The 60,282-nt window shown below is 42.2% G+C and overlaps 2 protein-coding genes across 2 annotated transcripts; both read left to right on the top strand.

The window, feature by feature from the left end:
- The first annotated feature begins 3,262 nt into the window (after nucleotides 1-3,262).
- gclm (glutamate-cysteine ligase, modifier subunit) lies at nucleotides 3,263-28,295 on the top strand. Its single transcript, XM_041208159.1, has 7 exons — nucleotides 3,263-3,443; nucleotides 3,594-3,659; nucleotides 11,093-11,177; nucleotides 13,451-13,507; nucleotides 19,970-20,172; nucleotides 23,266-23,380; nucleotides 26,479-28,295. Exons 1-7 carry the CDS (start codon nucleotides 3,309-3,311, stop codon nucleotides 26,646-26,648), a joined length of 831 nt encoding a protein of 276 aa, XP_041064093.1. The 5' UTR covers nucleotides 3,263-3,308; the 3' UTR covers nucleotides 26,649-28,295.
- Nucleotides 28,296-31,091: 2,796 nt separating this feature from the next.
- Nucleotides 31,092-53,426, top strand: dnttip2 (deoxynucleotidyltransferase, terminal, interacting protein 2). Its single transcript, XM_041208746.1, has 7 exons — nucleotides 31,092-31,214; nucleotides 39,543-40,273; nucleotides 43,840-43,978; nucleotides 49,140-49,235; nucleotides 49,421-49,585; nucleotides 50,275-50,384; nucleotides 52,355-53,426. The coding sequence occupies exons 1-7, from the start codon at nucleotides 31,158-31,160 to the stop codon at nucleotides 52,446-52,448; spliced, it is 1,392 nt and encodes a 463-aa protein (XP_041064680.1). The 5' UTR covers nucleotides 31,092-31,157; the 3' UTR covers nucleotides 52,449-53,426.
- The last annotated feature ends 6,856 nt before the right edge of the window (nucleotides 53,427-60,282 follow it).

The following is a 60,282-nucleotide window of genomic DNA, read 5'->3' on the forward strand; positions in this document are numbered from 1 at the left end:
CTGCTGGTGGGACAGGACATACCCAGTCATGATGATGGTGGTGTATGGGACATTATCTATAAGGTACAATTCTGTGAGTATGACTATGTCAGGCTGTTGCTTGACTCATCTGTGAGACAGCGCTCCCAATTTTGGCACTAGTCCCAAGTAAGGAGGACTTTGCAGGGTCAACAGGGCTGATCTGAACCTAGAGCTTCTGCCTCCAAGACAGGGGTAGAACCCATCATGCCACAAGACTTCCCTCAAAAACAACAAAAGAGCGTAAAAGAGAGATCATACATTTCTTGATTATTAGTGACATATTAATATCACTAATAATATTATTAGTGGATTTCATATGTCACAAACATGAAAGAATAACTATATACCCTTCAACCAGGGATCTTTTCAAATAATGCAGTGTAGGAAGTTCTTTAAATTCTTGAGAACAAGAAAATATTAGCTTATATTAATGCTACAGTAACCCTGCCAATTGGCCTACATCTCAAGTGCAAGCTTACATGGTAACATAAGAATCAAAAGTCCAACCATAATGTTTGGGACTTTATTTGGATAGTCAATAAAAAATAACAACAACAGCATGTATTTAAATAACACCTTTAACATAATAACACATCTCAAGACATTTCACAAGGGCATTATCAAACAAAATTAGACACCGAGCCACATAAGGCAATATTGGAGCAGATGAGCAAAAACTTGGTCAAAGGCATAGGTTTTAGAGAGTATTAAAGGAGGGGAGAGAGGTAGAGAGGTGGAGGTGTTTAGGGAAGGAATTCCAGAGCTTAGGGCTTGATAAGTAAAGGCACAGCCATCAGTGGTGGAGAGATTAAAATTAGAATGCTCAAGAGGCTAGAATTGGAGGAGCACAAATTTCATGCTGAGTTGTAGGGCTGCGGAGAATACAGAGATAAGAGGGGTGAGGGCATGGAGGGATCGAAAGCAAGGATGTAGTAAGTCAGCAGGCACAGGGATGATAGGTGAATATGGTAGCAGAGTTTGGATGACCTTAAGTTTATGGAGGGTAGAATGTGGGAGACCTGCATGGAGTACACTGGAATAGCCAGACCTGGAGGTATGACTGAGGGTTTCAGCAGCAGATGAGTTTAGGCAAAGTTGGAATTGGTTGATGTTACAAAGTAGGGAATAGGCAGCCTTAGTGATGGTTGTGGATATGTGGCTGGCAGCTCATCTCCGGGTCAAATAGTTGCAAAGGCGGTTGTGAGCAGTCTGATTCAGCCTCTGACAATTGCCAGATAGAGAAATGGAGTTTGTGGCAGGGACTGAAGACAATGGCTTGCCAATATTTAATCGGAGGAAATTTCTGCTCATCCAGTACTGGGATGCCGGAGAAGCGTTCTGACCATTTAAGGACAGTATTGAGGTTAAGAGAGGCGGTGATAAGGAAAAGCTGGGCATCATCGGCATACTTGTGAAAACTGACACTGTGTTTTTGGATGATGTCACCAAGAGGCAGCAAGTAGATGGAAAATAGCAGGGGAGCAAAGGATAGATCCTTGGGGGACACCAAAGGAGATGATACAGGAACAAGAAGAGAAGCCATTGCAGGTAACTCCCAGGGTTCAAATGGATAGCTAAGAATGAAATCTATAGCAGCGTGCAGTCCCACCCAGCTGGATGATGGAGGAGAGATATTGGATGGCGATGGTGTGGTCAAGTGTGTCAAAGACTGCAGACAGGCCAAGAATGACGATGAAGAATAATTTACCTTTGTGACAGCTACACAAGTTCTCATTTGGACTTGGATAAATAGGATCGCAGCCATAAAATGTGTAACTTCTTTGTAGAATATGACAAAGATGAATGTTTGCATGTAAAACAACACCTTGTTTCACGTTTTAACATAACCATAAAAAGGGCATGATTAGGAGGCCTTCCAACCTCACTTTCTTTGGCACTGATCTCCTTACCACATAAACAGGTAATGAAATAGTCCTTCACCATTTGTTGCCTTTGGTTCTGTCCCTAGCTGCTTTGGATTTCATTTGAGTATTAGTGCTTTAGGTCACTTCAAAGTCACATTGCCTCAGAAGAGCCAGATAGACATAAGTTGTCTTATATTGACTCACACACCATCATGAAACATATCCATGTAAATGTCATCAAACCGGCAACATAACTTATGGAACAGTCGTTTAATCTTCATCTAGATGTTAATTCTGCTCAATATCTTGGACCAACCTCTACTCTGCTATATCTATCAATAGGCCCAAGAATTCTGTGAAATCTTAGGTTACGTTCAAGCTGCCAGGATGGCTTTGGAAGGTGACTACAAATATTGCAGATCAAATGAAATATTCTCCTAAACCAAAACAAGGATAATTAAACTGTCACCAGGATAGGAAATTAGCTGTGTGCTAATTAATATAGCCATCTGGTATACTGTCTGAAGGTTTCCAATTTAGATATGGGTATGACTTTTACATGTGCTTGATTTGTCAATTCCTTCTCCATCCATACAATTTAAACAACCAATGTCTCTCATTACTGATACAGGCTCCAATTACTGCAACAGCTGATGTAAACAGGTAGTGGAAGTGGAAGAGGTACAGGTACAGGTACTGGGGTGAGAAAAGCACTGGTGCACGCTATCCTGTGGAGATACTTGGATGGCAGTGCGGCAGGGGGGAGGAGCTAAATGTCACTGCAGTGGGCGTGGCAAATAATACGGGGCACGGCTAGTGGCAGAAGGGCGGGGCTAAATGTCACTGCAGTGGGCGGGACTAGGGAATAGGGCTGTTGCTGAAGGCACTGGTGTGGGTGGCTATTGACGGAGGGGCCGATATACTTATGAGGGAGGGTGTAAGGCTAATTGGGGTAGGAGCTAGTGCTGACATTTTTGAGGCGGGAAGTGTAGATGCAGTGACGTAGTTTGGGGGCGAGACGACGATGGGGTGATTGTGGACGGGGTAGTGAACTGTGGGCGGTGACGGCGTTGGGGCGGGGCGGGAGAGGGTGACCTCGTTGGGGGCGGGACGAGAGGGCGGTGACGGCGTTGGGGGAGGCGGGACGGGAGGGCGGTGACGGCGTTGGGGGAGGCGGGACGGGAGGGCGGTGACGGCGTTGGGGGAGGCGGGACGGGAGGGCGGTGACGGCGTTGGGGGAGGCGGGACGGGAGGGCGGTGACGGCGTTGGGGGAGGCGGGACGGGAGGGCGGTGACGCGTTGGGGTGGGGGGTGGGGGACGGGAGGGCGGTGACGGCGTTGGGAGGGGCGGGACGGGAGGGCGGTGACGGCGTTGGGGGCGGGGCGGCGACTCGGTTCTGAGGGGACTAGGGGTGTTCCGCCATGTCTGGTTGCGAGATGCAGATGGAAGGTGGCAAGCAGCTGTTCGCTCAGGCCTCAGCCGTCTCCATCCACACGGGCAACATCGTTAACTGGAGCCGGCTAAAGAAGAAATGCCCGACCTCGCCCAGCGAGGAGGTGAGCTGGAGGCGGGGGGAGCCGAGGCCACACCGCAGCTCAGGCCGCGGAGGGGAATGTTCCTGCTGAACGGCGCTGCTGTCGGCTTTTAGCAGGCCCGGCTTTGGGGTCCCGGCCTTACCCTTCACTCACTCACTGTCTCTCTTGCAGTTACAGGATTGTATTCGGGAGACTCTGGAGAAATGGTGTTCTCAGGTCAGCCCTGAGTTGCTGAAGGTGAGTGAGCAGTGTCTTTACATTCACTACTGGCTGGTTATATAACGCCGTCCATTGGTGACTGCTTTTTGAGGAGGGGGGGGCAGGTAGTTTGCAGTGAAACACCTCCTTGCAGAGGATGTTCCGGCACACAAGGAAGCCGTTCGGCACATCGTGCCTGCCTTCTGAAAGGATTATCTAATTAGTTTCACATATGGACATTCGACCCAGCGATGCATACATTGTACATATCTGGATATGGTTATGTTCAGGATTTTTTTTAGTGTAACAAACTAGTGGAAGGCTGGTTGCAATTGAGATGTCAGTCGTGGCTTAGTATCACTCAGCACTTAGAAGATTGTCAGAAAACCCATTGCAGGACCTGAGCAGAGAAAAAAAAAAATCAAGCCTGACATTCTGGTGCAGTACTGAGGGACAGCTGCACTGTTAGAAGTGCCATCTTTTGGATGAGACATTAAAACCAAGGTAAAAGCAAAATACTGGATGCTGGAAATCTGAAATAACAGAAAATGCTGGAAAAACACAGCAGGCCTGGCAACGTCTGTGGAGCGAGTAGAGATAATGTTTGGAGTCTGTATGACTATCCTTCAGACTCTTCTGAAGGAGAATCATACAGACTCGAAACATTAACTCTGTTTCTCTCTCCACAGATGCTGCCAGATGTGAATTTGTCCAGCATTTTCTGTTTTTAGTTTATATTAAAACCAAGGCCTTGTGTTCCCCTGTAGGTGGGCATAAAAATTCCTGTGGCACTATTTCGAAGACCAGGGAATTTCTTCCGGTTGTCCTGGTCAATATTTATCATTCAGTCAAAATCAAGAAAGCAGAATTATCTGGTCATTATCACGTTGTTGTTTGTAGGGGTTTGTTGTGTATAACTTGGCTGTTTTTTCTTCTATGTTACAATAGTGATTACCTTTTCAAAAAATAATTCATTAGCCCTACAGTGTTTTGGAATGTCCTGTGGTTGTGAAAGGTGCTATATATACAAATATGTCTTCAAAGAGAAGCAAAGAGGGATGATGAGGAAAGACTGGCAGGCAACATAAAGGGGAATCCCAGAGTCGGCATGTAAACAGTAAGATGGTGGTAAAAGAAGTAGGGCCAATTAGGGACCAAAAAGAGGATTTACACATGGAGGCAGGGGGCATGGCAGAGATGTTAAATGAATACTTTGCATCTATTTTTACCAAGGAAGCAGATGCTATTGCGGCCATGGTGACAGGCAAAAACTCTTGTCACTAGGTTTCAAAATTGATAAGGAGGAAGTGTTGGATAAACTGTCAGTTGTTAAAGTTGACAGAGCACCAGGACCAGATGAGATGCATCCAAGGATATTGTAATTAATAAGAGTGGAAATTGCAGGGCACTAGCCATAATCTTTCAGTCTTCCCTAGACTCGGGAGAATTGCAAACATTACATCCTTGTTCAAAAAAAGATTGTAAGGGTAAGCCCAACAATTACATACCTGTCATTTTAGCTTCAGTGATGGGGAAGCTTCTAAAAGCAGTTATTCGGGATAGAATTAGTAGTCACATGGAAAAATATGAGTTGATTTTGAAGAGCCAGCGTGCATTTCTAAAGGGGAAATAATGTTTAACTAACTTGCTGGAGTTTTTTGAAGAGGTAACAGAGTAGATGAGGATAATGCTTTTGATGTGGTGTACATGGACTTTCAAAAGACATTCGATACAGTGCCACACAACAGACTTGTGAGATAAGTTATAGCTCATGGAATAAAAGGGACAGTAGCAACATGGATACAAAATTGGCTGAGTAATAGGAAACAGAGGGTAATGGTCAATGGATATTTTTCAGGCTGGAGGAAGGTTCCCCAGGGGTTGGTATTGGGACCCTTGCTTTACCTGATGTCTACTAATGATCTAGATCTTGGTATGCAGGGGACAATTTCAAAGTTTGCAAATGATACAAAACTTGAAAGCATTGTAAACTGTGAGGCGGACGGTATAGAACTTCAAAAGGACATAGACAAGTTGATGGAGTGGGCAAATAGGTGGCAGATGGAGTTCCATGCAGAGAATTGTGAGGTCATGCATTTTGATGGGAAGAACATGGAGAGACAATATAAAATAAGGGGTATAAGGGGGTACAGGAGCAGAGGGACCAGGGTGTATATGTGCATAGATCATTGAAGGTAGCAGGACCGGTGGACAGAGCAGTTCATAAACCATGCAGTATCCTGGGATCATGGGCTTTATTAATAGGGGCATAGAGTACAAGAGCAAGGAGGTTATGCTCACCTTATACAAGACACTAGTTACACTTCAGCTGGAGTATTGTGTGCAGTCCTGGGTGCCACATTATGGGAAGGGTGTGAAGTCATTGGAGAGAGTTCTGAAGAGGCTTACAAGAATGGTTCCAGGGACGAGAAACTTCAGTTATGAAAATAGTTTGGATAAGTTGGGACTGTTCTCCTTGGAGAGGAGAAGGCTAAGAGGAGATTTGATAGAGGTGTTCAAAATCATGAGGGGCTAGGTAGAGTAGATAGGGAAAAATTGTTCCCGTTCGCAAAAGGATCGAGAACAACAAGGCTCAGATTTGAAGTGATTTGCAAAAGAAGCAATGTGATATGAGAAAAAAACTTTTTCACACAGCGAGTGGTTCGGATCTGGAATGCACTGTATGGAAGTGTGCTGGAGGCAGGTTCAATCAAGGCATTCAAGAGAGCCTTAGATGATTGTTTCTATTTGAATAATATGCAGGGTTATGGGGAAAAGGCAGGAGAATGGCACTGAGTCATAATGCTCATTTGGAGAGCCAGTGCAGACACAATGGGCTGATTGGCCTCCTGCACCAACAATTATATAATTCTTTTAATGTATACATACTATTTTTCTTACTGTTACGTTTTAAAGTCAGTGCCACTTGAAAGTAGTTTTTCCTCCACTCTGTGATTTTACAGTTCTCTTTTGAGATGCTTTTAGCCCCATTCTGATACTTGGGCATAATGTGTGAATGTCCAAATGTACCAATAGGTTTCTAATTTCCCTCTATAAATCTGAAATACAATCTTAAAGATGTCTTTTTTTTGTTTTCTTCTCTACATCAAAACTATTTTAAAAATTCTTTCACAAGATGTGGGTGTGCTTGCTGGGCCAACATTTATTGCCTATCCCTAACTGCTCTTGCGAAATTAAATAGGGGAGTCTCCCTTTTGGAGATTCACTTCCTTTTTAAAAACAAAATTAAACATGTTAAACAGTTACACATTAAAATATTGCAGGTTTGGTGCTAGATTTATCAGTGTTATTTCTCTCCTAATAATTTCAGGGTTAACACACTGTAATACACCAGCAATTTATGGAACACTGTTCGTGTATCAGTCATGCTTGTCAGTAGGTTATTATAATTTGATGGGTTGTGAATTTTGTTTTCTTTATTTTTGTAGCAGATTTTTATTTATTATGTTGTTGCTGAAGGTTGTGGGTCCAATTTTTACTTCATAATTTGAGTTCATAATCTAGACTGATTTTAGTGCAGTAATGAAAGAATGCTTTGTTGTCAGAGGCGCTGTCCAGTGGTTCAGGCAGGCATTACAAATTCCATGGTACCATTTTGAATTTAATTGTGGCATTCTCCTAGAATTTTGGTTCAGGTTTAACCTCTGGAAACAGATCAACTGGTTGTTCATTTTATTAGCTGTGGGACTTTGCTTACTGCACTTCATTGGATGCTTAGTTCCATGGGAAGTCCTGAGACTTGGGAAGTCCTAATATGCTATATAAGTGGAACTGATGTATTTCTCTCCTGCCTCTGTCAATAGTAGACAGTGCCGTAGGTGCGTGGATATTGACTCTCCTGGTTAACTCTAACCAAGGTGACCTATGACAAAGTTGCTTGATGAAATGAGAGAACACACATGGAGTACTGTATCCCCCTAAATTCTCTCTCCACATGGTGGTAGTTCTCCTAAATAAGCCAGAGCAGGAGTGTCCAAGCTGTCTGAGTTCCTGACATGAACCTTGGCAAGCATGAGTAAATCAACACTTCCATTAAATGGCATATATGTTAAGTTACAAGGTGACAGAAATTTTAGTGTTCTGACATAGGATTCATCTACTCCATGAGGTGCCCTATCCAAAACCCTATGCCCATGACTTTCAGATAGCAAATAAAAGTATAGGTTGTCTGGAAAAACTCAGCAGGTCTGATAGCATCTGCGGAGAAGAACACAGTTAACGTTTCGAGTCTGTATGACTCTTCAACAGAACTAAGGAAAAATAGAAACAAGGTGAAATATAAGCTGGTTTAAGGGGGTGGGACAGGTAGAGCTGGATAGAGGGCCAGTGATAGGTGAAGATAACCAAAAGATGTCATAGACAAAAGGACAGAGGTGTTGAAGCTGGTGATATTATCTAAGGAATGTGATAATAAAGGTACAGATAGCCCTAGTGGGGGTGGGGTGGGGGGAAGGGATCGAAATAGGCTAAAAGGCAAAGATAAAACAATGGATGGAAATACATTTAAAAATAATGGAAATAGGTGGCAAAAGAAAAGTCTATATAAATTATTGGACAAAAGGGGGATCGGAAAGCAGGTGGGGATGGAGGAGAGAGTTCATGATCTAAAATTGTTGAACTCAATATTCAGACCTCCCTGTCGCTTGCCATTTCAACACTCCACCCTGCTCTCATGCCCACATGTCCGTCCTTGGCCTGCTGCATTGTTTCAGTGAAGCTCAACACAAACTGGAGGAACAGCACCTCATCTTCTGACTAGGCACTTTATAGCCTTCTGGACTGAATTCAACAATTTTAGATCATGAACTCTGTCCTGCATCCGATCCTCCTTTTTTGCCAGTAATTTATTTAGATTTTTCTTTTCCCACCTATTTCCATTATTTTTAAATGTATTTCCGTCCATTGTTTTATCTTTGCCTTTTAGCCTATTTCGATCCCTTCCCCCCACCCCACCCCCACTAGGGCTATCTGTACCTTTATTATCACATTCCTTAGATAATGTCACCAGCTTCAACACCTCTTTGTCCTTTTGTCTATGATATCTTTTGGTTATCTCCACCTATCACTGGCTCTCTATCCAGCACTACTTGTCTCTCTCTCTCTCTCTCTCTCCTCCCCCCCCCTCCAAACCAGCTTATATTTCACTTCTTTTCTATATTTCCTTAGTTCTGTTGAAGAGTCATATGGACTCGAAACGTTAACTGTGTTCCTCTCTGCAGATGCTGTCAGACCTGCTGAGTTTTTCCAGGTATTTTTATTTTTGTTTTGGATTTCCGGCATCTGCAGTTTTTTGCTTTTATCTAGGCTGTCTGGATCCCGGGCCTGGAAAGCATGTATCGGTAGGTTATCCATTTGTATTTGTTACAAGAGAAGCTTGGTCTTTCTCTTCACATTTGCACCTTTTAACAAAATAGCAATGGTTGGAGCTTTTAGTTTAACACCCTGAGACCACTTGTGTTCCCAGTCCCACCCTACCTGAATTCAGCTAACTCTGAATGCAGAGGCAATTCCTGGGTTCTGCATGTCTTGATGGCTCAGTAATGCAATGGATAATGCATTTACTGATTTAATTTTTCAAACAATGCAGTAATTGCAAATTATTTTCCACTGCCTGTTCCTTGGGTGTTATGGCACCCACACTTGTGAATTGGCTGGAGGAATGATGTTCAATGAGATGTATATACTCTGTTAAAAACAGAATTGATCAGTGAATTACAACAGTGATTTTCAGCATTTTCTTTTCACTGATTTTTTTTCTTTTCCCTCCACTTTTGCAAGTCATATTTGATTAACTAAATAATGCGAGTGATATGTGCTTTGCAAAATAGATCTGTGATTAACTTGCCACTGCATTGTTTTGGTATGCTGTGTTCAATGAACAGTGACAAAAGCTTTTGATGGGTTCAAAGTTTAGAAATGTCTAAGAAGCAGCTGGAAAATATTATTGTTTGTGTCCTGGAGGATGACTTACTCTGGGAAGTTCTTTGCATTATTTGTTGGCTGACAAGGCCAGCATTTATTGCTAGCCCCTGATTGCCCTGAGCAAGTAGTGATGAGTCACCACCATGAACCGCTGCAGTCTGAGTATTGAAGACACATCTATAGTTCTCTTAGGGAGGGTATTCCAGGATTTTGACACAGTGACAATGAAGGAATGTCAATACACTTCCAATAAAAACAAAAAGTGCTTGAAATACTCAGTGGGTCTGGCAGTATTTGTGGAGGGAGAAACAGAGTTAACATTTCAGATCGGACCTCATGAACCTTTCTGATGAAAGATCACAGATTTAGGCAGAGATGGTGGGGTAGTGGCAGTGTCACTGGACTAGTGATCCAGAATCCAGCTGGTGGATTTGAACTCAATCAATAAATCTGGAATTGAAAACTAGTCTCAGTAATGGTGACTATGAAACTATCGATTGTTGTAAAAACCTATCTGGTTCACTAATGTCCTTTAGGGAAGGAAATTTGCTATCCTTACCTGGTCTACATGTGACTCCAGACCCGTAGCAATGTGGTTGACTCTCAACTGCCCACTGAAATGACCTAGCGAGCCACCCGGTTCATGGGCAATTAGGGATGGACAACAGATGCTGGCCTTGCCAGCGATGCCCACATCCCATGAAAGAATATGAAAAAAGGACTTCAGCTGCCACCACAGTGTGTCAGTGGTGGATGGAATACCATGATGTATTTTGTACTATTGTACATTTTGTACTATTATTGCAAAGATATGTTGTACTGATCTAAGTGAACAACTGTTCTGTATGTTCATTCACTGTGAAACAGGTCTTGTATTAAGCCTTAACTCAGCGTGTTGGTTCAGTGTGGCTCAGAGAGACTCAAGTACAAAATGCATATGTCTAATTCAGTTGCCAATATTATTGCATTACCTTCGTACCCTCCAGGGCCAAGCATTTGTAAAAACAGATATTGGGAAATTACTTGCACGAAACTAAATTACATAGACATTTTTGGAAGTGATTGATACTTTGCCATGTTCAGTGACAATTGGAAGCCCCAGTTTGTAACATGCACCCAAATTACTGCTCTGGTTACATATGAACATATGAATTAGGAGCAGGTGTAGGCTGAGATTGAATATATCCCTATATACATACAAGATGCTGCAGCTTCCAACCCTACTGCAGCTCTGATTTCATTTTGTTTGTATGAGTAGTAATAGGACCAAATTCCTGTGGGAAAGATAGTTAACTTTCAAAAGAAAAGAAGCATATCTGCAAAGCTAACTAGTTGTAGTGTGAGTAGCACATCCTTCACCCTTTCCAGGAAGAAATGATTGCGAGGACTTTGATCAGTTTATCAACTTTAGCCTACACATATTTGCAGTGAGCAGCTACAAGTGGCAGAAAGCATTATCAGCAGCAAAGTTGTTTCATGGGTGTTTCGAATCTCCAAATTTCAGTGTCTTCCTTTTTTCTTTGTTGCAGGAGCCACCTGCTACACTGGAATGTACTATAACTCAGGATGTAGACTCAATAAGCCCTGAGGAGAGAGAGGAAGTAAAAGTGTCAGGTAATGAAGAAGGGTACAGGCTCTGATATTTATGGAGATTGCGAGGGTGCATGTCAGCGGCTCGGAATGCAGAGGTCCTGCTTAATTCAATTCAGTGCAAGAACTCATTAGAATTTTTAAAAATTCCGCTTCGTATCCCATGGCCGGCCAGATTAAGAGGCTGCCAGGTGGAAAAATCTGTAGTGCGAGGCAGCTGCTGAGAACAGTCTGTGGCAATCGAGAAGGACGGGAATCAGTGAGGAGCATTCAAACTGAAGGAGACATTGTGGTGGGATGGGAAATGGGGTAAGATTTTGTTTGGGGGGGAGGGGGGGCTCTGGAGGTCAGCACTTCTCATGATTCTGAACAATGCTGGAAAAGCCCTTACCTGCTTGCTCTGGCAGCTCCCTCCTTTCTTTAAGTTTTCTGAGCCCCAGAAAATTTAATCCACGGTTGTTGAATTGCAATGGTTGTCAGATCTAAGGGTTGCAGCCTTGTAAGCGTATTAAAATCACTAACCCACCTCTCCAGCCCCAAAGCCATCACGATTAAACTAGAAGTAAGAACAATCATGATGTAAAAACAGAAAACGCTGGAAAAACTCCAGGTCTGGCAGCATCTGTAGAGAGACAGTTAACGTTTCGAGTCCAATGAGACTTCTTGCCATGGTGGGTTGGGGCCATGTCTCATGCTTCTACCAATTCATTCCACTGTGCTCCCTCCCTGACCATATCTTGTCCATCAAGATTTGGGGGAGCTTAAAATTCTCTCGTAAGGTGTTTTGGACACGGCAATTTTTTCTTTTCTCTTTTCTTTCTCCCCCTCCCTCAATTCTTTGTCTCTTTCACTAGATTATTTCATCCTCAGTAAAAGAGCAGCATGGCTGAACCTGCCAACTTTGTAGATGTTGTCAGAGAAAGAACTACCCTGGTAGCTCTTCATTTACTCCAATCGTGATGTATCCGTGTTTTAATATCTACTGACACATTCAAATGAAAGCTAAATAAACACGAGAGAAAGGAAGTTTAGGATAAACTGACAGGGTGGGGTGGTGGGAGGAGGCTTGTGTGGAACATAGCAGCATGGACCTGCTGGATAGAATGGTCCTATCTGTGTAATTGATGTGAAAAATATATAACACCGCTTCCATTATCCTTTCAGTGCTAACTTCCTCTTTCAGCTTTTCCCATGATATGTGGGGTCATCTCAATACTGGTTGATCACCCTTCATGTCAGCCATCATTTGTTTTGTATTTGGAGGTGATTTTACCGCTGGATGTCTTTCCTGTTGCTAACCTTCCCCTTTATCTGGGCTAAGAAATAGTAACAATACACACTGGCTTACCTGCACCAATAGCTGGGTTCTTCTGTGGCCAATAAGCCCTGGAGTGGGACTCGAACTCGGGTACTTCCAGCTCAGAGGCATGAGCACAATTAACTGTGCCACTCAGATTTTCTTTCCAGTACTAATCCTAAATCTATGCTCCGCATCATCAATTCACTGACTGGGTGAAACCTTTCAATTATTACCCTCTTAAGCTGTATCACAATCTTTAACACTAGAATTAGACCTCCCCTTAGTCTTCCCTGATCCAAGTTAAACAGTTCAAGTTTTTCAAGTATCATTATAACTTAGATTTTGATGTTTGTCTAGTGAATCTGTTTCCATTCTTCAATAAGCATGGTTCCCAGCGGTGGCATAACCAATGTACTGTACAGCTTCATTACTTTTATATTCAATGTCCCTGTACAATCAAATACATTTTCCCTTTTTATGTCTTTTCAGCTTTCAATATGTGTCTATGCCATTGGACCTCTGTTCTGCATTTCATTGAGACTTTCACTATCTAGGGTATCTTTGCATTCTTTGTTCTTTCCCCTAAGGCTTACCTCTCTCTTAAACTGCATTTTCAATGTAAGAGTGCCTGTTCCAAGTTGCAGTTAATAAAAGATTCTGACTTCCAGTGTCCCAATCAGTAAAGTGGAAGCAAACGCAGGCAACTTCATCTGTAACAAAGATACAACATTAAACCAGGAATTAAATGTTCAATGGGTGCTGAGTAGAGCTGTGACCTGTAGGTGCACCTTCCGTTTTATGTGAATTTTCTGCAGTTAAAATATTTTGAGGCGAGTTCTTGACTGTTTTGCTGTCTTTACATTTGTCAGTATGTTCATTCTATGTGCTTTTAGTACTTTTGTTTGCTGTGTGCAATCTTTTGCAAACTAAAATAAAAACGGTTATCAGGAACCTTATCTGTTGCCTTAGTCAATCACATTTTTTTTTTTGCATGCAGCAAAGCTTTTTCTAAGTGACCCTGACTCCTCGGGCATCAAGGATGCTGTGGAAAAAGGTAAGTGCCAGAATTGAGGTATTTTGATTTTTGATTGCTCTTCAGTGTACTTTGTTATATTTGCATCATTTTTAAATGTTTATTCAACATGTTTAGAAATAATCTAACCACAATGTTAGTCAGTGGGCATTCGTTAAAATGTTGGAGTCTATGATAAAGGATGTAATAGCAGAGCATTTAGAAATACATAATCTAATCAGCAGAGTCAGCATAGCTTCATGAAATCATGCCTAACAAATTTATTAGAATTCTTTGAGAAGGCAACAAGCAGGATAGATAAAGGGGCACCAGTAGATATAATATATTTGGATTTCCAAAAGGCATTCGATAAGGTACCGCACATAAGGCTACTTAATAAGATAAGCACCTGTGGTGTTGAGGGTAGTGATGTAGAGAATCCATGGTATCATGTTTTTATACAATAGTTTTGGGTTATTATAGCTGTAGATGCAACTGCTCCTGGCCATATGGGCTTTCACTGCTCTGCTGCCAATCTCTAGATTAAATTTCATTTTTTAAAAGAAAATTGGCAAACACAACACAACCATCACAAGGATTATCAGGGATAGTCAGCATGGTTTTGTTAGGGGAAGGTTGTGTCTTATTAATTTAATCAAATTTTTTGAGGAATTAATAAGGAGGATTGATGAGGGTAGTGCAGTGAATGTTGTCTACATGGATTTTAGCAAGGCATTTGACTAGGTCCCAGATGGCAGACTGGCCAGAAAAGTAAAAGCCCATTGGATACAGGGAAATGCAGTGAGTTGGATTCATAATTGGCTCAGTGACAGGAAACAAAGGGTAATGGTTGATGGATGTTTTTGTAAAACTGTTTCCAGTGATGTTCCACAGGGCTTGGTGTTGGTTCCCTTGCTGTTTATTGTATATATTAATGATTTGGACTGAAATGTGGATGGCATGATTAGGAAATTTGCAGTTGACACAAAAACTGGCCGTGTAGTTGATGAAGAAAAGGATAGCTATTGTCTCCAGAATGATATTAATGGTTTGGTTGAATGGGTGGAAAAGTGGCAGATAGAATTCAATCCAGCGAAGTGTGAGGTAATGTATTTGAGGAGGGCAAACAAAGCAAGGGAATACACAATAAATATGAAGTTATTGGGAGGGGTAGAGGAAGTGAGAGACCTTGGTGTGCATGTCTATAAGTCCCTGAAAGTGGCAGGAATGGTGGATAAAATGGTAAAGAAAGCACATGGAATGCTTTCCTTTATTGGACGAGGTATAGAATACGAAAGCAGGGATGTAATGATGGAATTGTATAAAGTGCTGCTTAGGCCACAGTTGGAATTTTGTGTACAGTTCTGGTTGCCACATTACAGGAAGGACATAATTGCTTTGGAGAGAGTACAGAGGCGATTTACAAGAATGTTGCCAGGGCTTGAAAATTGCAGCTATGAGGAAAGATTGGTTAGGTTGGTGTTGTTTTTCTTGGAACTGAGAAGGGTGAGGGGTAACCTGATTGAGGTGTACAAGATTATGAGGGGCCTCAATAGGGTAGACAGGGATGCCATGTTTCCTATAGAGGAGAGGCCAGTTACCAAGGGGGCACAGATTTAAGGCGATTGGTAGAAGGATTAAAGGAGATATGAGGAAAAACATTTTCACCCAGAGGGTTGTGAGTGTTTGGAATTCACAGCCTGGTTTGGTGGTGAAGGCACAAGCCATCAACTCATTTAAAAGGCACCTGGATCTGCACTTAATGTGCCCTAACCTGGAAGGCTACAGATCGGATGCTGGAAGGCAGAGTTAAAATGGGCAGCTAGTTTTTTCTTTTTTTGGATGACACAGATACAATGGGCTGAATGGCCCGCTTCTGTGTTGTAACTTTTCAATGGTTCTATCTCAATCCAAACAATTAACTACTCAACTTATCTAGTGCATTTATAGAAAAAGATTCATTATTGTAAAGGAGCATCTTTTCAAATAACAAACACACCAACCTCTGAAATTTCATTTCGTTCCCATGTATTCAACAGGGTACAACAGATCAATATTAGTTAGTCTACCATTTGTTCTAATGGTAATATGCTTCCCAAATTTTAAAGTTAATTAGCCAAGTTAAATGGAATATTACATTGATATTTTTTCATTCACATTTAAGTGACTAGTGAACCCAACTATAAGGAATACTTGATAAACTTTGTCACTTGCATTATGGTCAGGTCCATTCGTTGTTTGAATTTGATATAGTGAGGAGGTCCATGAGACCTCACAATATCCAGACAAGACAGTTCATCTTAAATGTATGTTACGATAGAAAATCCTTCTTTCTCAATATATACAAGATTTTTTAAAAGTTGTTGGCATAAACACAGTGCATCATTGAATATTTTAAATATATTAGGAGAAAAAATTCCTCCTATGAAAAGGTTTAAAATGGTGTGTACGCCTTTTGGGAGGAATTCCCTAGGCAGACCTTTCATGAGTGAGTGATATTCCATAGGCCCTATGGTCATATGCCCTAATCATTGTGAATTAACAATGGCATGAAAGGTGCTATATAAAAACAAGTTCTAATTTAAATCAGCCTGTGAACTCAAAATGATTACACCTCATGTGCTGTACATCTTGCATCATTTAAAAACTAGTCTGTTCTGTCTGTAAATAAAAAGAAGTTCTGTAAATACTCAGCAGATGTGACAGCATGTGTGGGGAGAGAGAGAAAGTTTGTGCTTCAGGTCTATGACCTTTCAATGGAACTGGCAAAATTTAGAGATGAAATAGGGTTTAAGCAAATACATAGTGAAACGGCAGGAGAAGAATAAAAGGGGAGACCTACGATACAGTGCAGGAGTCAAAAGAATTGTTTTCTTCAAGGGTTCTTTTTGAGGGAAAAAAATGCCTGGCATAATTTTCTCGAGGGCTGCTTTTTGATTTTGGGAGCTACTTTATGGTTCTCGGGGGCTTCTTTTCCATTTTAACTAATTTCTTTATTAGGTGGTACCAGATAATGCACAGCAAGCTTCCACAAGCAGAAAATTGATAACCAGATATTCTGTTTTTGGGATGTTGCTCTCCCAAGTGGGATGGTGAGGAGGGGAATAAATTTGGGGAGATCTTGGTGATGCTACCGTCCTTTCACCTCATGACCTATGTTTAAACCTAGCTATGTTTAAACCTATGGCTTATGAGAGAGACACTCTCCTTTCCCTTTGCTGGCTTAAAGGATACTGCATGAAACAACTTTTCATTGGGCCTGGGGGCCCACCCAGCCTACAAGTACAACCCCAAATTGCCAACCTCAATCTGACAGGCCATGTAAATGGCTGGTGAGTAAAATGGAAAGTCACATTGTGCCATCAGATAGTCATCTTCATTTTGCACAGGGTGGCCCCAAGTCCACTTATCTAAAATTTGTTTATTGATGGATAGCCTTTTCTGTTTTTGGTCAATCCTGTGAGGTTTCTATGGCCTCAAAAAGCATTAGCATTATGAACAATTTTTCTGTGACTATTCAAAATGCTGTGGAACAGACATGAAAATTTCAGAAGTAATTGAAGCAATATCTCTGGCAACTTGTCCCAGTGTTGTAGCATCCCAGACAACCCGCATCATGTCTGCCACACAGCATCCAAGAAGCACAACCTGCTCTGTTGACAGCTGTGTCTCTCCTTTTGCAACTGAGAAGGGAAGCTTTCAAAGTTGAAGGCTGCAGCTGCCAAAGGAAATGTTTGGCCAGTGATGGGAAGAGAAGGTAATCCCACACCATCTATCGCCAACTCGCTTTTGAACGGGTGAAGCAACAATAAAATGTGTTGTCGTTGTCTCACCCCCCCACCCCCCGCCAAAGCAAAGGTTGAGGGAGCCAGTCCCAGTTCCCCCATCAAGCTCTGTCTGCCCCAGGACTGAAGAAGCAAAAAAAAAAAAAAATTCCATTTCCAATGATTCCCTCGCCTCTAGATGCTGGACGTGAATGCTGCACCAGGCCTTGACACTCCGTGTGCAACTTACACAGAAGAGTGACTGGTGCATTAAACCAAAATTGGAATTGATAGAAGCAAAGTAGTTTTACAAGTTTAACAAAAAACCTGGAGCTACATGTGACACAGTGAAAACATAACCTGTCATGATCTGTTCTTCATGCCTCGTTACTGGTTTCCAGCCACCACCTTCCTTCCTCTCATCGTCCAGCAGCTGGTTGAAAAAATTGGTGACAGTACAGCTGAAAGTTCCTGCATGGTGGCAGCAGGACCAACCAGAATATCTGCTCTTCGACCTCCAATTATAGGTTCCTTCCCTCTTTCTCTTGCTGTTCCTCCAATCATAAATTCTGTTTCTGGAGGTAGCAAAAGAGGGAGAGCAGGAATCTGTCATTGGAGGAGTGGAACAGTGAGCGTGCGAGAGGAGGAGCAGTTCCTCATATATTCTCGCTCTCCCATGCTCACTACTGCTCCAGTCAGAATACCTGGGCTGACCTTTCAATAATTTGAATTTTCACCCCTGTCTGATTTTTCACAGGCTATTTGTGATTTTTATAGGGCAAATTTGCCTGTGTATTTTGAACCCTGATGGGGTGGAATGCAGGAGAAATGAAATGAAAAAAGGTTGATTTTTTTTAAAAATTCATTTACGGAATATGGGCATCAATGGCTAGGCCAGCATTTATTGACCACCCTTAATTGCCCTTGAGAATGTGCAGTGGTAATGTAGAGAGAAATACATAATGTTTCAGGTCAATGACCTTTCAACAGAACTGGAAACATTTACGGATGCTGCAAGACTTGTTGAGTATTTCCAGCATTTTCTGTTTTTATTTCAGAATTCCAGCATCCATAGTGTGTTTTGCTCTGCTCTGTGTTCAGGAGCTGTGTTCATTTTTATGTACAGGTGATTGCAGTATTTAAATATTTATGTCTTTATCATTTTGTCTGTAATATCATTCTGTGCTAACGCAGTCATGTTGTCTGTTGCAAATGTAAACACTGTGCTTGGAATTGGCACTGAACCTGGCTTGGGAATATTCAAACCCCAAATGGTTTACTACTGCTACTGAGGTCATTCTAAATAATGTGTGCTTTCTGGTTTCTTTTAAATCATTAAACTAATATAATCTATGAGAACATATTCCACAGGTAACAATTAAAAAACCTAGGAACAACTGCGAGCCATCTATCTATTTGAGTTCAATTGGCTCTCAGTTTATAATTCACATTTGAGAGCTGAGATTTGGCCACAGCCTTGAAATCTCACTGATGTTTGTGATTACTGTGTAGAGTAAGCACGAGATAGCTTTAAACAGTTGGGATCACTTTGCAATGTGCTAGCTGAAAGGCACATTCATTGATTTGCGATGATATTCAAACAGAAGGACCAAAATTGTGGTGACGTTTGCAGTTAACCAACTAGTAAAAATCTATTGCAGGATGATTTTCTAAAACTGAACAAAACTGCATGTTCTTAGCAAGATCTTCTTGAAATGTGTTTTTGGAGAAAGTGTTCTATTTATGACTGATTGCAGGTGCAATTGACCTTTGAAACATTCTTCTATGAAGGACACAATTAAGGTGTCCTGTAGAATGGAGATACTGATAGCAGATAACAATACTGCAGGCACTGCTACTGGTTCCCATGATCATATTTTGCCAGATTGCAAGAAAAAGGCCAGGTAGATCCAGTGCCTCTTGGCTTCGGTGCACTTTTAAGTCTTTATTTGCCTGCTCCCTGTAATATTCACTTGTCATAGCTGTCTTTTTTCTGTGAAGGAGGATACAACTTGACTGTGTATTTCTAGGTTCTGAATGGTTTGCACTCCTTTCTTTTTAAAAAGTTAACTCGCAGTGTACTCTGTGTTGGTGGTTTAACAAAGCTAGGAGTTTGCTACAGGCAACATGCATGATCTCATTTGGCAGCATACCAGTGAGCCAGTCCACTTCCATGTCTTTTATTTGAAAGAGCTAGTTTTCCAGAAGTGGCTTTCAGTGGGATAGTGAGATTAGTTTGTATACTAGGAAAAGACATCAGCCAGTTAATGTGCCAGTCTCTGGAAAAATTTAAAGTTTTTAATGCCCTAAAGATACATGATTGTGTTTGAATTTAAATTTGATCATTTGTAGCATTTGTTAATGACCACACAGCTGTTAAAAGGTGCCTGCTGTCACTACTTTCTTACTAGTCTTCTGCCAAACTGCAAATATACAATGAAATTGCCAGTGTCCTTTGAATTTATTTTCCAGTATTGTCAAAACTTTCAACATGTTGACCCTTGGGTCATTTTTCCCCCTCCAGAGATTAGTGTTAGTTTTAAGTTATAAGGTAAGCTTCTTCATGAAGGCCAGCAATCTTCTATTCTACTGAAAATGATTTTCAAATGTTACCGTTTTCAAATTCTATTTTTTGTTTTTACTAGCTATCTGATTTAGAGGAGAAAAAAGGTACTAATTAACATTAAAGATTTCAAATGTTGTTGCCCAGGAAATAACCCGCATTTTGTATTTAATGCAGCTTGTTCCGCGCTTGCAGTATCACAGCTGGACTCTGTGATTATTGCTCCTCCTCCACTTGAAGACGGAGCTAGTCTTTCTCTCTCGCACCTGCAACCATATTGGGAAGAACTGGAAACTCTTGTTCAAAGTCAAAGCATTGTAGCAATTGGTACATCTGATTTGGACAAAGTACTTTTAGAGCAACTCTATCAGTGGGCTCAGGTAATAGCAGGTTGAGATATTCTTCGATAAAGTTCTGTCCTATGTTCCCTCTAAGCTGATTGGGTGCGCAGCCATACTGCAATCTGGAATGTACTGCACGGTGCAATAAACAGGTCGTGAATGACAATGAAAAATTAGATTGAACTTTGGTCTGTCTGTAGATATGAAGACTATTGAATTTGCTGCTGCCTTAAACCCAAATGATGGGATTTTTTTAATTAGGAATAACCCTGTATTCTTGCTTTTATGATTCAGTGATGGCATTAAAATTGTACAAAGTGGATGCACTGCATTGAGTTGGGGACATTGACCAGGATTTCCATTCCTGGCTCCCATCCAGTGTTCCCTGCTGTAAGTGTGTGTGTGAACGCTGGGCAATGATAGGATCAGCTTGGCTCAGTTCTCCCAGGTTTAATTCTTAATCTGAGTAGAATTAATTGATCTCAACTGGGATACCAATGAAGGAGCTGCCATTGACCTCAGTGTCCCAATGACACTACAGCGGGAGGAAAAAGTGGCCAAGGTTCTTGCTCTTGATAGTTATCCAGTGCCTTGTGCTGAAAGATGTGTTCGTAGGTATAGGGTGTGAACATGGGATAATGGAAGGAGCAGGCCATTTGACCCTTCGAGCATGCTCTGCTATCCAAATAGACCATTTTCCTGCACTTTCCCCATATCCCCTCATGTCTTTAATATCCAGAAATCTGTCGATTCGTCTTGAGCATGCTCAATGACTGAGCCTCCACATCCTTCTAGGGTAGAGACTTCCATAGATTCATCACCCTCAGTGAACTTCTTCCTCATTTCAGTCATAAATGGTTGACCCCTTATTCTGAGACTGTCCCCTGGCTCTAGCACCCCCACCCAGTGGAAACATCCTTCCTGCATCTACAGCTTTGACAAACTTCTTGGAGTTTTCTGAGGATGTTACCTGTAGCATAAGATAAGGGAGAACCAGTGAATGTGTTGTATTTGGATTTTTAGAAGGCTTTTGATAAGGTCCCACACAGGTGGTTATTAAACAATCAGAGCACATGGGATTGAGGATAATATACTGGTATGGATTGAGAATTGGTTAACAGACAGAAAACAGAGAGCAGGAATAAACAGATCATTCTCGAGATGGCAGGCTTTACTAGCAGAGTATCACAAGGATAGTGCTGGGGCCACAGCTGTTCACAATTTATATAAATGATTTGGATGTAGGGACCAAATGTAATATTTCTAAATTTGCTGATGACACAAACATGGTGGGAATGTAAGTTTTGAGGAGAATGCATGGAGGCTTCTAAGGGATTGGGACAGGCTAAGTGAGTGGGAAAAACATGGCAGATGGAATATAATGTGAACAAGTGGGAAGATATCCTCCAGTAGAAAAAACAGAAAGGCAGAGTATTTCTTAAATGGTAAGAAGTTGGGAAGTATTGATGCCCAAATGGACCTGGGTATCCTTGTTCATGAGTCATTAAAAGCTAGCATGTGGGTGCAGCAAGCAATTAAGAAGGCAAATGGTATGTTAACCTTCATCACGAGGAGATTTGAGTACAGGGGTAAATTATCTTGTTGCAATTGTGTAGAGCCTCTGAGACCGCACCTGGAGTATTGTTTACGGCTTTGGTCTCCTTATCTAAGGAAGGATACATTTACCATAGAGTGAGTGCAATGGAGGTTCACCAGACTAATCCATGGGATGGTGGGTTTGGCTTACGGGGAGACACTGAGGAAACTGGGTCTGTATTTTCTAGCGTTTTGAAGGATTAGAGGTGATCTCATTGAAACTTACAAAATTCTTACAGGGTCTGACAGGGTAGATGTAGTTAGGATGTTGCCCCTGACTGGTGACTCTAGAACCAGGAGACACAGTCTCAGAATAAGAGGCAGACCATTTAAGTCTAAGAGGAGGATGAATTTCTTCACTGAGAGGGTGGTGAATCTTTGGAATTCTGTACCCCGGAGGGCTGTGGAAGCTCAATCATTGAGCATGGATCCTAATGACATCGGGATATGGGGAATAACACAGGAAAGTGGCATTGAGGTGGATGATCACCCATGATCTAGTTGAATGGGTGGAGCAGGCTCGATGGGCCGAATGGCTCACTGGTCCTGTGTCCCTATGTACCCAGTCAAGCCCTGTAAGAATTTTGTATGCTTCAATGAGATCACCTCTCATTCTTCTAAATTTTAGAGAATACAGGCCCAGTCTCCTCAATCTTTCTTCATAGGACGAACCTGCCATCCCAGTGATCAGTCTGGTGAACCTTTGCACTATCTCTGTGGCAAATAAATCCTTCCTTGTGTAAGGAGACCAAAACTGTGCAGTCTCACCAAGGCTCCTTTTACTCCTGTACTTAAATCTTCTTGCACTAAAGGCCAGCATACCGTTAGCCTTTCTATTGCCTGCTGGACCTGCATGTTAGCTTTCAGTGACTTATATACAAGGACACCCAGGTCATCAACACTTTCCAATGTCTTAACATTTAACAAATATCCTGCATTTCTGTTTTTCCTACCAAAGTAGAAAACTTCACATTTTTCCACATTATATTCCATCTGCCATGTTCTTGCCCACTCACTTAGCCTGTCTAAATCCCTTTGAAACCTCTTTGCATGCTCCTCAAAACTTACATTTCCATCTAGTTTTGTGTCATCAGCAAACTTGGAAATATTACATTTGGTCCCCACATACTAATCATTGATATGGATTGTCAATAGCTGGGGCCCAAGCACAGTAGGATCAAATTTGTACCATGATATCCCCAGACGAAAAACCTCTAATTCATTGGACTTATGCTGGATGATGGCAATTCTCAACAAGAAATGGTTTAGAAATGCTTCACTTTCAGAAGGGCGGGTGTTTGGAGATTGTACAAAAATATTATCTCCATTTGTGATTTTGTAACTTATAAATGCTGTACTTAAACTCCCATTTTCTGTTTATTTACTGTTATGTTTAGATCATGTTTTTTGGTTTTGATTCGAAACTACAAGCAGTGCAACTCAACTGCAAATAGTTTGGTGCACTGGAGTTCAAAAATTGCATCAGTGTGTTTATCTAGTGTTGCCCTTAACTGTTCATTTTTCCCCCATGTCTAGGTGAAACCTAGCAGCAACCAGGTAAATTTAGCTTCCTGTTGTGTGATGCCACCAGAGCTTACTGCCTTTGCTAAGGAGTATGACATACAGTTACTGACTCACAGTGACCCTAAAGGTGAGATGAGCGTGTGTGTAAGAATCTGTGTACACCTGATGTGCAGACTCTATAATAAATGCTTGGAGCAGAACTTTGCCCTTGGCGTGCGGGCTCGGTGGGGGTGGTCGGGCCCACAATCGGGCCCGGAAGGCAAATTCACACTGGCAGGCCAATTAAGGCCCTCCCAGCATCAAACGTGAGCGGCGCTGCCTGTGCGGGCAGGGGGAGGTGTGCAAGCTGGCAAACGTGACCTTCGCGCATGCGTGCGAGTGTACGCTACATGATCTCCCTGAGGCAGAGAGCTGCCTCGGGGAGATGAAGATATATGAAAAAAAAAATTTTAAAATAAAAATGTAATGAAACATGTCTCCTCATGTGACTCTGTCACATGAGCAGGGGCATGTTAGTAATGAAAAAATAAAGTTTTTATTTGCTTTTGGAAACCTCATTCCAACCATGGATGAGGTTTCCAAAAAAGTGCAAAGGCCGCTTGGCATTTTCCCCTGCCTGCCAACTGTAAGGTTGGACAGGCAGTGAAAAGTTTCTTTGAATTTACTTGTTAATGACCTTAATAGGCTTTTTAATTGTCGGCGGGCGCACTGCGGACTCTGGCGTATGCCTGCCAACCGAAATATTGGGTGAGTGTGCGATAAAATTGGGACGCATGCCCATCGTCATTTTAGGCGTGCGCCCACCTGCTGAGCTAAAAATTTTACCCTTAGTGTGAGGGATAGGAACTAGTTGTAGCTTACCCTTGGGGGTTAGTGGGGTCCTGCTGGATCAGTTCCTATCTCCACCGCCATTTCTTTTGTCCTATCATGAAATTAATAATACAGCAGGGATGTGTTCCACTGCTGTCCTCTCCAGGCTTGGCTAAATAATCACGTGGGAGCCCAGGGAGTGGCTGTGTGGTGTTTAATTATCAGGAACATCAATGCTGAACTTAGACCTTTGCCTCAGCAGGCATCCACATGTATATACCAGGAACCCAGACTGAATATTCTCTCCAGAATCTCTTTATTATAAGAACATAACATAAGAACTAGGAGCAGGAGTAGGCAATTCAGCCCCTCGAGCCTGCCCCGCCATTCATTATGATCATAGCTGATCTTATTTCGGCCTCAACTCCAATTTCCCACCCTCTCCCCATAACCTTTCAACCCATTACTAATTAAAAATCTGTCTATCTCCTTCAATTTATTCAGCGTCCCAGCATCCACAGCACTCTGAGGTAGTGAATTCCACAGATTCACAACCCTTTGAGAAAAGTAATTCCTCCTCATCTGATTTAAATGTACCACCCCTTAGCCTAAAACTATGGCCTCCCACTCTAGAATGCCCCACAAGGGGAAACATCCGCTCCACGTCTACTTTGTCTATCCCCTTTAGCATCTTATATACCTCCATTAGATCTCCTCTCACCCTTCTAAACTCTAGCGAGTATAGGCCTAAACTAAACTCAATCTCTCCTCATAAGGCAAGCCCCGCATCTTTGGAATCAATCTAGTGAACCTCCTCTGAACCGCCTCCAATGCAACTACATCCTTCCTCAAGTAAGGAGACCAAAACTGCACAGTACTCCAGGTGCAGTCTCACCAATGCCTTGTACAGTTGCAACAACACTTCCCTATTTTTATACTCTATTCCTTTAGCAATAAATGCCAAAATTCCATTTGCCTTCCTTATTACCTGTTGTACCTGAATATTAGCTTTCAGCGATTCATGCACAAGGACACCCAGATCCCTCTGCATTGAAGCATTCTGAAGTTTCGCTCCATTTAAGTAATAAGTCTCCTTTTTATTCTTCCGACCAAAATGGATAACCTCACGCTTATCCACATTAAACTCCATCTGCTAAATTTTGGCCCATTCACGTAACCTGTCCATATCCATTTGTAAATTTCTTATTTCTTCATTGCAACTTACTTTCCCACCTATTCTGGTGTAATCTGCAAATTTAGCTATAGTACCTTCTATCCCTGAATCCAAGTCATTAATATAGATTGTGGCACCCACTAGTTACAGCTTGCCATCCAGAAAAAAACCCATTTATCCCGACTCTCTGCCTTCTGTTGGTTAGCCAATCCTCTATCCAAGCTAATATATTGCCCCTAACTCCGTGTGATCTTGTGTATTAATCTTTTGTGCGGCACCTTATCAAAGGCCTTCTGGAAGTCCAGATATACTACATCTACAGGATCCCCATTATCCACTTTGCTTGTCACATCTTCAAAGAACTCTAGCAAATGAGTCAAACATGATTTACTCTTCATAAAACCATGCTGACTCTGATGGATTGCATTTTGACTTTCCAAATGCCCCATTACTACTTCCTTAATAATGGATTCCAACAATTTCCCAATGACAGACGTTAAACTAACTAGTCTATAGTTTCCTACTTTCTGCCTCTTCGCCCCCACCCCCCCCCCCACCCTTTTTTTTGAATAAGGGCGTCTTATTAGCATTTTTCCAACACACTGGAACCTTTCCAGAATCCAGGGAATTTTGGAATATTATAGCCAATGCATCCACTATCTCCGCTGACACTTCCTTTAAGACCCTGGGATGTAGGTAATCAGGTCCTGGGGACTTGTCACCCTTTAATCCCGATAGTTTGCTCAGTACTTTTTCTCTAGTGATGGTGATTATTCTAAGTTCCTCCTTCTCTATACCCTCTGCACTACCTGTTACTATTGGAAAGCTGTCTCGTTCCAACTGTGTTAAACTGCATGTTCTAGTGGCTCAGCTGGATTTCAAGATGCCTTAGTACAAAGAAATGCACCAACCAATTCCACTAAAAACAAAGATCATTTACTACATTCCTTTAGTGATATTTTGCCTGCACAATAGCAGCTTCACCACCACCACCTCTAGGGCAACTGGAATTGGACAGTAAATGCTGACCTTGCTATTAACGCCCATATCCTAAGAATTTTTTTTTAAACAATAGCCACCACATTAAATTGCTACATTTCAAATTCTTCGCAAGTGAAGCAGTTTGGATTGTTTTCAGATACTTACAAAGGCATTATGGAAGTTTTTTTTATTTTCTAAAGCACTGAGCTGACCGTTTTAAATAACCCTGCACTAAATGTCTTATTTCTTTCTTCTTTAAGAACTGATACCCATGTTAAGTTTTCAAGAGGCTGTGATTGCCAGCATTCAAGACAATCTGGCATATGAATGGATAACGAAGTGGGTGCTGCGCTATTCAGTAATTGTTAAAAGCAGAGGAATTATTAAATCCAAGGGCTACCTCGTATATGCTAAAAGAATTAATTACTAGGATCATCTTTGACGAGAAGCCAGCTGATTTGAATAGCACTTTTATAAGCCCAATTTATGCATGATACGCAAAGGAAGAAATCTTAGAAGCTGCACTGTTGACCAAATGCCTTTTGATCCTTTTTGATGATTTATTACTGGGTCCAAGATAAATTGCAAAAGGAAAAAAATTCAGAGTTGAAAAGAATGCATTGTAAAAGCAGATTGTGTTTTTCATACTCTATGCTGTTTCTACCTGTTGATTTAACTGGCTGTTCTGTTAATTTTTTCTTTTCTTTTAAGTACTTTTGGTTTAAAAATATGTGAAGAGTGCATTTACTTTTTGTAGTTCATATATTTTTTGGGGAACAAGACATGGGTACTTGTTCAAAAGACACTAACAAATAATAACAACAAAAACTTCAGACAGGTGCAGATCACAATTTACCCAAACAAGCATCAGGCTGAATCCTTGATGAGTTAGATGTGCTGTTGGCAAATGCCTAAGTCATTGCTAGTTATGCAGCTAAACTTTTTCTATTTAAGTAGTTACTGTAAGTAGCTACTGCTTCTAACATTACACAGTTTTGGTTATGGTAATGTTTTTAAAAAATAACATTTTATCTTTTTTGAAGAATTGCTGCTGTGTATCAAAAAAACCTTGATGTACAGTTACATTTCCAACTCCCACCTGCTTCTATCATTCTCTACTGTCTTCAGATCAGCTAAGAGAAGGATGTGTTTGAATATGTGGATTCCAATGGTATGTAAAGGATAGACAAGTGGACTGTGCTGCTTACTGAAGCAAGCCCACAGAATAACATCAGCCCGGTCTGGTTGGTTTTAAGCAAATCACTGACGACTCTTGTATATTTTATTCATGCCAAAAGGATTACTAATTTTTGTTGTTTAACTTAAATAAAAGCTAAGACAGCATATTGCTTTATTATGTTAGAACATACCATCACAAAAGGTTGTTGCATTCCCTGCCACAGCATTATTGTACTGTGATGCAGTCATTTGATAATTGGTGAGTTTGATGTTTAGGTTGGCTGATGTGGATGTTATGAAACAGCGGAGTACAGAGCAAAGTTAGTTGTCAAGCAGTACATCACAGTGGGGCTGAACAGTAGTGGTGGAGATTCCTTCAAGGCTCCTTTTTGTTGGCAGAAGTACAGTGCTGCTGTCCACTTGTAATTGGTGGGATGGATGACACTATAACGTTCCGTCATCTTTCTGTACACATGAGTGCATCACATGAGCCACTGTGATTTACGGATCTGGGGCTTCTGAAGAAAAAGCCACTTTCAAAAATAATTAAACCACAAATAAAGTGATATCAACCTACATGTTCATCTTCTGGCTGTTCTTGAAGAAAGTCTTGACCATAAATCATGGGTATGCCACTCTGGAGCATTATCCTTAGCAAAAGTTGACAAATTGTAACTTGGGGCCACTTTTGGCCATAACTTATTGCTTTTTTTTTAAAACTATCAACTTTGTGCTTAACATGTTTAGGCTGAAGTACTGTATAAGCTTGAATGTATAGTAGTTCTAATGAAATGGTACATATCTGGAAATAGTGAATCTATGATAAAATGTTATATTTTGTTTACTTGGCTATGTAATGGATTTGAGGTGATTTGCACATTAAAAGTGTTGATCTAAATGCCTCAGTGATTTTTCTGTTTATTCCAAGTGTTCTGCCTTTGCATTAAGTTCAGAGACATTTTTTAAAGGAATCTGTATGTAGTGGCAGCTGTTCTGTACTATTGCTCATGCTTAGGTGAAGGACATGCTGTTTTATCATCAAAGTGTTCTTAGTGTGACGAATAGTGTTAACAGCAAGTCAGATTGACACATTTGTGATGTGGAGATTGTGAAACAGGCTTTTAATATAAATGTATAATACTTGATCATCTGTACGTGCGTCAGCTGAGCTTTATATTCTTCACACTTGTCTTGAGAGCATGGAAAGACAAAATGCCAGTTTGTCATGATGCAGGCGTTAGGCTTCTCGACGGATCTAAGAATGTGAATAATTGCTTTTCCCCACTTCATAAGTACACGGTTGATATGTAAGGATGGCAAATTGAAGTTCAGGTATTCTGATACCTGTAATACATATCACTTCCATTTGGAAACATCATGGAATTAGAACTGGTCAAGATTTCTGTTTGGGTTATAAAAAGATACCTCCTTGTTTGAGTCAGTAAATCCACTGAGAGGTGACTTTATAGAAATAAGTAAAATACTAAATAGTAAATTCAAAACTTAAATATGACCAAGGAGCGCAGTTTAAAAATTGTGAAAGATGTTTAGGGCAGATATCAGGAAGAATCTCTTCATAAAAAGTGATTGATGAAAATTATAAATGGTAGCGAGACCAAAACCTTAGATTCATTCAAGCAACAAATGTGATAGGGAGAATATTGTTTTCTTAAAATTCTAGATTGATGAGCTAAAATTCGATATTGATGTTCCCTCATCGATAACAATCGTCATTTTTCCTGATCATTTTCTCCCTGCTTTCTTACCTGAAGGTACTGATCCTGGTTGGGGGTATGGATAATTGGTTCCCTCTGGTATCTTACCCCCAGCTCAGAATATAGATTGGCTATTGTCGTCATCAGCGGTCCCTCAGAATCAGGGATGACGCCCGTCAGATTTGGTGAGACTTCAGATGACTGAGAAGCCCAATTCTGGGTCCACGTGTTCTTCCACAGTGGGGGCACGTTGTAGCGCAGGGGAGTGGAAATCACAGCCCCAGGTTGGCTTCCTTCTCCTCCCTCTGGTGCTGCCGTTCCGCCCCGCTGTCGAGTTGCTGAGCCTTAAAGTGGCTCTTTGCATTGATGGACCAGTGTGGTACCAGGCCGAGCAATCGCATTATGGTGTTAATGCCTCTGTGCTTTAGGGCAATCTTGAGCATATCCTTATACCTTTTCCTTTGGCCCACTCTTTGAGCATTGGCCAATAGAGAGCTGCGAGAAGAGAACCTACTGAAGGAAGCAGTTTTCGGGCATCCGGGCTCAATGGCCTGTCCATTGAAGTTGGTTCCGCGGAACCAGTGCTATTGTATTTACCTACAGAACAGAAGCTGCATTTAACAAAATTACTTTCTGGAATTCTCGAGACTTTTGATGTGAAATATGAATGCAAGTATAACTCAATTTTGCAAATTTGGGGAATTTAACTGTAAACCTGTCCTCCAAATGGTGGATTTATACTTTATATATAGTACACTTTATTAATGCACTTATCTGTTATTGATAAAGGGACTGATTTTCAAGAAGATTTTAGGAAATAGTCAGAAGCTGCAGCATATTGAAAATCTAGTCTCACTTTCATGATTTATACTGACATTCCAGCTACAAAGTTGTTACAATTTGACACTATCATTATCTCTTTTAAATCTCTAGTTTATTCATTCATTATAGCATAAATGCCCTTTGCATCACCACATTTGAGCAAACTCTGATTCATTTGTTGAATTGAATTTTAAATTGTCAATCTTCAAATCATTGTGAAGCCAATCGGCTGTCTCAGAACCTCGTTTAGCTTATACTGCCTTTCGGTATTCGATAAACCCCTCACTGGCCTTTTGTGTATCCTGCCTCCTCTTTGCCCTACAATTTCTAGTGGATTCTTCAGCTGCTTCAGTTTTGTTTATAACATCCCTAAAGCTCTGGTTTGTCAGCATAAATCATGAAATTTTCTCAGTTAAAAAAATGCCTTCTCAAAATCTCCCCTTTTGGTTTGACCTTTGTAGCAAAGCTGCGTGGAAAGTTCTGTTCATTACATGTGCAAAATAAATCTGTGCTGTTGCAGTTGTCAAATATGTTTTGTGTTTGTTTCTTAATCATTCATCTTAAAGTGCACAACCCCACCTAATGTTTTTAGTCCATGCGCAACGACATGGGTTTAATCATCAGATCGACCTTCCAGGTCATTCTCTGTTCTGGACCATCACTTACATTATTAATGTACCTAATTGCTTATCACCCTGTTAGATATTTTGCACCATTAAAAATTAAGGAATGAAAAAGCAAATTATTACAAGTCTAGAACGAGGGGGGAAAAAACCAGACTACGTCAGGCCAATCGGCATTCAGGGCGAGAAGAGCCGGTCAGTGTCTGAGCTCAGCCATCTGCAAGCAAGAGGATGGAGCTGCACTCACTGTTCAAACCAGAGCTGCAGTGTGTGTCCCAGGGAGAGAGACAATGTTAAATGGAAAGGTTTGAAACAGCCTATGGCTGCTAATGATCTCAAACTGAATGACCGACATCAATATATTATTTATGTGTGTATATATATATATATATATATATATATATATAAATGAGTGTATGTAAGGGACTGCTAGTCATCCTCTCTGGGCTGATCTGAACAGTGCGGACTGTTCGAACTCGGTACCAATCGGACGCGATGCCGAGGCGGTGGTGCCTGGTTCGAGGCAACACCGGGCGGAAGTACCTGGGGGAAAGCCTCGGTGTGGCAGCGGGCGGAAGTGGTGCGCCTACGAGTTGCGAGATGGTGCAGACACGGAGCGGCAGGCAAACCCAGGGCGGCAAGGTGGAAGCTGGGGAGGTAGGTCACGCATTCACTCACTCACTCCCTCCCGGCCGGTGTTGGTGGCAAGAGGCCGGCGAAACGGGAGCCTAAAGCTTCTCTCCCGCCGGGGGCTGGGGACACGTGGGATGGGGGTGGGTGGAAAGACGGTCCAGTCAGTCCCTGGGCGTGGAGAGGGCGCGAGGCAGAGGGATTGAGTGCCTGTGGATAGGGAGGCAAGAGGTTATGGGGAGGGCAGTGAATTGAGAGGGGCGGGTGGGTACCGTTACAGGCCTAAATCACCATGGATACGCTGTGCAATGCGGAGGATATTCCATTTAAAAGGAATAGTGAGGGGGCTGGAACCAAGCTGAGGCGCTCCAAAGAGGAGAAGATGCCAGAGGAGTTGGAAAGATTAAAAGCATAACCCGGTGGTGATGAGAGCACTTCGGGCTGGGGAGGTGGTAGAAGCTGTGGTCAGCCGAGAAGGATTTGCTACAGACCCAGGCGTTGTCATCCCTGAGCCATGTTTCAGTCCAAGCCAGTAGCATGTTGGTGTAATCGTCCACGGTATGGGTATGGATGTCAATAAAGTTTTGTTTGCAAGTTAACAAACACTTTTGAGGGCAATGTGGAGATGCTGCACTGATGATCAGCTGGTCCAGGGATGATTATGGAGTTTGCCAAGATTAGCGCTCCCTTCCTCCAACATGCTGGCTGGAAAGTGAGGCGGATGCAACAGTTGAATTTTCTGTTCCTACCGAGGTGGTGCCTCAATGTGCACTTCAGCAAATGCTGAGAGGCATAGAGTATAACTGTGGACTCATTCAAGGATGGTAGAGGCAAAATACCAATGGAATTTGGTGGAGAAGGAGAGGGGAGAATAAAAAATGGATGATACAGGAGAGAAGGGCCTGAGGGGACAAAAAACAGGGAAAGGAATAATGGACTTGGATCTGGAGTGACAGCTAAAATGCAAATGTAAATGGACACAATCATTTCAGGTGAAACAGGAGTGGTACAGACTGGACAGACTAATCCCATGTTCCAGCTCTTGGTCCATAGCCTGTGGATTGCAGCAGTTTAAGTGTGTATCCAGGTACTTTTTAAATGTTATGAGGATTTTTGCCTCTAACGCCCTTTCAAAAAGTGAGTTCCTGATCCCCACCACTCTGAGTGAAAAAAGTTCCCCTTGAATACTCTGTAAACCTCCTGCCTCTCCCATAATTATGACCCTCGGTCAAGGGGAATTTGACCTTCCCATCCCTCTGTCTAGACATGTCAAAATTTTATACACTTCAATTAGATTTCCCCTAGCTGCCTCTGTTGCTAAGAAAATAGCCCCAGCCTATCAAATTTTTCCTCCTAATAAAAACACTCCAGTCCAGGCAACATTCTCATAAATCTAAGATAAAAGCAAAAAACTGCGGATGCTGGAAATCCAAAACAAAAATAAAGATATCTGGAAAAACTCAGCAGGTCTGACAGCATCTGCAGAGAGGAACACAGTTAACGTTCTGAGTCTTCAACAGAACTAAGTAAAAATAGAAAAGAGATGAAATATAAGCTAGTTTAGGTGGGGGGGTGGGGGGGGAGGAGAGACAGGTAGAGCTGGATAGAGGGCCAGTGATAGGTGGAGATAGCCAAAAGATGTCATAGACAAAAGGACAAAGAGGTCTGGGTCATGCTTGCGGACAGACCAAAGGTGGTCCGCAAGGCAGTCACCCAGTTTGCATTTGGTCTCTCCAATGTAGAGGAAACCGCATTGGGAACAGCGAATGCAGTAGACTAAATTGAAGGAAGTGCAAGTGAAATGCTGCTTCGCTTGAAAGGAGTGTTTGGGCCCTTGGACGGTGAGGAGAGGGGAAGTAAAGGGGCAGGCGTTGCAACTTCTGCAGTTGCATGGGAAGGTGCTGTGGGAAGGGGTTGAGGTGTTGGGGTTGATGGAGGAGTGGACCAGGGTGTCCCGGGTGGAATTATCCCTGCGGAATGCAGCTAGGGGGTTGAAGGGAAGATGTATTTGGTGGTGGCATACTGGAGTTGGCGGAAATGGTGGAGGATGATCCTTTGAATGTGGAGGCTGGTGGAGTGATAAGTGAGGACAAGGGGGACCCTATCATGGTTCTGGGAGGGAGAGGAAGATGTGAGGGCAGATGCGCAGAAGATGGGCCAAACACTGTGGGTGGAAAACCTCGGTTAAGGAAGAAGGAAGACATGTCAGAGGAACTGTTTTTGAAAGTGGCATCATCAGAACAGATGCGACGGAGGCGAAGGAACTGAGAGAATGGGATGGAGTCCTTACAGGAAACGGAGTGTGAGGAGCTGTAGTCGAGGTAGCTGTGGGAGTTGGCAGGCTTGTAATGAATATTGGTGGACAGTCTATCACCAGAAATTGAGACAGAAAGGTCAAGTAAGGAAAGGGAAGCATCAGAGATGGACCATGTGAAAATGATTGAGGGGTGGAAATTAGAAGCAAAATGAATAAATTTTTCCAGGTCCAGATGAGAGCATGAAGCAGCACCGAAGCAATCATCGATGTACCAGAGAAAAAGTTGTGGGAGGGGGCCGGAGTAGGACTGGAAAAAGGAATGTTCCACATACCCCATAAAGAGACAGGCATAACTGGGGCCCATGCAGGTACCCATAGCCACACCTTTTATTTGGAGGAAATGAGATGAGTTTAAGGAGAAATTGTTCAGTGAGAGAACAAGTTCAGCCAGACGGAGGAGAGTAGTGGTGGATGGGGATTGTTTGGGCCTCTGTTCGAGGAAGAAGCCGAGAGCCATCAGACCATCCCAGTGGGGGATGGAGGTGTAGAGGGATTGGATGGCCATGGTGAAGAGGAGGTGCTTGGGGCCAGGGAACTGGAAATTGTTGATATGATGTAGGATCAGAGGAGTCACAGATGTATGTGGGAAGGGACTGGACAAGGGGAAAGAAAATGGAGTCAAGATAGCAATAAATGAGTTCCGTGGGGCAGGAACAGGCTGACACGATCGGCCTGCCGGGACCGTCTTGTTTGTGGATTTTGGGTAGGAGGTAGAAGCGGGCCGTCCAAGTTTGGGAGACTGAGGTTGGAAACTGGAAGGAAGATCTCCAGAGGAGATGAGGTCAGTAACAGTCCTGGAAACAATGGCTCGATGTTCAGTGGTGGGAAATCTCCCCTGTACCCTTTCTAGTTCAATCACATCTTTCCTACAGAGCAGCGATCAGAACAACATGCAGCACTCCAGCTGTGGCCTAACCAATGTCTCATATAGTTCTAACATAACCTCACCGCTCTTCTGCTCTAGGCCCTTGTTAGTAAAGACAAGTATCCTGTATTCTAGCTTGACAACCTTAACTATCTGTCTAAACACCTTCAGGGATTTGTGGACATACACTACAAGGTCCCTCTGTTCCTCTGACCTTCTCAGAATCCAACCACTAAATGTGTATTCCTTTGTCTTGTTAGCCTTCCCCAACCTCACACTTTTCCAGATTAAACTCCATTTTCCACTGTAATGTCCACCTGGCTAGTCCATTGATACCTTCCTGCAGTCTACATCCTTCTTCTTCATTATCAACCATAGGGCCAACTTCATCTGTGAACTTATTGATCATACAAGTCAATAATGATCATACACTCAAGTCCAAATAATGGATATAGATCACAAAAGGCAAGGGGCCTAGCACTGAGCCCTGCAGAACTCCACTGGAAACAGACTTCCTGTCACAAAAACACCCTGTCGACCACTGCCTTTTGCTTCCTGCCTCTGAACCAATCTTGGATCCAACTTTGCTTTGGGCTTTGCTTTCATGACCAGTCTGGGACCTTATCAAAAGTCTTGTAAACTCCATAAAGACTACATCAAATGCATTACCCTAATCATCCTCCCCTTGTTACCCCCTCAAAAAAAATTGATCATGCCAGTCAGACTTAACTTTCCCTTAACAAATCCATGCTGACTGTCGTTGATTAATCCGTGTCTTTCTAAATGGAGATTTATCCTGTCCCTCAGAATGTTTTCCAACCATTTTACCACGGTCAAGTTTAGGCTGACTGGTCTGTAATTACTCGGTTCATTCATCTCTCCCTTTTTTTAAAGAATGGTACAACGTTGCAGTCTTCCAGTCCTCCGGCATCACACCTGTAGCCGGAGAGGTTTGGAAAATGAAGGTCATTTCTTTTCTTGCGTCCCTTAACAGCCTTTGATACATTTAGTCCTGGGGGATTTATTTGCATTCAAAGATGTTAAACCTCTTATTACTTCCTGTCTTACTATGTTAATTTCATCTAATATTTCACACTCCTCCACACTCCAAGGCCTATATTATCCCTCACTTTTGTGAAAAAGACACACAAAATATTCATCAAGAACCATACCCATGTTCTCCACCTTAACACATGGATTACCTTCTGGCTATAAAAACAAAAAATTGCAGATGCTGGAAATCCAAAACAAAAACAGAATTACCTGGAAAAACTCAGCAGGTCTGGCAGCATCGGTGGAGAAGAAAAGAGTTGACGTTTCGAGTCCTCATGACCCTTCAGCAGAACTGAGTAATATTAGGAGAGGGGTGAAATATAAGCTGGTTTAAGGTTTGGGTGGGGGGTGAACGGGGACGACAAGGTGTTTACTAAAACCCGCTTTCACAGCAATATTTCCTTTCTCAGTGACTGTCTCTGTCTCCGACTTACCCCATGGGGATTTCAACTGAAATTCCATCCCTCTTGTTTCGAACCCATCCAGGATTACAGGTATCTCCGGGACATAAAACGTTTCTCGGACTGCTGTTCCTGTCGCATTCTGAGATCCACGCTCAGTGCCATGTGCCGCCATATGACCACACTTGACCTCTCCCTCCAGCAACACTGCTATACCCTTTTTCAAAGCTGCGCATGCCCCCAGTTTCATTTTATTCTTTGTCTCATCCGACACCTCAACAAGAAACTTTTTCTCTTTCTCTCAAGTGCTAAGGAACGCAAGCTCCAACAACTCATCGACACCAACACCCATCCAGGACCCTCCACCCCTGCCTGTCCCTCCGTCCCCACCCCATCTTCCAATCCCAGCACCGGCCGTGTATTCACTATACCCCCTGACCTTCCCCTCACCAACGCTGAACGTTCAGTGCTCAGCAAAGGACTTAGTTTCATACCCTTATGCCCTCATCTCAATAAATTTCAGGCTCAGCACGATGCTGAACTCTTCTGCCATCTTCATCTCCGTGCTCACTTATTTGGGCATGAGTCCTCTCCCCGTTCAACGGATCCTTTTACCCACCTCCAATATTCTCCCTCCACCTGGACCCCTCCCTCTGGATTCTTACCTTCTCTTGATCTTTTCATTGAGAACTGTCGGCGTGACATTAGTCTTCTCAATTTCTCTGCTCCTCTCACCCATTCTAATCTGTCTCTCTCTGAACTTACTGCACTCTGTTCTCTCAGGTGCAACCCCAACATTGTCATCAAACCCACTGACAAGAGTGGTGCTGTTGTTGTCTGGCGCACTGACCTCTACCTCGCGGAGGCTGAGCGTCAACTCGCAGACATTTCCTCCGACCTCTCCCTGGACCATGACCCCACCAGTGAACATCAAGCCATTGTTTCCAGGACTGTCACTGACCTCATCTCCTCTGAAGATCTTCCTCCCCCAACTTCCACCCAGATAGTCGCCCAACCTCAGATGGCCCACTTCTACCTCCTACCCAAAATCCACAAACAGAACTGTTCCGGCAGACCAATCATGTCAGCCTGTTCCTGCCCCATGGAACTCATTTCTCGTTATCTTGACTCCCTTCTCTCTCCCCTTGTCCAGTCCCTTCCCACCTACATCCGTGATTCCTCTGACACCTTACCTCACATCAACAATTTCCAGTTCCCTGGGCCTCAACCGCTTCCTCTTCACCATGGACGTCCAATCCCTCTACACCTCCATCCCCCACCAGGATGGTCTGAGGGCCCTTAGCTACTTCCTCGAACAGAGGCCCAAACAATCCGCATCCACCACTACTCTCCTCCGTCTGGTTGAACTTGTTCTCACACTGAACAATTTCTCCTTTAACTCCTCTCACTTCCTCCAAATTAAAGGTGTGGCTATGGGTATCCGCATGGGCCCCAGCTATGCCTGTCTCTTTATGGGATATGTGGAACATTCCTTCTTCCAGTCCTACTCCGGCCCCCTCGCACAACTCTTTCTCCGATACATCGATGATTACTTTGGTGTTGCTTCATGCTCTCGTCGGGACCTGGAAAAATTTATTAACTTTGCTTCCAATCTCTACCCCTCCATCATTTTCACATGGTCCATCTCTGACAGTTCCCTTCCATTCCTTGACCTCTTTGTCTCAATTTCTGGTGATAGACTGTCCATCAATATCCATTACAAGCCTACCGACTCCCACAGCTACCTCGACTACAGCTCCTCACACCCCGCTTCCTGTAAGGACTCCATCCCATTCTCTCAGTTCCTTCGCCTCCGTCGCATCTGTTCTGATGATGCTACCTTCAAAAACAATTCCTCTGACCTGTCCTCCTCCTTCCTTTAACCGAGGTTTTCCACCCACGGTCGTTAACAGAGCCCTCAACCGTGTCCGGCCCATCTCCCGTGCATCCGCTCTCACGCCTTCTCCTCCCTCCCAGAAACATGATAGGGTCCCCTTTGTCCTCACTTATCACCCCACCAGCCTCCGCATTATAAGGATCATCCTCCGCCATTTCCGCCAACTCCAACCTGATGCCACCACCAAACGCATCTTCCCTTCAACCCCCCGGCAGCATTCCATAGGGATAGTTTCCTCCGGGACACCCTGGTCCACTCCTCCATCATGCCCTACTCTTCAACCCCCACCTCTGGCACCTCCCCATGCCCACGCAAAAGATGCAACACCTGCCCCTTCACTTCCTCTCTCCTCACCGTCCAAGGGCCCAAACACTCCTTTCAAGTGAAACAGCGTTTCACTTGCATTTTCCCTAACTTAGTCTACTGCATTCGTTGCTCCCAATGTGGTCTCCTCTACATTTGAGAGACCAAACGTAAACTGGGCGACCGCTTTGCAGAACACCTGCGGTCTGTCCACTAGAAAGACCCAAACCTCCCTGTTGCTTGCCATTTTAAAACTCCACCCTGCTCTCTTGCCCACATGTCTGTCCTTGGCTTGCTGCACTGTTCCAGTGAAGCCCAACGCAAACTGGAGGAACAGCACCTCATCTTCCGACTAGGCACTTTACAACCTTCCAGACTGAATATTGAATTCAACAACTTTAGATCTTGAACTCCCTCCTCCATCCCCACCCCCTTTCCGTTTCTTCCCCCTTCCTTTTGTTTTTTCCAATAATTTATATAGATTTTTCTTTTCCCACCTATTTCCATTATTTTTAAATCTATACCTTTTATGCCCTGTTAGTCTTTCCACCCCACCCCCACTAGAGCTGTATCTGTGTGTCCTGCCATCCATTCTTAATTAGCACATTCGTTTAGATAATATCACCACCTTCAACACCTATTTGTTCTTTTGTCTGTGACATCTTTTGATTATCTGCTCCTAATACTGCTTGCTTGTCCCTACAACCCCACCCCCCCCCACACCTTATAACCAGCTTATATTTCACCCCTCTCCTAATATTACTCAGTTCTGCTGAAGGGTCATGAGGACTTGAAACGTCAACTCTTTTCTTCTCCGCCGATGCTGCCAGACCTGTTGAGTTTTTCCAGGTAATTCTGTTTTTGTTTTGGATTACCTTTTGGCTGTCTAGGAGGCCTTACTCTTTCTTTAGTTATCTCTTTATATATATTTATTTAAAAAAATCTTAGGGTTTTCCTTAATTTTACCTGCCAGTACCTTTTCATACCCTCTCTTTGCTTTCCTAATTTCCTTCTTAATTTCACCTCTGCACTTTTTATCCTTCTCTAGGTTTTCTGCTGTAATGGGCCCTTGGTATGCATCATAAGCTTCCATTTTTTTCTTTCATCTTCCTTAACTTCAGGGATTGAATGTGTAACGGCACCAATCCCTGATCTGCATGGCTTGATATTCTGTCAGCTCTGCAAACTGTTTCTTGTTCGTTTCATTCTGAGAGTTAGTTTCTGCCCTCAGCTTCTCACCAGCTAAAGTTTTGTCAGTTTCCTGATAAATAATCTGGCTCTTAAAACCTAACGTTAAACAGTTTCAGGAATTGCGGTTTCAGGCTTAGCAGCAAGACTCTCAGTCATCAACCCAAACAATTCTTCGCGAACATGGTCTTTCTAGCAAGATGCAAAAATGTTTGGAATGAAGAAACATTCCAAAGAAAGAGCCAATAAAAACAATTTCTGTTGCATGCTTATCAATCATCTACCAGCCTTACTGTAAAAATCAAAAACACACATTGTCTTTTTTTTTTAGGAGGCAGAATCTAGGTTAAGGACACCCGTTAGTCGAAGGAAGACCAGGAGCAGCAGAGTTGAAACTCAGTCAGAAAGCATTACTGAATCTCAACCTGAAGAACAAAAAATTGTTGGAGAGCAACAGATCGTCCACGCTGAATCGCAGCCCTGTCCAGAGCAGCCAATAGAACTGAATGATAGGTTGGGAGAGAATGACCAGTGCTCAGAGAGCAACATTATAGAAAGTAATCCGGAAACAGAAAAGGAAAAGCCAGATGAAACAGAAATTCATGAAATTAATCTGATTGAAATAGTTGGAGAGACAAGTTTAGATTATGAAACCCAAAGTGCCACTCCAGCCACTATCTGTTTGCTGCTTAGTAGTGATGAAGACAAAGGAACCTTGGAGGATGGTGACAATGACATGTTGGAAGAATCCAACACAGATGTAATATCTGGACCTGTTGTTTCATCTGAACCCTCTGCCATTCCTCCTGACACAACAGGAAGCCCTTTGGCAAAGGATAGGGAGCTGTTTGTGATTGACAAGCAACCCGGAATAGATCAAGATAGAAAATATTACTTAGACTTGAGTGAAAAGGAGGAGAGTGGAGAAGAACAGGAGGAAAGCAGTGAAAGTGGAGAAGAACCTGGTGACAGAGATGAGTCGGAGAAAGAGGGAGATGATGATGATTTTATCGATGAAGATGAAGACGAAGACGATGATATTTTGAAAACCAAGTCTAGTTTGTGAGTAAAGCAATAGTTTTTCTGTCATTTGGAAAGTGTTTTTTCAAAGCAACAAGTGCTGGAAATAATCAGCATGTCAGGTGGCATCTGGGGAGAGAAACCGAGTTAACATTTTGGCCTCCCATCAGAACTGGCAAAAGTTGAGATGTAGCAGTTTTTAAGCAAGTACAGAGGTAGGGAAAGGAGGGAAGGGAAAAAGAAGTAGAGCAAAGACCTGTGAGAAGTAGGTCTAGAGGAGGTATAAATGGGAATTACCACCAATGTTTGTTTCTTGTCCCATTATCCTCTCCTTTTGCCTGCATGTTGCACTATCATCGCGTTTGTCATTTAATCTCTCCTTCCTTCCACCTACCACAGACCTTCCCTTTTCCACTATCTCCCCCCCGACCCCCACAAACTTTCCCCACCTCTGTACTTATTTAAAACGTGTTATATCTCTTAACTCTTTCCAAATCTGATGAAAGGTTTCAGCCTGAAACATTAGCTCTGTTTCTAGTTTCACAGATACTGCCAGTTCTGAGTTTTTCCAAGATTATCATTTTTTTTCAGATTTCAGATGTTAGAAGTATTTTGCTTTTGTATTTTACCAACACTCTTCAGACAATGAAATACTTTTGAAAATTAAATAGATAAATGGAAGTAGTAAATCTGTTTACATAAAAGCTTTGGGAGCACCCAAAAATTTCCCTGACACCGCACTTTCTATAAAGCTTCACCAACGATACCTATTGCAGATGCATCTGTCCATGAGATTGTAGGACAGTATAGGTAGGAGTGACTACCTCACAGTCCTTGTGAAGACGAAGTCCTGTCTTCACATTGAGCATACCCCCCCCCATAGTGTTGTGTGTGGCACTACAACATTGCTAAATGGGATAGACTCAGAACAGATCTAGCAGCTCAAAACTAGGTAACTATGGGACATTGCGGGCCATCAGCAGCAGAATTGTATTCAATCACAACCTGTATCTTCATGGCCTGGCATATCCCCCACTCTATCATTACCATCAAGCCAAGAGATCAACTCTGGCTCCATGAAGAGTTCAGGAGGGCATGTGGAACAACACCAGACAAACTCATCTGGTTCACTAATGCCCTTCAGGGAAGGAAATCTGCCGTCCTTACCTGGCCTACATGTGACTCCAGACCCACAGCAATGTGGTTGACTCTTAAATGGCCTCTGAACAAGGGCAATTAGGGATGGGCAATAGATGCCAGCCTAGCCAGTGATGCCCACATCCCATGAATAAGTTTTTAAAGGCTAAAAATTAGATCACAACCTGGTGAAGCTACAAACACAACTACTGCATGCCAAATAGCAAAAGCAGCATGTTATAGACAGAGCTAAGTGATCCCACAACCAATGGATCAGATCTAAGCTCTGCAGTCCCCCCACCTCTAGTCTTGAATGGTGGTGGGCAAATAAACAAATTAACAGGAGGAAGACAATCTATGAATATCCCCATCCTCAATGATGATGGAGCCCAGCACATCAGTGCAAAAGACTAAACGTGCAACCATCTTCAGCCCGAAGTGCTGAGTGGAGGATCCATCTCAGCCTCCTTCTGAGGTCCCCAGTATCGCAGATTCCAATTTTCAACCAATTTACTCCACGCGATATCAAGAAATGGCTGATGGTAATGGATCCTGCAAAGGCAAGAGGTCCTGACAATGTTCCAGCAATTATACTAGAGGCCTGTGCCCTGGAACTAGCTACGTCCCTAGCCAGGTTGTTCCAGTACAGCTACAACGCTAGCATCTACCCAGCAATGTGGAAAACTGCTCAAGTGTATCCTGTCCACAAAAAGCAGACAAATCCAATACATCTGCCTCCCCTCAATCATCAGCAGAGCGATGGAAGATGTCGTCAACAGTGCTATCAAACAGCACTTACTCAGCATTCCTCAGGGTAGTGTCCTAGGCCCAACCATCTTCAGCTGCTGCATCAATGACCTTCCATCATAAGGTCAGGAGTGGGGATGTTCAGTACCATTCTCAAATGCACAGACACTGAAGCAGTCCATGCCCATATGCAGCAAGACCTGGGCAACAGTCAGGCTTAGACTGATAAGTGACAACATTTGCCCCATGCAAGTGCCAGACAGTGACCAACTCCAACAGTAGCGAAAGTATCCATCTCCCCATACCATCGCTGAATCCCCCACTGTCAGCATCCTGGGGTTACCATTGACCAGAACTTGACCTGAGCTAGCCATATAAATACTGTGGCTACAAAAGCCGGTCAGAGGCTGTGAATTCTGAGGTGAGTGACTCACCTCCTGACTCTCCAGAACCTGTCCACCATATACAAGGCACTAATCAAGAGTATGATGGAATACTCTCCACATGCCTGGATGAGTGCAGCTCCAACAATACTCAATAAGCTCGACACCATTCAGGACAAAGCAGCCTGCTTGATTGGCATCCCATCCACTGCCCTAAGCATTCACTCCCTCCACCACCGGCACATCATGGTATCTCTCTACCACCTAGCAGGACAGGGCAGCAGATGTATGAGAACCCCACGCTTGCATTTTCCCCTCCAAACCACACAGCATCCTGATTTGGAACTGTATTGATGTTCTCTTACCAGCAGCACTGTGGCTGTACCTGTAACAGATGGGCTGCAGCAGTTCAAGAAAGTGGCTCAAAAGCAATTAGGGGTGGGCAAGAAATGCTGGCTTTGACAGAGATGCCCACATCCCATGAAAGAATAAAAACAAAATGAGTGTACAAGTGTCACCTTTCCATGCCACTGAGAGTTTTGTATCACTCGCCCACACTCCCTCTGGCTGTTGTACTATGTAACCCTTTCCCTGTTAATTCCATCATCTTGTCATGTGCTAAATGTTTCCTTTATATCTACCATAAAACAACCAGAGGGAATAACATTGGAAGAAATATATAAGTTTACTTGGTGTAGAGTCGCAGATGGAATGTAAAATAGCATTTAAACAGTGAATGTCCCCTAAACCTGAACTTTCAGGCCTCAACAGAGCTGTTCATTGGAACTAAACAGAATTTGGTTTTGAAAAAATGGAAACTATCCTGACATCTAGCTGGCATCTTTTAGAATGGCAGCAAGAATGTTACAAATCACCAGTTAAGATGAAGGAGCCAGACAAGAGTTTCTGCTTCCCATCCCTATTCACCTGAATGGACATAGTGAGGATAGGATAACGTATAGTTATGATTCCCTCCACCCACCCCCAAACACGATAGCTCCCTAGCTTTCCAGCACTCAGTCTTGCCTCAGAGGTGTGCAGTGGGTATTTGGGCGATGTACCAGAGGGTGCCTGACTCCATGTAACCATACTGCTGGGAAGAATCGCCAAGTTCACTCGGAGCATGTAGAAAATTGTTTAGAAGAGAGGAAATAATTATTGTTACCTTTTCAGTGTAAGAGTAAAGTGTCACTAGAATGCCGAAAGCATGGTTTGTTCTTCAGTATTAACCCATATTGTATAGCACTAATGTCGAAAATCTGTGTTGGAATGTTTTAAAGTTCACAGCTCAAGTATGTTGGATAATTTATCAGATTAATGGATTTTTTTTTTATATTCCAGAATCGAATCATCAAGCAGTATTGATCCAGGACTAAGTCTGAAGGAACTAGGTGGCCTGTACATATGCTTTGATCCTGACAAGCAGGGCTCCAATTCTAAAGCCTTTAAAAAGCTAAAGGAGCAAAAGAAAAATGATGAGGTAAGACACTTGGGTGCATTCTGACCTGTTTCCTATCCTTGGTTTAATTCTAACCCACTGTTGTCAATGCAGGTATTAACAAGTCAAACATGTGTTTTTTTTTAACTTATGCTGTGTCAAACTTGAATGACCAGTACAATTTAGGATACTGTTTTTCTGACCCAGGTTTGTATGTGCAGAGAGCATTTTGGGCTGTGCTACACAATTATGAAATACTAATGGTTACAGTTCTGTTACTGAAGTGATGATTTAAGATTATTGCTCAGGAAGCATGTATGTTGGGCATAAACGTATTGGTTGAAATGATTTTTTAAAAATTTATGAATGTTAAGCTAAAGGCATTTAAACAGGGCAAAGTGCAGAGTTTGGAGCAACAAAACATCCAGAAGCTTGAGAATAACACTGTCTAATACAGAAACAGGCCATTTTACCTAACTAGTCCATGCCAGTGTTTATGCTACACACAAGTCTTGTCAGATCCTACCTCATCTCAGCCCGTCAGTTTAACCTATTCCTTTGCCCCTTGTGTGTTTAACTAACTTGTCCTTAAATGCATCTATGCTACGTGGTGCAAGGGCTGGTGGATTTTAAGGTTTTGGGGCAGAAATACAAGCAGGAGAGATGTGAAGAACATTTTTATGCTGTGAGTGGTAATGACCTGGAACTCGCTGCCTATGACGGTGGTAATGGAGAATATCATGATTTTAAAAGTAAATTGGATGGGCACTTGAGAGAAATAAAGTTGCAGAAGAGAGGGGGAATGCTACTGATTAAATTGCCCTACAGAGAGCTGGCATGGACTTGATGGGCCAAATGGCCGCCTCCTGTGCTGTTATGATTCTGACTTCTACTGGCCTGAACTACTTGTGGTAGAGAGTTCCACATTCTAACCACTTTCCATTTCCCACTGAATTTCTTCTTGTATTTGCTAATAACTATCTTATACTTATGGCTCCTAGTGGAAGCAAAGTAGGTTTGTAGTTACAGAGGGTCAGATTGGTCGAGGTTGGGCATCTTAAGGAATGGGGAGATGATGTTGGGTTTGATAGGGGTAGGGAACATTGACTGAGCCACCACAGTATCTGAGAATCGCGGCAATGTGCCTGAGTCAGCAATTGGTAGAAATACATGATTGAAGACCTTCAGCCAGTGTTTCCCTCTAATTTCCCTTCACTTTGTGCGTGGCCCGTTTGTTGCATTCTGCAGTTCCTTTACGATTGTCACGCACAAGCACATCTTAAAGGGATCCCTTGTGCACGATCTGTTTATCCCTGGTGCATTAAGCTCTGGACTGCTGCATAGCCACTCACTCACACAGCTTAGAGTACACAGGAATGTGCCTTCAGCCACATTCATTGCTGTGGGAAGCGCTTGCAGTCTTATGCATTACTGGCAATTGTCTCCTACAAAGAAGGCCCAATTATCACAGCTCAGGGGTGATGTGAGTTCAGTAGGAATGGTAACTTTGTGGTTATATTACTGGGCTAGTACTCTAGAGGCCCAGACTAATGATCTGGAAGCATGAGTTCAAATTCCACCACAGCAGCTGGAGAATTTAAACTCAGTTAATTAAATAAATCTGGAATTAAAAACTAGCGTCAGTTATAGTTAACCGTGTAACTACTGGATTCTTGTAAAAACCCATTTGGCTCACTAATGTTATTCACTAAGGTGATGTACTTTGGCAGGTGGGATAAGGAGAGACAATATGGACTCAATGGCACAGTTCTAAACAGTGCAGGTACAGCGGGACCTGGGTGTGCATGTGCATAGATCTTTGGTAGCAAGACATACTGAGATAATGGTTAGCAAGGCATATGGAATTTTGGGCTTTATAAGTAGAGGTATTGAGTACAAAAGCAGGGATGTTGTGCTGAACCTTTTATAAAGCTCTGGTTAGCCCACAACTGAGTATTGTGTCCACTTCTGGTCACCACACTTCAGGAAGGATATGACGATCCTTGAGAAGGTGCAGAGGAGAATGACCAGAATGGTTCCTGAGTTTGTGACTTTAGCTACAAGGTTACATTGGAGAAACTGGGTTGTTTGTGGAGCGAATGAGATTGAGGAAAGATTTGATGGAAGTATACAAGATTATGACAGGTTTGGATAAGATTGACATGGGAAAACTGTTCCCCTTGGCTGATAGCACAAGGGCTAAGATACACCAAATTAAGGTTTTGGGCAAGAGGTGCAGGGGGAGTGTGAGGAACATTTTTTACACAGCAAATTATAATGACCTGGAACACTCTGCCCAGAAGCAGAATCGGTCAATGATTTCAAAAGGAAAGTGAGTGGACACTTGAAGAAATTAAAGTTACAGGGATGTGTGGAAAAAGTGGAGGAATGAGACTGACTGGGTTGCTTCATGGACAGCAGGCATGGACTTTATGGGCTGAGTGACCTCCTTCTGTGCCTTAAATAACTTTATGACTCAGTGCTTCAGGGAAGAAAATTGGCCATCCTCACCCACCACTATATCTAACTCGAGCCACAGCAATGTTTTTGACTCATAACTGCCCTCTGAAATGACCTAGCAAGCTGCTTAGTTGTCAGAAAGGCACCTCTCCAACACCTAAGGGCAATTAGGGATGGGCAATAATGTGCCACAAGTGATAGGCAGAGCTAAGCGATCCCACATCCAATGGATCAGATCTAAGCTGTGCAGTCCTGCCACATCCAGTCATGAATGGCAGTGGACAATTCAACAACTCACTGGAATAGGAGGCTCCACAAATATCCCCATCCTCGATGGAGGAGCCCAGCACATCAGTGCACAAGATAAGGTTGAAGCATTTGCTACAATCTTCAGCCAGAAGTGCCAAGTAGATGATCCATCTCGGGAGGTCCCCAGAATCACAGATGCCAGCCTTCGGCCAATTTGATTCACTCCACGTGATATCAAGAAAGGGCTGAAGGCACTGGATATTGGAAAGGCTATGGGCCCTGACAATATTTTGGCAATAGTACTGAAGACTTGTGCTCAAAACTTGTTGCACCAAGCTGTTCCAGTACAGCTACAGCACCAGCGTCTAACTGGCTATGTGGAAAATTGCCCAATACGTCCTGTACTCAAAAAGCACAACAAATCCAATGCAGCCAATTACCGCCCCATCAGCCTCCTCTTGATCATCAGTAAAGTAATGGAACGGGCCATCAACAGTGCTGTCAAGCGGCACTTGCTTAGCAATAACCTCACTGACGCCCAGTTTGATTTTCGCCAAGGCCACTCAGATCCTGACCTCAATACAACCTTGGTTCAAACATGGGCAAAAGCTGAACTCCTGAGGTGAGGTGAGAGTGACTGCCCTTGACATCAAGGCCACATTTGACTGAGTGTGGCATCAAGGAGCCCTAGCAAAACTGGAGTCAATGGGAATCAGGGGGAAAACTCTCCGCTGGGTTGGAGTCATACCTAGCACAAAGGAAGATGGTTGTAGTTGTTGGAGGTCAGTCATCTCAGCTCCAGACATCACTGCAGGAGTTCCTCAGGGTAGTGTCCTCAGCCCAACCATCTTCAGCTGCTTCATCAATGACCTTCCTTCCATCATAAGATCAGAAGTGGGAATGTTTGCTGATGATTACACAATATTCAGCACCATTTGCGACTCCTCAGATACTGAAGCAGTCTATGCCCAAATGCAGCAAGACCTGGACAATATCCAGGTTTGGGCTGACAAGTGGCAAGTAACATTCGTGCCACACTAGTGTCAGGCAATGACCATTGCCAACAAGAGAGAATCCAACCATCACGCCTTGATGTTCAATGACATTACCATCACTGAACCCCCCACTATCAACATCCTGAGGGTTACCATTGACCAGAAACTGAACTGGACTAGCCATATAAATACTGTGGCTGCATGAGCAGGTCAGAGGCTAGGAATTGTGCAAAGAGTAACTCACCTCCTGACTCCCCAAATCCTGTCCACCATCTACAAGGTCAGGAATGTGATGAAATACTCTCCACTTGCCTGGATGAGTGCAGCTCCCACAACATTCAAGAAACTTGACACCATCCAGGACAAAACAATCCGCTTGATTGGCACCACATCCACAAACATTCACTCCCTCCACCACCAATGCACAGTAGCAGCAGTGTGTACCACCTACAAGATGCACTGCAGGAATTCTCCAAGGCTCCTTCGACAGCACCTTCCAAACCCATGGCCACTACCATCTAGAAGGACACGGGCAGCTGATGGATGGGAACACCACCACCGGAAGCTCCCCTCCAGTCACTCACTATCCTGTCTTGGAACTATATTGCCGTTCCTTCACTGTCACTGGGTCAAAGTTCTAGAACTCCATTCCTAATAGCACTGTGGATATACCTACTCAAGGGCAACTAGGGATAGGCAATAAATGCTGGCCTAGCCAGCGAACCCCACATCCCGTGAATGAATAAAAAAAACACTGGCCTTGCCAACAAGCCTACATCCGTGAATGTCGAGCTGAGTATTTTTAAAAATTCAAACATGCCTGAGTGGCATCAGAATGTGATTTTTTTAGCTTATTCATTTTATTTATGTTTACCTTTTTTAATACAAAAGCTGTTTTGCCCAACCCAAACCATTATTCAAAGCAAAGACAAAAATGGCACCCACTTTGATGTCTTGTTACCAGCTAAATGAAATGAATTAATTTCCACAGTAGCGTAGAAGTCATTTTATACATAATGGAGGGCTAGGTCAGGTATAATAACAATAAATGACTGTAAGAGATTGGTACATTGATTCATTAATACAATTCAGCTTGAGCATTTGCCTCGATCACCAGGTGGTGTCTTTGGTTAGAAAGGTGCGGGCACGGTAGGGATTGGTCTCAATTATTAAGTTCACCCTTCACCTCCCCTCCATGACTGCCAACACTCTATGCCTAGGGTCATAAATGGTCATTTGGAGAAAGTACAAGAGGATGTGGAACTATACTGAGGAATCTCTAGCCCCTTCAGGAGGTGCGAGGGTACAATTTGATTTTATTTTTAATGTTCTGTACCTGACTGAACTGGACGTTAAGATATGTGGAAGGGATCATGGCCAGGTATTGGTTGGAGGAGCAGTTAGATACCTGGTAATAATACTCGTTGCGTTTGGTATTTGAAAAACTAATAGGCATTTCTGGAAGAACATTTCTGTAATTTGATGTTTCTGTTCCTTAGCTGTTGGCAAATACCATCCTGACACCAGAATTTGAAAAACAGGAATGTGTTCCACCTTTAAAAGAGTCTATTCGTCAACTGAAGAAAAAGCACCGGGTACGTATGGTTACCATGGCATTACAGTGATTTCCATTTAGCCATAGCTTGTGCATTCTGTATTTCCCTGATAATATTATTATATTTAGTAAACAAGAATAAACCTCTAAGTAAAATGAACCTATCTCTGTAGAACTTTCATGCCTTTATTATCCTGCCTTTATTTTGAACTCTTGTACATTTAGGAAGAACGTGCAAAGACAACGGGGGATGGCTGGTACAACATGAAGGCTCCTGATCTAACAGATGAGTTGAAGAATGATCTGAGGGCACTGAAAATGAGGGCTGCAATCAATCCCAAACGTTTCTATAAGAAGAATGACCGTGAAGGCTTCCCTAAGTATTTCCAGGTATGTATCAACAGATGAGCTGTGCTATGTAATGTGATTCATTTCACTATAGCTTTATGCAGCCAGGTTGTAATATGTGGCAATAAATAAAGTTGGCCTTGCCGGTACATTAAACTGCTCAGACTTATAAACCATTGGACAGGCATTGTGGAAAATCCAGAACTACATATTGATATCCATACTCTCAGTTTGAGAAGTCACAATAGAGGGAGAGATGCAGGTGGTTTTAGGTAAGTTATCTCTTATTCATTGCCGGGCCTACCTGGAAATGTGAAATGCAGAGACGGACAGCTTGAACCATGAAGCTGGTCATTGAGCCTAAAATTATTTACAGTGCCTAAAACAGCATAAGCCTTATGCTAGACACTGAAGAAAAGTGTCCCACACTGTTGTGAAGCAAGTGATTGTGAAGAAAATGAAGGGTCTAATTATAGTATTAGCTACGATATAGGAAATTAACATCATTGTTTCAAAGTATTTTGTGTTGCCTTGGTATAAAGCACCTCCATAGACTGGAGCTGAGCTGTAGATACTAGCAAGTCCTAGCTTTGATCCTCCGTGTGTTAAATTAGACCACTTTACTCAGTACCAGTTCTGTAATTATTATTTGCTCCAGCAGTGTAACTTTTAAAATGTATCTTTTATGATAGTCCCAGTATATTATTATTCTTATCCATCTTTCTTTGTAGGTTGGAAAAGTTCTGGACAACCCAGTAGACTTCTATCACTCCCGCATTCCTAAGAAGCAAAGAAAGCGGACAATGGTGGAGGAGCTTCTGGCAGATGTTGAATTCCGACGGTATGTTTTTTCATTTACATATGAAGAGGAGGAGGCCATTCGGTCTTCTCTCTTGAAAAAAGAAGGCCAAGGGGTGACCTAATAGAGGTCTTAAAAAGGTTTTGATAGAGTTGATACGAAAAGAATGTTTCCTTTTGGGAGGTGGGGGCAAGAGCATAACTAGAAGACATCAATATAAGATAATCACCAAGAAATCCAAAAGGGAATTCAGTAGAAACTTCCTCATCCAAAGAATGGTGAGAATGTGGAACTCACCACCACAGGCAGTGGTCGAATTGAATGGTATAGATGCATTTGAGGGGAAGCTAGACAAGCATATGAGGGAGAAAAGAATAGAGGGTTACAATGATGGGTTTGAATGAGGAAAAAAGGAAGCTCAAGTGCAGCATAAACACCGCATGAACTGGTTGGGCCGAATGGCCTGTTTCTGTGTCATGTATCTTATGTAATCCTTTGAAATCTGAAATAAAAACAGAAAATGCTAGAATACTCAAGTCAGGCAGCTTCTGTAGAGAAAAACAGACTTAACATCTGATGACCTTTCATATGAGTATGCAGTATTTTGTTCACTTTCGAATCCCAATCCCCTTGAGATAAAGGCCAATATTTGCATTACCTTAAATGCTTTTTGGACCAAGGTACTAACCTTTGCTGAGTTGTGCATTTGGATACTGTATCTGTCTGCTCTGCTACAGCTTCTAATCTTTCAGGAAAATATTCCAATTTGTCTTTTAGATCCAGAGCGCATGGCATCATACTTCACGACATTGAATTCCATTATCCATAGTTGCCCACTCACTTAATCTTATGTACCTTTGTAAGTTCCTGCTCCCATCCACATGAATTTACTGTACTTCCTGAGTTAACACCATCAACAAGCTTGGATATAATGCTCCACTCATCAATTTCATTAATATATGGTGAGATGTGGTACCCAGTATGGACCCCTGCGGAACAGCAGTTGTTGCATCCTACCAATTGGAGAACTTTACTTTGACTCTCTGTCTCCCACCTAAGTACAAACCCCATGTCACAAGGTTACTTCAAGTTCCGTGAGCTTCATTTTCGCTAATGATCTTTTGCATGGAACCTAATCAACTGCTTTCTAGAAGTCCATATAGACAGCATCCCTATTCAGCATGCTAGCGACATCCAAAAGGTAAATCAATTAGATTAGTGAGATATATTATCAATCTTTGAAGATAATTTTGGATGCAGGAATGAAGAATACTTTAAAAGTACAAATTCACTTCACTTTCAGACTTAGTAGTTTATGCTTTTTGATGTTCCCCTTGCCTCAGGTTTCTTCTACATCTGAAGGTAGTGGTGTGACATGGTTTCAGGCTGCCCTGTAGTGCCTCACCAAAATTCAACATTTTTTTTTGTGTGATCTGTGTGCATCGGCAAGCCAGTCAACTATGATAGCTTCTGCAGGCAAACACTGATACTGATCAGATTTCCCAGAGAGTAAAATCCTGCCTTTGTGTGCCCCTTCCCAGGAGTGATTTTTGTTTTTTACACTCCCTAACCGTTCTGCATTCAGGATGAGTTTGGCTTTGGTCAGATTTTAAGCATCACTATAAAAAGGAGATAAAAACAAAAATAAAAACAAAAAACTGCGGATGCTGGAAATCCAAAACAAAAACAGAATTACCTGGAAAAACTCAGCAGGTCTGGCGGCATCGGCGGAGAAGAAAAGAGTTGACGTTTCGAGTCCTCATGACCTTTCAACAGAAGGTGAAGGGTCATGAGGACTCGAAACGTCAACTCTTTTCTTCTCCGCCGATGCTGCCAGACCGCTGAGTTTTTCCAGGTAATTCTGTTTTTGTTTACTATAAAAAGGAGACTGTATATAATGCCTTAATAACTCATAAGTAGCTAGGAGACTAGCTTACATGTAGATGTTGTATTACTTTTAACTAATATATTGCAAGTGAAGATGATTGCAAAGTGTGTGTTTGTTTTTTCAGGTATAACAAGAAAAAATATCAGCAGATCATAACAGAGAAGGCAGCGCTTGTTGCAGGCAAAAAGAATCGCAAGAAGATGAAATTTAAAAAATAAATTTTGAAGAAAAACTAAACAAGTGCCTCATTCTAGATATTCTTAAAGTCACAATGAGTCATTATGGCATAGGAGGGCATTCAGCCCGTCAAATCCATGCCGACTCTCTGTGGAGCAGTTCCGTTCCCCTGTTATATCCTCGTATCCCTGCAAATTTATTTCCCTCAAGTGCCCTTTTAATTTCCCATTGAAATCATTTTATCATCACTGCTTCTACCACCCTCGTCAGCATCCGAGTTCCGTGTCATTACCACTCGCTGCGTAAAATAGGGATTCTTCACATCTCTTGCCCAAAACCTTAAATCTTTCCACAAAGTCATAAATAAAGTGTTTAAACAGTTCTGAGTGCCACCAACTACTCTCTCCTCCCCTATTCATAAATGCAAGTTAGCTTATTTGGCTAAACACAATTTAGAGAATGAAAGAACTGTTCAGCTGTGCTGAGATATGTATCATGGAAGATATTCTATCTTCAATGAACCAGTCTATTTGACAATTTGATTTTTAATCAAATCATGTAATTATTTATGAGTTTGTAAAAGTGACTATGCTTCGTGCATCTGTGTTCAATAGGTATTGAATGCAGACTTGCAAGAATATGATTCTTATAATGTTTACATATTGAAGTCCTGATAACTTTTGTCTGTATGACTGAAAATTACAATTTTTGAGCTAAGAATGGTTTTTTAAACTTGGCTCGAATTAGAAATTGTTTATTATACTATATTATGCACCCTCTGAAATTCATAAGGATAAAATTGTAGTTTCTGAGGTTATAGTGGAAAATACTTTCTAATTTGTACACGTAAATTATGTCTAGTTTAACCAATTGATAGCTTGCCTACTAGAAGAAATAATGCACCTAGCAGATTTCACCAAGTGGGCTCTTAATTTTTCTGATCATTAATAAAAAGATTTATTTTATCTTCCTCTCACACTTGTGCTGTTATACAAGCAAAATAAAAATGCCAAAATGTTCTCGAGCTGCAGTCTTTGGTCTGTTTGAGGAATAAAGGATCACATTTGGTCTTCAGTCTACTCTTAATTCAAAGTTGTGTATTTGTAATTAGCTGTTAAATTAACCTCCTGAATTGACTTATTACTTTATTCATCCTACTGGATAATTTTAAATTTTTGAATGAAAAATAACTTCAAATTAATCAGAGTAAACTGAATTTGGCACAGACAGGTTATGGGGAGAGAGAGAGAGGATATCTTTTGGCATTTTTTAAACCTTTTAGGGGTATGAAATTGTAAACCCGATATATATCTATGAAATGGAGAAAACATACCTTTCTCTGTGCAGATTTATCCATTTCCTAGTTAAAAGCCAGTTTTAGACCATAAGACATAGGAGCAGAAATTAGGCCATTCGGCCCATTGAGTCTGCTCCACCATTCAATCATGGCTGATAAGTTTCTCAACTCCATTCTCAAGTTTTGAAGCATACAGAAAAAGATATCTGTAGTAAAAGATGTGTAGACAGTACAAGCTCAAGTAATTTAGTATAATAAGAATGCCCAATCGTGCAGTCATTCCTTTGTCACAAAATAGTATTGTATTTTGGAAAATATATGCCCTTTAAGGACTTCAGACTACAGCTGCACCTCACTATCATGAACCTTTCTGGGATAAGCAGCAAAATTGTTACATCAGGGTGTTCACTATATAGGACTTTGTGATTTGCTGCATCAAAAAAATGCAGAAATGACCAATTTAAGTTGATCATTTTCTGCTTTTTCAAAAAAAATGCATCAATTAATAATATTTGTTCTTTTCTCAATGTATGCTGTTTCTATCATCTTAACCAGTCCAAACAGATCCTGAGTTCCAGTGAATTAAATTTTACACAGTTTCAATTACCTTTCTGAACTCATCCAGTGAATGGTTAACTGGTTCTGTGACTTCCATGTCCTTGTCACTGGATGTTTCCTCTTCCTTTCCCCAACTCGATGTCCTCATCCTTCATAAGTGCTTGTCGGGATTTGGCTTTCTTCAAGTTCAGTTTTCAGTTATTTAGTTTCTGAAATTCCTCATTCCCTCCTACCGCGTTCCTCTCTAACAGACTCCACCCCCATCTGACCACCATTCTCTGCGGATAATCCAGCATGTTTAAAAGCAGTTCAGAACACGTGTTTCTGACACCCAACTATTCTTTGTGTGTGAAGAACGTGGCTTGCAGAATATCCACCTGAAATTTTTCATAGCCACTATTGCTGTCAGAATTTGTGTGGTCCCTTCCAGTCTGTAATCAGGATGTTTGTATGTAAGGTGTGCATATTTCCTTACCCTCAAGTGATTTTTCCAAATTTAAAATAAATTCCAGCAGCAGGCTTTTTGGTGATTTTAAAAATAAAGGTTATTTATTATCTCACACTTGACCCAGATGTTTACAAATGCAATGTCTTAATCAATTGTCTCACTCACTTTCGCTCACACAAAGATCACATACAGATAAAGTTAAAGCTGTAATTATAAAAATGGAATTTATAACTCAGTCTCTGCCAATACAGGCCTGATGTCATCTTAGTTGAGTTGATCTTTTAGTTGGAGTGAAAGTCTTTTGGAAACAAAGGATTCTCATGAAGTTGCGATGCCTCTTGGAGATGAATAGCCAGGAGATTCGTTCTCAGGTGGACTTGGAAACTGGATCTAGTACAGTACTTTGGCTGCATTAGAAAGCTTTCAGTTATGATGGTTCAGATGTTTCTGGTGTTTTAGATATTTCTCTGTTAGATTTGCTTTATTCGGGGTATTTTAAACTGCAGTCCCTGAAGTTTCAATCAAATGATTGCAGGGTTAACACTTCTGGGGTCCAGATCACCACAATATGATAGCAGTTGACAATGGTCATTCCCTCTTATCTTCACCCCAATTTGAGCTCAAATATTCTCTTTTGTTCAGTATGGCACTTGGAGACCAACAGTTTAGAGAGTCTGTATTCCTCAAACGCTGGTTCACCATTAAACAATAAGATGTTTAAACTTCACAGGTGGCTGCAAAGTGCCCTTATTCAGGTCCATGTTTCACTGAATATTGGCCACATAATTGAATGCTGTCCACAGTTTAAATGCCACCTCAAAAGGCTTTGTGTCCACTTTAAGTATGATCTTACGGATCATAATATCCAATATCTTCACACTTGTACTGAGCATGACTCTACTGTTCATGCACTCAATAATCTCCCTCAGTAGGAACTATCTGTACCAAGATTTGAAACAAAGAATGAATGCCCTGGTCTATGGGGTATAGATCACCTGTTGCACTGTGTGCGCAAGATAGTTGCTTTCTGTTTTGGCGTTTCCTCTTCATCAGTAGCAAACTTAATTATCCCTCTGTTGACTCAAAAGTTTGCATTAGTGTGCTTTGCTAAGCCTGAGTTCTTGGCAAATTGTGGTGTGTGGTTTTCCTTTATGGTTCAGATCACCGATGATTTGAAAGTCTTGTTTTCAAAATTAAAAACAATCTCTTGTTGCCATCTTCACATGCATTGCTTTGTTGCAGGTGCCTCTTCTTACTAGTTGTAATTTGTGTGTAGGGGGGCAGATCATTTTATCAGACAACAATTGCGTATGTCATGCAGTTTTTTCACTCCTGTAATAAGTTACCATTCAATTAGCCTTAGCTGGAATTTCGTCATTAGATCCAGGTTGATCTTGCTCAAGTGGTTAGTAGTCGGCCTGATTTCTATTGGGAAAAAAAATTGAACTTTGAGTTGGGATCATTAAAACCAGGGGCTCACTAGAGTAAAAATTACTTTGTAATTTTGGTGGTAATAAAATAAATACAAAAATATTTTTTAGTTTAATTGTTTATTTGATAAGTTTTAACGGTGCATTGCAGACAAGATTAGTGTCAGCAAAATGGATACGAACTGAAAAATTACAAGAATTGTGCTTTCCAAATTAATCTTTCATTCTGAATTATGTTCATCTACATCCCTTCACGTTTTTCTTCAAGAATTGATTCAATTTCTCATCCCCAGCAAAATTAAAATATATATAAGTCAACAAGCTGAATGAGAACAGAACTTGCCATTACTTGGATAGTCCAACTAGCTGCATTAAGCAAGGTATCAAGTTTGATGAACTTATTAGAGTTCTTTAAGGATGTAGCAAACCGGCTGGATAAAGGGGAACCAGTAGATGTAATGTATTTGCATTTCCAAAAGGGATAAGCTACAACATAAAGGTTACTGAACGAGATAAGAGCATATGGTGTTTGGGGTGTTATATTAGCGTGGACAACGGACTGATTAACTAACAGGAAACAGAGAATTAGGATAAATGGGTCATTTTCAGGTTGGCAAACTAGTGGAGTGCTGCAGCATGACTTGGATGATAGGAACACAAGTTATGAGGATACAATGAGTCTGCAAAGGGATATATAGATAGGCTAAGTGATTGGGCAAAAATTTGGCAGATGGAGTATAATGTGGGAAAATGTGAGGTTGTCCACTTTGATAGGAAGAACAGAAATGCAGAGTATTATTTAAGTGGAGAGAGATGTGATGCAGATGGACTTAGGTGCCCTTGTACATGAATCACAGGACAACATGCAGATACAGCAAATAACTAAGAAGGCAAATAGAATGTTGACCTTTATTGCAAGGGGGATGGAGTACAAAAGGGATGTCTTGCTACAGCTGTAGAGAGCATTGGTGAGACCCCACCTAGAGTACTGTGTAAAGTTTTAGTTGGGTGTTATGTCTAGTAACGGTATGTCATATTCACAACTTTAAACAAGGGCTAAAACAAAAACAGAATTACCTGGAAAAACTCAGCAGGTCTGGTAGCATCGGTGGAGAAGAAAAAAGCTGACGTTTTGAGTCCTCATGACCCTTCAACAGAACTGGGTGAGTCCAAGGAGAGGGATGAAATATTTAAACAAGGGCTGTTCAGTATAAAATTTTCTGGGATTGCCTTTTATTATTAAAAATGGACATTAAAAGGCTGTTAAGGTGGCTGCCAAGGGTCAGGTGACATTTGCAATTCTGCACAGACTGTCTCAAGTCTCTGGAAAGTTTATAATTGATTGACCATAGGTGGAGTGCTCCTTTGAATGGACATACCAAGGCGAAAATCATCTGTGGAATTCACACCTATTGTTTGTGAACTCATCCAAAACTCAAAATCAATGTACTTCCAGACTCCCTGTCTCTGAAGTCGAAGCAACAAAGTGAGCTGTAACGAAACCAGTATTGATATTGTGATCAAAATCATCTTCAAACAACAAATCTTTTATTCCAGGTACCAGAAATAAACCAGTCAGCCTCTGAACAACAACTGAAGAGGCAGCAGCAGAAAGGGCAGCAATGCCTTTAAAAACTGAAGACTGCAATAGATTAAGGTCTCCCAGCCTGTTCCTTTTCAAGTCCACTAGTACAGATAACCGATCTTCTGGTAAGAGGACTACAAGGAACTAACTTTGTGACCTGCTGAAAATCCATCTCTTCAAGGGAATCCTGCAACAATTCTGATATATGGCTCCAGCTGTTGAATTCCCCTAAATTACCCATCAGAAGTGAAACATCTTCTTCACCGGGCCAGCAACATTTGGTTTTCCTAAGACAAGCCAAGCACATGAAGTTTGAAAAAGGCAAAATACTTCTAATGCTGGAAATCTAAAACAAAAACAGAAAATGCTGGGAAAACTCAGCAGGTCTAACAGCATCTGTGGATAGAAAAACAGAGTCAATGTTTCGAGTCTGTATGACCCTTCTTCAGAGGTTACAGATATTTCCGGGACATACAACGCTCCTTGGACTGTTGTTCTCACTGCATCCTGAGATCCACCCTCTGTGCCATGCACCACCATATGAACACACTCAACCTCTCCCTCCAGCAGCACCAACACATCCTAACTCAAGGCTTCCCTTGTCCCCAGTTTCATTTTATTCTTTGTCTCATCCAACACCTTAACAAGAAACTTTTTCTCTTCCTTTCAGGTGCTAAGGAATGCAAGCTCCACAACTCATTGATACCCATGCCAATCCAGGAGCCTCCACCCCTTCCTGTCCCTCTGACCCCATTCCATCTTCTAGTCCCAGCCCTTGCCATGTATTCACCATGCCCTCTGACCTTCCCCTCTCTGAAGCTGAATGTTCTGTCCTCAGTGAAGGACTCAGTTTCATACCCTTATGCCCTTAATGAATTTTGGGCTCGACATGATCCTGAACTCTTCTTCCGCCGCCTTCATCTCTGAGCTCACTCTTTTGAGCAGGAGTCCTCTCCCTGTTCCAGGGATCCTTTCACCCACCTCCAGTATTCTCCCTCCACCTGAAGCCCTCCCTCTGGTCTTGATCTTTTCATTTAGAACTGTCGGCGTGACATCGGCTGTCTCAATTTCTTTGCTCCTGTCACCCACTTTAACCCATCTCCTTCTGAACTTGTTGCACTGTGTTCCTTAAGGTCAAGCCCTGACTTTATTATCAAACCTGCCGACAAGGGTGATGCTGTTGTTGTCTGGCGTACTGACTTCTACCTCGCAGAGGCTGAGGACCAACTCTCAGACACTTCTTCCTACCACCAAGCCATTGTTTCCAGGATTGTCACTGACCTCATCTCCTCTGGAAGTATTCCCTCCACAGCTTCCAACCTCATAGACTCCCAACCCCAGACAGCCCACTTCTACCTCCTCCCCAAAATCCACAAACAGGACCATCCCAGTAGACCAGTCATGCCAGCCTGTTCCTGCCCTATGGAACTCACTTCTTCCTTTCTTGACTCCGTTCTCTCTCCCCTTGTCCAGTCTCTTCCCACCTACATCCGCAATTCCCATGTGAATAAATAATCTTCTTTATTTAAATTTACAAAAGCTTGCTGCTCATCATTCAAATTGACCACACACTCAGGAGTTAAGAAATTCACACATCTTCCTTTTCAAAAACACACTGATTGCAGTCATTAAGGAAAAGGAATTGGGATTTCAGTTTTCTCACATCCCTGTCCACAACACCTTATTTACAGAGGGACATACCAGTACTGGTGGCAGTTCAGAGAAGATTCACTAGGGTGCTTCCTGGGATGAAGGGGTTGTGTTATGAGAAAAGATTGAGCAAGTTGAGTCTTTATTCATTGAAGTTTAAAAGGATGAGAGATAATCTTACTGAAACATAAGATTCTAAGAGGGCTTTACAGGGTAGATGCTGAGAGGGAGTTTGACTTCATGGAGGAATCTAGAACTAGGAGGCATAGTTTCAAAATAAGGGGTGTTCCATTTAGAATGGATATGAGGAGGAATTTCTTCTCTCAGAGGGCCATTAGTGCTCAGAATTCTCTCCCCCAGCAAGCAGTGGTGGCTGGTTCATTGAATATATTCAAGGTTGTGTTAGACAGATTTTTGATTGACAAGGGAGTCAAGGGTTATGGGGGACAGGCAGGAGAGTGAAGTAAAGGCCACATCAGATCAGTCATGACCTTATGAATGATAGAATGGGCTCGATGAGCCAAATGGCCTACTCCTGCTCCCATTCCTTATGTTCTTATGTTAAGTCAGAGGAAGATGTAGCTAATATTCTATCTAAGGTGTACACATGGTGGATGCTGAGCAACACAGATGTTGCTGTGTAGGTCGCTCACAAGTGTCAACATTAATAGCTTATATTTATATAGTGCCTTTAATGTAATGAAACACCCCCAGGAGTATTATAATACAAAGTATGACACTGAGACATATGGAAATACTAGGTCAGATGGTCAAAAGCTTGGTCTTGGTTTTAAGGAGCACCTTAAAGGAGGAAAGCAAGTGCAGAGACAGGAAGGTGTAGGGAGGGAAATCCAGAGTTTAGAGCCCAGGCTGCTGAAGGCACAGCCATTTAACCCATCGAGCCCAT

This window comes from Carcharodon carcharias, chromosome 16, assembly GCF_017639515.1.
Source record: "Carcharodon carcharias isolate sCarCar2 chromosome 16, sCarCar2.pri, whole genome shotgun sequence".
Lineage (NCBI taxonomy): Eukaryota > Metazoa > Chordata > Chondrichthyes > Lamniformes > Lamnidae > Carcharodon > Carcharodon carcharias.

Bases quoted from the DNA above. Each gene is read 5' to 3' on its own strand.
- gclm (XM_041208159.1), top strand. From the start codon at position 3,309: ATGTCTGGTTGCGAGATGCAGATGGAAGGTGGCAAGCAGCTGTTCGCT. The intron at 13,508-19,969 runs GTAAGTGCCAGA...TATTTAATGCAG, and splicing joins CAAGGATGCTGTGGAAAAAG to CTTGTTCCGCGCTTGCAGTA. The intron at 20,173-23,265 runs GTAATAGCAGGT...CCCCATGTCTAG, and splicing joins AACTCTATCAGTGGGCTCAG to GTGAAACCTAGCAGCAACCA.
- dnttip2 (XM_041208746.1), top strand. From the start codon at position 31,158: ATGGTGCAGACACGGAGCGGCAGGCAAACCCAGGGCGGCAAGGTGGAA. The intron at 31,215-39,542 runs GTAGGTCACGCA...TTTTTTTTTTAG, and splicing joins GCAAGGTGGAAGCTGGGGAG to GAGGCAGAATCTAGGTTAAG. The intron at 50,385-52,354 runs GTATGTTTTTTC...TTGTTTTTTCAG, and splicing joins GCAGATGTTGAATTCCGACG to GTATAACAAGAAAAAATATC.